Raw genomic sequence first — 72,089 nt, 5'->3', positions numbered from 1 at the left:
GAGTCTGTCATACAGAGTGAAGTAAGTCAGAGAAAAACAAATACCGTATGCTACACATATACATGGAATCTATAAAAGAAAAAATGGTTCTGATGAACCTAGGGGCAGGACAGGAATAAAGACACAGACATAGAGAAGGGACTTGAAGACACGGGGAGGTGGAAGGGTAAGCTGGGACAAAGTGAAAGAGTAGCATTGACATGTATACACTACCAAATGTAAAATAGATAGCTAGTGGGAAGCAGCTGCATCGCACTGGGAGATCAGTTCTGTGCTTTGTGACCAGCTAGAGGGAGGGTGGGAGGGAGACGCAAGAGGGAGGGGATATGAGGACATATGTATAGGTATAGCTGATTCACTTTTTATACAGCAGAAACGAACACAATGTTTTGTAAAGCAATTATACTCCAATGAAGATGTCAAAAAATAAAAAATTAAATTAAAAAACTAATAAAATAAAAAAAGATATGATATATTTGGAAAATATATCATAAGTAAAAATCATCAGAGTACTCACACAGAGTCGGTAATCAGTAAATATGCACTTAATAAATAAGACTATTTTCTTCTAGCTAGTGATAGAGCTTTATCCCTTTTTGCCTGTGGACTTACTGTCCAGAAAAATTGTAAAAACCTTGTACAAAAATAAGTAAGAGCACCAGAAAGTAAATTATCAGGGCCAGATGTAGATGCATAAAACAGACAATACATGCTCCAGTAGTTCAGTGGACAGAGAAATGCTTGGCGGGGGTGGGAGGAAAGGATGACTCACATAACTGGACTGGATGTTGTTGTTATAGCAGAAACTCCTCAGAAAAAAATAAGAATGATTCTGCAATTACATCCTTTGAAGAGTTGTTTCACTGTTTCCATACAGACAGCTTTTGAACGCGTTATTGTAGGACAGCATACCCAACTGAAGTGCAAAACTCGTTTTCAAAAAACGCCTTTTCCTTATGACCTGAGGATCAAATAATAAATAATAATAATAAATGCAGCTTGAGGAGGAAAAGCCACACTCCCATTTATTCTTTTTTGTGTTTTACCTTAAAAGAAGCTTTGATATTTTTATACATCAGTCAGCATCCAGCTCATTTCCGTGCCGGTGTGTTAACCTTCTCCCTCTGGACACTTGGGATATTAATATTATCCTCTGTAACAATCAGCAGAAGAAATAAAGCATTTACACAAATACTGCAAATTAGATTAAACTGCAGTTCTGATGTAACCCTGTGACACACAGTTTCTTGTGAATTAAGCCAAATGTACAAGCATTTAATGACTAATCCTTTTAGGTATTTTAATGCCCAGATGAAGATTTATTGAGGAGAAAGGGAAAGCATATGCGGTTTTCCGTTAGAGCCTGCCTGCGGGCGGAGGATTGAGCAGATTGGCTTTTTTTAATTAATATTTCAGTTCTTTGTGTTTTGGCGGGCAGGTTGCACGTGGCCCTGGTACTGAACGGACAGCTCCTTTCTCTTAGGCTGTGTGCTGGGGGCTAGCAGTGTAGGCGGGCAGTGGCAGACCCAGGAGAGAGAAGAGGACGAAGGGGCGGGAGAGTGAGATCGAGTGCTGACTCCCCCCGCCCACGCTCCACACAGCCATAGGCTTGCCTCCTCTGGAAATTAACCTACTGATGTATATTGGTAAAATCAGTCATACTAGAAGCCTGCTCAGTTCATCCACAAAAGAGGAGGAGAAAGCTTGTTAGACCCTCCTCCCTCCCCTGGGCTTACTACAAACAACTTTTCTAATGCTGGGAGGAGACCTTTGAAGATAAGAAAGGCAAGTTCGCCTGCATTTTAGGAATCCCTCCTGCAGATGGGAAGATTCTAACTACTGAAATCTCCAGGATCACATTTGTTTTTAATGTTATGAAACCTTGTTGAATAAAGTAATACATGCGAGTGGAGTGTGTGTGTGAATACATGTGTATATACATGAGTGTGTGTGTATATATCTGTAAGTATATAGAGAGACAGGGAAATAGAGTAGATATAAATATAGATAGATACAGACACAGAGCCTAATCCAGGAACTTAAAAATATCAATGATCTTGAAAAACTTCTCCTTTTTAATTTAATTCAATTGTACACTGCTTTCAAAGTTTGAACTTTGTTTTAAGGTTCATCTAGAAAAAATAGATATATAAGGCTCATCCAGTTATAAGAAAAAAGATGTAAGGAACTGTGAGCTATTGGTAACCACATGCTGTGTTCATTTAAGGGCCTTGAAACATTAAAATGTTATCACAGAAATGTGAGTTGGAAAATTTAAGGATTTTTCTGACTGTGTGTTCAACATCATTGCTGATGTCCTCTGAGTCTAGGTCTCCTAAATAAAATACTTTAAGTATATATCAACTATGTCACAAGTTTGTGTTAAACTAAGACCTAGAACTTGTATTCCTATTTACATTTCTCCCCTTATGGCAGATATTAATGACTATTGTTTCTCATTTTCAATTCTCCCCTTCTTCTGGGCAAATAGGGAGATTACACTCTCCCTGCCCTGTAGTTAACCAGAGCCACATGACTGATCTGGCCAACACATTTCTGGAACAAAGGGTAATTTACTTGTACCAGAACCTGCAGAGCCCTCCCCAACCTTCACCTCCTGATAATGCAGAGATAAAGATCTCACTAGATCCCTGGGGCTATGGAAATGGAGGATAGCCGCCCTGGCGAGGTCTCCAAACCCACAATGGATTGTGTGCTTGAGAGAAATAAACTTTTGTTGTGTTAAACCACAGAGATTTTGGACTTGTTTGTTACCACATTGAAGCATGTTGTAATTTGACTAATAAACTCCTTTAAAAGAAAAAAAAAAACAACAGTAAGCTGCCCATGGTCAGAATTGTCAATGATTGACATTTCTTGGGACATTATAAACCAACGCTCTTCAAAAGAAATAAAATGCAAGACACATAAGTAATTTTAAATATTTAGTAGCCACATTTTTAAAAGAAACAAGTAAACTTACTGTTAATAATATATTTATCAATATATCCAAAATATTATCTTTATAATTAGTACAAAAATTGAGATATTTTACATTATCTTTTTCATACTAAGTATTTGAAAATCAGGTGTGTATTTTACACTTACAGCACATCTCAATTTGGACTAGCTTCATTTCCAATTGCCAGTGCCTTCTAGTCAAAAACCACCAAACACATGTCTGTAGCTGAAGAAACTGGGTTTATAACATGTTGTAATAAGGGAGGACACACATCATGAGGAATCACGGAACACCCAATAAAGTGTGTTAGAAAGAACTGATAGGATCTGGGTCTTGGTTGGGTGATTTCAGGGATGGTCCAAGGGAGCAAATGTTCACACTAGATTAAGTGCTCTCAGAAAGAGGGAGAACTTTATGATTGGGTATATCAGTAAACTTTTTATAGAGAGGAAAAACTGAAGATAAAGCTGTATTGGTGAAGAAGCAGCAGTCACCAATATTAACCAAGAGAGGTGGGCTTCCCTGGTGGCGCAGTGGTTGGGAGTCTGCCTGCCGATGCAGGGGACACGGGTTCGTGCCCCGGTCTGGGAAGATCCCACATGCCACAGATCCCACATGCCGCGGCTGGGCCCGTGAGCCATGGCCGCTGAGCCTGCGTGTCTGGAGCCTGTGCTCTGCAACGGGAGAGGCCACAACAGTGAGAGGCCCGCATACAGAAAAAAAAAAAAAAAAAAAAGAGAGAGGTGTATGTCGAGCACTTTTGTGTTCTGTGTTTGGACACGCTTATAGAGTAGTCTTGTTTCTGTCTTGATCCATCATGGTCACAGAGTGGCCCTGTCTGATGTTGATGTTCTGTGAGATGGTTTGTGTTCAACCAAACACCAAGATCTGACTGTGAGTGTCAGGCCAGCCTGTAGCAACACCAGGGCCTAACTGATAATACTAGTCCAACTCTTGGACATTGGGCCGGGGTGGGGGGGGTAGGGGGAGGGGGGGAGGGTCAGTTTGTTTTTTGTTTTTTTATTCTCAGAGTGCCTGTGTTAGTCTGCAAAGTCTGCCACAACAAAATGTCAGTGACTGAGTGGCTTAAAGAACAGAAATTAATTTTCTTACAGTTCTGGAGGCTGGAAGTCCAAGATCAAGGTGTCAGCAGGTTTGGTTTCTCCAGGAGCCTCTCTCTTTGGCATACAGATGGCTGAGTTCTTATCATGTCCTTACACGGCCTTTTCTTTGCAGGTACACATTTCTGGTGTCTCTCCCTCTTCTTATAAGGACATGAGTCATATTGGATTAGGGCTCCATTCTTATGACCTCATTTAACCTTTTTTTTTTTTTAAATATTTATTTACTTACTTGGCTGTGCCGGGTCTTAGTTGCGGCATATGGGATCTAGTTCCCTGACCAGGGATTGAACCCAGGGCCCCCGGCAGCAGAAACTCAGCGTCTTAACCACTGGACCACCAGGGAAATCCCAACCTTAATTACCTCCTTAAAGGGGCCATCTTCAAATATAGTCACATCGGGGGTTAAGTCTTCAATATATGAATTCTGGGGACACAATTCAGTCCATAACAGTGCACAATAGCCACATGTGCCTAGTTATTACTGCATAAGACAGCACAATTATTTCAGACAATCTGAAATTGAATCTATTTGCTAGAGTCACACTGACTGGAGATATTTCCCAGGAGAATCCAAAAGATTTTGCAAATTTCACTGCTAGTAATGGAGCTCTGGATTTTCTTTGGTCTTTCTTTTTCTTTATGTTTCTTTCCCCTATAATGTAATGTACTGACTTCATGGTAGAGTTCTGTAATCAGGTGTGAAGATGGCCCAATTTTCTGCATTGGTGTGGAGTTGCATGAGTTAAATAAAATGGGTGAAACATCTTTCTGCTTTTTAGCATTTCTTAATGCCCAGTCAATGAATCACTTCTTAAAAATAGATTTTATGGTGTCATAAAACACTAACTCTGTCATTTCAAGTCACCCTACTGACATTCTTTCCAACCAAGTAAGAGTCATAACACAGCCTCAGTCTCACGTTTGATATACCATCTTGGGAAGAGATAAGATTACCTTTCTACACTTATTTCCTACTAAGCCAGTAGTCTTACTTATCTGTGGAAGTATGAGTTAGGTTCCATGTTCTCTGGGAAAAACACAGATTTTGGAGTTATCTTTGGTTTGCTAATTTTGTAAAGGGAGAAAAAAATGTTAGTGTGAATAATTTGAAATCCTAGACTTCTTTAAAACTTGGGTTATTTTGGTCACCATAATCTATACAACAGTGGTAAACAAGCACATGGTCAAGGTGTACAATTTCTTCATCTCAAGAATTTTGAATTTTGCTGCCAGCTGTATCTGAGATACACTGGACCTCGTCAATGAAAAGTCCATTGAAATGATGTCTCTCTAACATCCTGCATTACTACACCTCCTCTACCACCAGAGTCCAGATAATTAATGGAAGAGCTTCTTCCTCTAAGTCAAAACTGAATGTACCAAAGCACAGAAACTACATGTGCTTAGTTTTGTCACCATCTAAATCTTAGCATTCAAATTGGAACACACTCCTGAAAGACTAATGCTGTTTCAACGTATTTAACTAGGGAAAGAAACCTGTTCTCTTTAACGGCTGGCACATAAATATATGAGAAGTAGATAGTGTTCAATCATACAAAGAACCGTACACTGTATTATTTATCAGAATGTCTGCATTCATTACAGATATTTCTAATATATGACACATATTTAATACATCACAGTCTATACGTGTTTCCAGGGTCTTGTACCAGAGAGAAATCTCAATGCTAGGTTTAATCTCTAATTCCTCCAAAAGGGAAGGCTTGAGAGGTGTCATTTTCACATCTGAAGATCACAAAACATTAACCCATACTGTCCCACTTCACTGAACTTCTTAAAGTGGACATTCCGTGACATGATCTACTCCCAGCCAGGTTAGCAGGATATCCCTCAGGGGAAAAAGCTCCAAGTGGGCTGTCTTCTTTTCTGTGCTTATTTCTTCCTTCAGTTAAGACTCTCTACCTGAAGACAGAGAGAGAGAAAGGGAGTGAGTGGTTGAGAGAAGAAAAGGAAATTGATGGAGAGAGGATTACCAAAGGGCAGGAATGGCGATAGGCTGTTTCTGGGACGGCAATCTCCATCCTTTGCAGAAAACATTAAGAGACAGAGGAGATTTAGTGTGTCTATAGGGCTTCCCTGGTGGCGCAGTGGTCGAGAGTCCTGCGTGTCCAGAGCCTCTGCTCCGCGACAGGAGAGGCCACAACAGTGAGAGGCCCGCGTACCGCAAAAAATAAATAAATAAATAAATAGAGTGTGTCTATAGGTTCCCTCAAGGCTTTCTGTGAATCCAGAATGGAGAAGTGTCCCCTTCTGATTCTAGACTTCTAGAACACAGTCTCTGACATGGAAATTAGTAGCAATGTAGACATTTCTGTGAAGACAGACAAACCAGAATTCAGTGTTGGAAAGGATGGTCGTGGAAGAGACACAGTACTGCTCATCACGATTAAGGTTGATACAAACCTAATGAGGCAACTTGACCTACCAGCAAGAAGGTTATTTGCAGAAATAAATCATAACCAATCATTTTAAAGCACACTATCAGTTATGACGTGGTTCCATATACACGTACCGCATTTAATGTAACCTGGTTGTGAGAGAGAGCTAAATGGTTAAGTAACTTTTCTGAAGCCACAGAGCTAACCGGTGGCACGATCTACGTATTCTTCATCATCCTCTACTTGCTCAAAGGGAAATCAAAAGAGAGAAATGTATCTTAACAGTTCTCCAAGGACCACATGAACCCTGTAACCAGAAAAGACTTTGGAGGAAGGGGCGTTACCACAGGCCACCAAAAATGGCAGGGCCCAAGTAGAAAAAAAAATTTTTTTAACAGAACGTCTTGTTGGGTAAGATGTGCAGTAAAGCAGAACTGGTACACATTTCTGGACAATATCTCTGGGCATTCCAGGCAGCAGACAGATAGTTGGGAAAAAAAGGAATACGGTAAATATGGGTGGACCTGGAGTTTCAAAACAGAACTATTCAAGGGTAAGTAAAAGACAGACATGAGGTTTAAACAGCATGCACAGAGCGTGGAGATTCGGCGAGATTACATAATGAAGTCGAGAAAGTGTAAAAGCAAACACTAGCGCAGCCAACTTGAAGAATAAAAGGGCGATTGCACCAGAGATTAAGATAAATAAAATAATAAGGCATTGTTCCAGTAGGTAAGGAAGAAAAGGTCAATGGAAAAATAAATGGGACCTCTGAGAGGCTGCTGGGGTAATTGACAGAAGAGGAAGACAAAGCTCTTTTAGTTTTAAAAAAAAAAAAAAAAAGAGGAGGCTTTGGTTGCCTGATTGCCTCAAAGCTCCCCAAGGCCACTAGGAGGGAGAAGAAGCAGAGGCAGGGGCTTGGGGTCAGCAACCAGGCAGACCCACAGGGGTTGGTTAGAAGGTAGGTGATGTGACATGTGCTAGGGTGACCAGGACTCAAAGTATTGCAGATGGAGAAGCACACACGCTCCCCCTCCCTCAACCATGTCACTGAGAAGATGCCCAGGATATTGAGCCAAAGGTGAGACAGAAGCCTTTGAGGATTAGCGGGGAGGGAGCTAAAACAGCAGAATCCCAGGAAGGCATATGGGGACCCTGGGGCAAAAGTGGGGGGAGAGGGGGAGGAAGGGGGGATGAAGAGGGGGGAGAGAGAAAGTGAGAAGAAAGAGAAGAAACAAAATTCAAAAAAAAATTTAAAGACCAAAATGTTAATTAAGTCAGGAGGAAATACAAATTAGCCATAAAAGAAGCGGGAGGGTGCGGGTAGCGAGTGGTCCATTCCCTGGATCCTGAATGAGGGGCTTTGGACTGAGTGGATGCAAGCGTCTGAGTTCTAGCTCTGGCTCTGGCCTTGTCGCTCGCTTAGTTGTGTGACTTTATACATCATATGTCAGCAAAGGGTAGGATCCTGTGACCTCTGAAGTCCCTCCCAGCCGGGTTTTCTTTGGTGCCATCTGTCCAAGGTCTGCAAAAATGGACCCTAGGGAAGCAAGGATGTCCTACTAATAAAGGCTCTCTTCTGGGGCCTTCTTAACAATCCCCTCCTTCCAAATAATAATACCCAACATTTATTAAATGCTCCCCTCAGTCCAGGCTAATCACAGAGATGATAGATAGATAGATAATAGATAATAGATAATAGATAGGCAATTTTTCCACTTAAGCCTCACAACAGCCAGAGGAGCTAAGTGTTAGTAACTTTTTTTTTTTTCCATTTTACAAGTGAGAAAATTAAGTGACTTGCTCAGGTAGAACTCAGGATTGAAGCTCAGGTTCTGTGGTTCCAAATCCAACAGTCTTATTGCTGCATCTCGGTTACGAGGGGGTCCCGGAGGCCAGCAGTGGATCCACAAAGCCACAGCCTCCGTGGGACTGGGAAGCGCGTATAAGAGGAGCCTGGCGGGTACCGCCGGCCGCCCCTGTGGCCTGGCTCCGGGTGTGCGCCGCAGCCTCAGAGCATCCGTGCGGAGCCGGCCGGCCTCTGCCCCTGCTTACCGGGGATAGAGCCAGAACCCGACCTGCCTGGGTAGGGCGGGCAGCCTCTGGAAGCCCCACACGCAGTCCGTCACCAGGAAACTGAGGAGTCAGATCAAGGAGCCTGGATTTGCAGCCAGAGGCGTCAAGATGACCCTCCCTTACTGCAAAAGAAACCTGGGCCGGGCCTCAATGTGGGTATGTTTTGTTAGGCACCTAGAAAGGAATGGAGATGTGGGATAAAAGGAGGAAATTAAAACCTGGAAAAGTTTAGATGCAGTAGAAGCCAGAAGATGTAGTAGGGGGGGAAAAAAGTCTGGATTTGATGCCAAAAATCACTGAGTTAAAAGCTCGTGTGACCCAGGCTATCACTGAAACCTCTTTGACCCCCACTTTCACTGCTTGCTTACCTGCTGGGCGAGGGAGGGTCCAGGGCTTCAGGGTCCCCGTTTGCACTCATACCTACCTCATACTGACACTAATACACACTCTACCTACCCCAGAATACTTAACTCCTAGGTATGCTGTAAGGATACAATGACACCATGCTCGTAAAGAGCTCGGAACGGATCTGACACGTTTAAGTGCTCAGTGTTAGCTGTTGCTGTCACTTTACTGTTATTCTTTGCTCTATAAAAAGAAAGTAATGGGGAGAGGGAGTGTACTCGGCATCAGAGGAGTCAACACTTGTAAAAGTGCTTAGTAAACGAAGGTTCCATTTACTGAAACGGCCGCCGGCCGACTTCCCAAAACCCCTAGTGCGCTGCAAGGCTAAACCACGGAGGGAGGAGAGAGCACGCAGCGCGGTCCTTTCCGAACTCATGCATTTCTTAGCTAAAAGAGGCAAGTTTCCCTTGGGAGAGCTAGGCCTCAGCTTCCTGTCACAAAGAGCACAGCCAGCCCAGAGGTCTCCAGGCGCCGCGCCCTCCCGGGCTCGCCCCGCTGCCTGGGGTTGAGCGCCCCCAGACCACGCGGGGACGGCAAGGCAGGCGCTACAGGCGCCCCGGCTGCGCTGCCGGGAGAGGGTGGGAGCCCCGGTCCAACCAGTCAGCTGCTGCAGAAGGGCGAGGAGTCCGCCCTCTCGGATGAGGGCCTCCGCTCCAAGTTTCACTGTTATCAAAGGGAAGACTTCAGACGGGAGAGTTCTTCTGTTTAATTTTCGACTAATACGTTCGCGAGGCGTTTTAATTGCTTGCAAATGCATTTTCTCTGTACGATTACGGAATCCATGTTGCCTGTGGGCTGCAAGGCTAAGGCGGAATACAGATCCGCATTAGGCTTTTGACGATCAGCCCAGAGGGCGGGGCGGTAGGGTCCTGCCGGAGGAGGTTTTACCGAGGGGGAAAAAGAAACAAGAAAGAAAGAAAAAGAAAACGGAGTTTAAAAAAATCAATGACAACTCTTAAACTGAAATGACTGGGGAGTCTATCAGAAATGTTAATTTCCCCTAAATATCCCACAGCTCTTTTTAAGACTGGTCTGCCATTTCTCATTTGCAATTAAGGTAACGTTTTTCAAAAAGTGACCCTTCTGTTGTTGAAGGAAGAATGGGGATGCGGGTGGGGAATACCAAGAGGAAGAAGAGTTAGCAAAGCCTAACTGGAAAGGAAAGGGGAGGGACCTTTAGAAAGACACCCAGAGTTGGCACCAGCTGAGGCTAACTGAAGTAAGAAAGGCAAGTTATTCATTTTTGGCTGGGGGGAGAGACGGAGTCTGACCCCGAGCACCTACATACCCACGTTGCCATGACTTTTCTCCCTTAATATCCTGGTCCTGTAACTGGGTCAAGTTTTCGATTTCTGCCTCCTGCCCAGAATCTGCCTGATTTGGAGCACTCTTCTCTGTCCACCTTGGCTAATCAGGAAAACTGAATGAACCAGGGGTTAGGATACTGCCTGGTGGACCCAGCATGTTTCCCTTTCCACCACCTGAAGGATTGACACCACCCACCCACTCTCCCACGGTTACTACTGGTAGATGCTAGGAGAATCACACCAGAGTAGGTCCTTGAATAAGAAGAGGTTGCCAGGTCATTAAAAGCTTGAGTAACTGTGAAACTGGGGCTTCTTGAGCGAGGGCCCCCGAGGGCTCCCTGTGAGGTTGGCTCTTGGAAACCCCAGGCTGAGTTTGTCTTAGAAGACTAACCAGGGTGGAAGTGCTCATGGAGATTCACAAAGAAGTGAGGGCAGATAGAACCAGAATAAACACCACTAAGATAGGACACAGCAGTTGTTTACTTTTTTTTTTTTTTTGAATCTCTAAAGTCACCTCTGCTCTTTATGTGCATCCAGAATAAGGAGTGAAAGGGGCTTGGAGGCTTGGAAGGGTTAGGAGAAGTACTGATGAACAGATCTACACTTCTTGGTCACTTTGTGGAAAGAACATAGTGGATTTTTCAGTGTTCCACTGTCCTCCTGTACAAGTACCCTTCCGAAGCCAGGGTCTTCGCGATCATGAAAATTGTCTCCTATTGTGCTAGCTCATGTCTGGGCTCTGGAACTGTGTGCCCCGCTGGAGCAGAACACACTAAATGTCATTCTTAGACAATGTACACACATGCTCCCTTAAGGCATAAGTTTAATGGATTCAATCTCATCTCTACCTTCCTCTAAAGAGGAAGAAACAAAAGAAATGAGGAAGAACAGAGGGAGGGAAAGAAGATACTGTGGTTGATGTATGTGTATATCCAAGGAAGTATTTTTGGTTGAAAATGCCCAAATAATTACAGTCCTTAACCACTCTACTTCACTTAGAATTATGCAAGCAATTCTGTAGGAAAAGTCTGTTCAAGCAACAGGAGAACAAAGTCCATAGAAAATCCATTTGGAAGAGCAAAAGAAATCCCAAGTAGGAATAAGAAGAAACAGGAGGAGGAGAAACACGTGTTTAATAACTAGGGATAGGCACTTGCTTGTTGTTACTTGTCCACAAAACTCAAACACGCACTGAGTGGCAGATCCTTTCTATGGAGATGTTTGGGACTGGATGAAAACTGGGGTGACCAGTACGGTACCAGCCTAGAAGCCCAGGAAGGGACCTGAGCTTTCTACACCAGAGTCTGAACTGTAGGAAACCATTCAGAAACTCTCTTCTCTAGCTCTGGATCCTAACCAAAACAAACCCGTTAGATATAAAGATTTCTCTGCTGATTCCTAAAGTGGCTGCGGTGGAACAATCCCTCCTGGAGTGGAGCGTGGACTCAGAAGGCAGAGCAGAAGCGCTGGGTGCTAAGAGAGACCCTCTCCAGCTTCTAGGGTGCCGGGCTGGCAGGGTTGCTCTGTGCTTTTATGAGCTATCTTGAGTGCACCGGAGCGGGTCCGGCTTCGGCTCAGGCTGGGATGCTCACTACCGGTTTCCCCAGGGAGGGAGCCCCAGGCGATTGTCACTGTGTCTCCAACTCACCGTGGCCAGTTAATTCAATTACACCTCCCGCTGGAGAATGTGTGGCCAGTCGCTCTCCCGGAAAGGGCCAAAGCAGAGAAAGGGGAATTAGCTTTGCTGAAAAGCCCAGCCTTTGGGTCAAGCAGGATGGCACTTATTAATTGCTCAAGACTATTAATTGGATGGGAAGGGAAGGTGGTGGGGGGGACTGTCTGACAGAAACAAACCCCGCGCGCGCTCATCACACACACACACAGACACCAAGCACAGCACACACCTGCCTCAATGAGTTTCTTTAGAAAAGGGGCGCGCCAAGCAACCCCAGAGCAGATGGAAGGGAGCTGCTGACCAGTATGTACATATGGCGCTGATGATTTCCCCAACTTCTCTTTCACGGACAAACAGCTTTTTTTCTTTTTCTTTCTTTCTTTTTTTTTTTTTTAAAGTTGGGATGAGGCGAGAGGGAGCAGTTGGCCAAATGGGGTTTCCCTACAGTTTAGACGCTGGTGTGGGAAGCTGGGGCACTGGGATGGGAGGAGAGCTTTCCAAAGAAGCCATAGGCCCTGGCAAAGTAGACTCCTAAGCTAAAGGAGATGCTGTTTACCCTCCCCGCTTCATCTCCTTTAAATACAAGTTTTTTTTCTCATCCCTCGTGATCTTTACTTTCCTCTGATACCACGGCGTGGGGGGGGGGGCGGTCAAGAAGCACAGTAAATGAAGCCTGGACGCCTTTTGTCTTGGTACCTAGAAGTCGCTCAGGAAAACTGGGTGGGGTTAGGGAATGGAAGGGAGAGGTACGTTTGTCAGTTCTTCGGTGATGTCCAGAAGGGTTCAGATGGCCGGGACAAATGGAGGTCATTCTGTGGATGTACTCAGCTCCAGGCCAGAGCTCATTACCGGGAGTACCAGAAGTGCGGGGGCTGCGTGTGGACCTTCGTCCCAACAGGGCCAAACGCAGAGGCCAAATGCGCTGGGACAGCAGTCAGAGCAGGCGGCCAAGACGTCCTGAGCCTCCTGGTCGTTCCCGAGGGAGAGGGTTTTGCGTCTGCTGCCTGGACCTAAGCCGGGCAAAGAAGGTCCCTTCGCCTTCAATGAAGATGTATCTGACAGTAGGGGAGTTGAGGGAGGGGTTTGCGGCTTGTCTGAGAAGGGGCCGTCCTTTCCCATTTGAGCTGGGATGTACTGGGAAACCAACAAGAGCCACCAGGAAAAGCGCGTCTGGCCATTCTCTAGATAACCTGCACATTCTTCTGGGGGGAGGTTTGTACCTCCGCAGGGGCGGGCGCTCCTGGGGTAAGGTGTTGGGGGCAGGCCCCGGCTGCCACGGACGCGTATTTTGTCTGTGGGTGGAATATAGAGGCCTCTCTCCGTCCTGGCAAACAAAAGATTCCACTGCAAGCATTTTGGGAGTCAGCCTCTCAGTGGCAACGGCCTTTATCTCACCCCTCCTACTTAAAGATCAAGTTGGTCATCCTTCCTTTTCATCTTTGTTGAGCTGACTTCATTAGACCAAAATATGGAATTTCGAGAAGTTGGGAGGGGGGCACTTGCGCACCCTGAAAAGGGGAGCAAGTGCTGGCAGCTGATCCCTGCACAGGACTGAAGCACCGCGGATCTCCATCTCAGACAGTGCATTTCAATTCTTGTCGTGTGGCTTTGTCCATTTATATAAAGCAAAGAGTGCTGAGTGACAGCCCCAGTTAGCCTGCATGAGCAGATCCTAATAAACCCTCCCAAACCCCGACCTAAAAAAAAAGAAAAAGAAAAAAAAAAAAGCCACATGCCTGCCTGTTTGCCTGCGGCTTGTTATTAAGACACCTTCTCAGCTTAAACACTCAAAAGCCAACCAAATGCAATGGCAATTAAGACGAAATTACCCCTTCTATCTCTGAGATGAGTCTGGGGCCAGCCGGTTCTTAGGAGGCAGGCAGGGCTGGTGAGCGGACTCAGCAGAGCCTCAGTATTGCGGGCCTGTAGCCACTGCTACCCGCTCTAGGCGCTAGACCACTTGATGCGGGAAGATGAATTTTGAATGAAGTGAAACTCAAATACTGTTTGGAAGTCGAGAAATCCACCGAGGAGACAGAGATAAGTGTGCACTGCCTCCTTCATGCCCTCTCTTTGTAAAATATTACTTTCAAACATTTAAGGGTCTGGGGGGGGGTAATGGTATTCAAATACCTAGTGCCCCTGCTAAACGGTCCATACAACATTCAGCAGTCTTTTCGAAAAAGAAGTAGTAAAACACAAAAAGAGGGGGAAAATAGGTTGGGTTGAGGAGTGGAAGACAACGTTTCACCTAAATGTAGAATCTTGTCACAAGTCTTTATTCTCTTATTTTTTCTTAAATATATGGCCAGTTACACTTTCTTTATGATGGAAACTTGGGACTGTCCATCATGGTTATTTGTTTTAAAGCTGCTGAAAGTGTAAGCTACTGCCAGGTGTTGCCTTTCAAAAAAGGGAAAGGAACCCAAATTCATGTAAATATGGAAAGAGGAGTATTGTTCCCACTTGGTCAAAGGCAGATACCCCCAAGTCTGGGTGAAATTGATTTGGGTACTCGTTGGAAAAAGCAGCTTTCAGCATCCAGGGAGTGGAACCAATAGGCATGAACACTTACTTGTGTAAAAGGAAGCTTTAATTAATATATATTTCTATCTCTAATATACACACATCGGGGCTAGATCTTTATCTTCACAATAAAATGTGTGCAAATGCTCTCTGCAGAGATGAGTCCCCACCTCAGTCGGTATAGAAAAGCATGATAAAGGTTGGAAAAAATGGATAAAAATGTTGAAAGAACCTCCAGTTCCTTATTAGGCGAAGATACAATATTTATTCCTTGTCTCCTGGGATAAATCTCTTCTGCCTATTGTCCGCCCAGTTCTCAGTGCTGATGCTTAATTTTCAAAACTTCTATATTACCAAGGGACCTACGACATCAGCCAAAGAAATACTCAGCAAGTACAAAATCTGTTCCAGGGAGCTGCTTTTGTGCAGAGGGAAAATTTTGTTCCTACAGGTTTTTAAGTGGGTACGAGGCAAGGAGCTATCTGATCTGGGCAAAGCCATTACAATTTAGATCTCTATCTATAGAACATTTTTTTTCCTTAAAAAAAATTGGAAAATACAAGAAGTTTGGATTTTTTTCCCGATTCTTTTTTTGGAGGGGGAAATTGCATCGTAAGCTTTCGGAGAAACCCAACATGTCAACTACCTTTCCGGGACTAGTCCACGATGCCGAGGTATTATTACTTTTTTTTTTTTTTTGAGCGCGCGTGTGTGTGGCGGCGGCGGCGTGGCGGCGGCGGTGGCAGCTTCCCCTGTCTCTAATTTATATCGGACCGTTACGTTTAATTATAATCTGGCTTTCGGGGGAAGTTAAGGAAGGAAAAGGGAGAAAGTTCGTTATGACATCTGTCGCCAGGAAGGGCAACTCTCTGCCACGTTAAGAAACATTTGGCATAATGAGGGGAAAAACATAATCCTAATAATAAAGAAAGGGAGGAGGGGGTGAGAAGAGAGATAAAGATGGGAAAAAGATACTCAGAAAGGCAAAGAGATTGATGGGGTGGGGGGCGGTAGGTGGACAAGGGGGTGGGGAACACGCACCCCTTTTGGAATGGGCTTATTCTAGGAGACTAAAGCAGAAAGGGGGGAGTCGGATTCCCTGCCCCAAATGGTTAAGAAAATGAGCAAGTTGGGCGATTTGCACAGACTGGATTTTTTTTTAATATATAGATAAAAGATTTTGAGCAGCTCTGGCAGAACATCCCAGCGTGCACAGCCGCGGCATCTCGTCGTTGGCAGCGGGTTGGAGTGGCGAGGCGCTGCGCCTGTGGACGCTCTCGTTCTGCTGCCCGCAGCCCCGGAGTCAGTGGCAAATCTGGCTCCCGGGTCCGGCTCCCTGTGCAAGTTGGGCAGGGGCTGTGCGTGTGTGTGTGTGTGTGTGTGTGCGCGCGCGCGCGTGTGTGTGTCACCCGCACCTATATAGGGTGGGGGATATTTTTCCGAGCTCTCGACTGTGAGGACGAGGCCGCCCACCCCCAGTCCGCCTGCTCGCACAGGCTCCCCGGCGAAGGCGCGCAGCCCGGCTGCGGCTCGGCACGAGCCCTGCGCGCTCGCGCCCCTCGGAGAGCCGGAGAAAAGCTCCCGGCTCCGGGACAGCCGCGCCTCGGTTGCAAAATGACAAACCTCAAGTTTTTCTGCTCTCCCTTTTCCCCCTCTTCCTTCCAGATACGTCACGACGGATCAAACAGCTACCGTTTGATGCAGCTTGGCTGTCTGGAGTCCGTAGCCAATTCCACTGTCGCCTATTCCTCCTCTTCCCCTCTAACTTACTCCACCACCGGCACCGAGTTTGCGTCCCCCTACTTCTCCACTAACCACCAGTACACCCCGCTCCACCACCAGTCCTTCCATTACGAGTTTCAGCACAGCCACCCGGCCGTCACTCCCGACGCCTACTCTCTGAACTCGCTCCACCACTCGCAACAGTACTACCAGCAGATCCACCACGGGGAGCCCACCGACTTTATTAACCTGCACAATGCGCGGGCGCTCAAGTCGTCCTGCCTGGACGAGCAGAGGCGGGAGCTGGGCTGCCTCGATGCCTACCGCCGCCACGACCTGTCCCTCATGAGCCATGGCTCTCAGTATGGAATGCACCCAGATCAAAGACTCCTGCCAGGGCCCAGCCTGGGGCTGGCCGCCGCGGGAGCCGACGACTTGCAGGTAAATAAGCATGCGGCGAATTTGCGCCCTCCCCTCCTCTCCCTCCCCCTCCCGCGCCGTTAATAATCCGACTGTAAGCCGTCTCCCCGCGCCACCTCTCTCTCTCTCTCTCTCTCACACACACACACACACACACACACACTCACACACACGCACACATACACACCACTTAGGGAAAGTTATCAAAACAATTAAAGGAGGCGTGTGCCACTCTGTCCCTCTCATTGGAGCAGGCATTTCACCTGGACGCTCGGGAGTCCAGCTAGCTGCGGGCCCCCCCCCCCCCACTTTCCGGCGTTCTGCACTGAGGTCTTTTGTGAATCCACATTTCTGTCCCTGAGGCATGGGGTGGGGGAGATCACGTAGGCTGGGGTTGAGCCAACTGGACTCAGCGTAAGACCCGATGAGTTGATGACCAATCGTACCCTCAGTCTCGGAGCTTTGCTGCGTCTACCCGCGTGTTCCAGGCATTTGTCCCAGACTGAGCTTGTGGGGCGCGTACTATGAATTGGGGGGGCTGGTTTGTTCTCAGAACATTTGGGGGACCCTGAGCGCCAGCTAAAATTTCACCAAATATCCTAGATCGTTGTGGACAGTAAAGAATCGCAAATGTAAGCCTCAAAAATTTACCCCAATGAAAGGCTCTGCACAATGCAATTGGCCGGGGTGTGGGCTTGAGCCTGATTCTCGCTGCCCGAGGAGCACCCAATCCCGTCACCTGGCTGAACGAGTCACAACTTTGTTTTCACTCTCCAAGCCATTAATTTTTACAAAAGATGCAACTCCTTAGAAAGAAGGAAAGGAAACAAGGGAAGAGAGAGGGGGAGAGAAAATGAATAGGAAGGGAGGAAGAAAGGAGAAAAGGTAGGGAGGGAGCGAGGGAGAAAGTAATAAAGGGAGAAAGAGAGGAAGGAAGGAAGGAAGGAAGGAAGGAATTCAGATATGGTGAAGGCCATGACTCAATCAAATGATCTCTCCTACTTTCTCTCTTAATGTATTTTTGCACATTGTTTGCCAACAATAGAATATATGATTATGCAGACATACTGTCACAGCCACATTTCAAACAAATAAGTCCACACATGTCCCAAACAGAACCCAGAAGACACGAGTTTGTGCATTCTTTTGGCTGAAAGTACAGCTCTGCCTGCGAGTCCACACGAAGGTGGCCACTTTCTCCAAGGTCCCCACAATGAAAGGAGAGATACTGGAAGAGCACGAGTCGGAGACATAAGAGATCCCTCGTTGCGCACAGAAAATCTTTCCCCCTCACTTACCTCTGAGCAAGGGATTATTTAAAAATTAAAGCGAAAGCCCTTACAGTCCCAACAAAGAGCCCAAGCCACAAAATCCGCGCACGAGAAAAAAGGTTTGGCTCCATAAACCTTGCTTTCTACATTTACATTCACGAAATAATTTTATACGCTCAGGGCATTTTTACATTTTTCACAAGGATCTCCTTATGTCTCAAGAGGAAAAAAATCTGCCATTCAATGCTTAGCTCAACTAAAACCTATTTACTCCTTTTAATAGCCACGTCTGCCGCTGATTTTTTTGTATCTGTACAAATTTTTTTCCTGTGCTAGGCACAAAGCCGGGCATTTTTCAAAAGAGGGGATTAGAACATTTGCAAGCACGAGACAAAGAGCGAATCCCGTGCAAAAGAACACCGTAGTTTATCCAATTTTCGACTTAGTGCCATTCAACTGGTCATTTATGCAATGTCATCCGACCAAACAACATGTTTTACTTATGAGGGGGAAAAGTTTGTTAAGTGAAGAGACAAAGATTCATTTCCTCTAAGAAAATAAACATCTTAACGGTGCGCCACAGACAGGGAGGGAAAGTGATTCACTTCCTTGGAGAACTTCTGGCCTCTACCTTTTCCATTTCAGACATTTTGAAAACTTTACTTTCATCCTATGTCTTTTAACATTCTTAACCTCCTTTTTGCCATTTTTTGCTCATAGTGAGGGAAAATTCATCATGAGAGAAACACTCCAAGACACTAGAAGAAATAGAGGAGAATGGTATATATTTATGCATCTATGTCTACAGAAGGGTGTATATACATTTTTGATACAGATATAGAAGCAAGTTGTAAGTTTGGCAAGTTATTTTCTTCCACCCCTCCTGGACTTAGTTGTCAGAATGAAAAAGAAAAAGAAAAAAAGTCATAGCTACTTTTAAAAAGAGAAATGGGGAGGGGATGTGTGGGAGAAACCCGTCTCTCTCCTTTTATTTCTTCCTTTTTAAAACATTCATCAGCATATGCCTCATTTCAAATGCAACAAATGTAAATATACTTTTCCCTGCACAGAATTTTAAGTGAAAGTCCAATGGTTTGGAGGGCGGTCTAAGTCTGCCTAACAGATGCAAACAGTCTTGTGGCTTCAGTTCCATCTTTGAGTCCCCTAAAAAGATTTGCTATGGCCAACAAAGGAAACTGTCACACCTTTTCCCATCACCGCTTTAATTTATGCTCAGTCTCCAACTTTTTTTTTTCATATTGATTTGATAATCACTTTAAGGCAGAACAGTTAAAATAAGAAAGAACTCGTGAGTAGGTTGAAAAGGGGGGTCTTACAGGCCTGCCTCAATATGGTGAAAATGGGGAAGCGAAAGGGAGCCAGGGCTGTAAAGGTTGTTTTGTAAAGTGGGTTTTTATTATGCACCGACTCTCTCCGCATTTACTTAACTCTTCACGGGCTGTTGGGTAGGTTAACACCCTTCAAGGCCTCTTTCAAGTCCAATACCTCGTTTGTTTGTAAAGGAAAATGAGCCTTTAACACATTTCGACTCAGAAAAAAGAAAGAAGACAGAGAGAGAGAAATTTTTATTTTTCTTAATCAAAAATCAGCAGACCTTTTCCTCCTTCCCAGCTCAAATGATCCCTCAATCCATTAGGAGGCTGAAGGTCTACTGTGAGTGACACTGAAGGTGTTTCCTCCATAAGACACACTTTGGGTAGCATGATAGGATGCTCCTACATCTGGGGTAAAACAGAACCCTCCTAAGATCTCCTGAATCCTGCACTTGAAATAGCTCCTATGAGCTCCCAAGAAACCCACAGTGCCAGACTTGACGCTTCTGGTGTCATTTGCTCCACGCAGAAAATGCCGTGGAAACTGTCTATATATATGCTGTGTGCCTTGATGGAGACTCAAAGCGTTTCTCATTCTCTTATGCCAAGATAAAAGGCACTCCTGTGCTTTGAAGTGTAATATTGTATGGTGCTGTAAAATGCATACCTTAAAATTTATACAACTTTTAGATTGTGGTTTTTCTGACACTTTTTCCCCTTAAAATTGTGTGTGCTTCCAAACTTGCTTCAGCTCAGTGGTTGCATTTAAATGTCTACTTTGGGGTTATGGGGAGATGGGGTTCGGGGTGGGACAGGTTGAAAGACTTAACTAATGTATCTATTAGTATCTATATGAGTGATTTTCTTCTTTTTCTTTTATTAAGGGCTCTGTGGAAGCCCAGTGTGGGCTCGTTCTCAATGGCCAAGGTGGAGTGATAAGAAGAGGTAAGTAACAACATATTAAAACTAAACATTCTTCTCTCATCTGTTACTTTGCCTTCAAAGTCCAGTGATGCTTTTAAACATCAGATCCCCATCTGATGATAGAGGAAACAATGACTCTTGGTCAATTACTCTTGTCCCACACAGGCATACCCACATTAAAAAGTTTCCCTTCCTCTACTGAGGCTTGAACCAGCCTGTGTCCAAAAGGCTGTGATAGAAGAGATTTGCTCTTCCTCAATGGAGCAGTGACAGAACCAAAGTTAGAGGCAAAAAAAAAAAGGGAAAAAATCCTTCTCACACTCCCTTTTCCCATCACCACATCCTCGAGCAGAATTTCTGGTCTCTTTTACCCCTAAATGTGCCAGCCACAGCCTGGGTGTTTGAGGTAATGATGTTAGCTTGAGGCTTTGAGAGGTTAAATTCATTGGGCTTCAGGGAAGGCTAATGAAACACCAATATTGTAGCTGCCCTCATTTTTCTAAGTGTCCAGAACATTTCTTTCTTTAAGGGAGGGTGAGAGGAGGAGGTGGTGTTAACTGTCCCGGATAAAGCTTTCTTGTTCCCATCTGTTGAGGGAAACATCTGAATCCAGAGTTACCCATGGAATTGGAAGGTGGGGGGTAGGCAAGAGTGGAGAGCTGTTGATTTTGGCTCAGACGCTGATGGGAGCTGCATCTCAAATATTCCATTTTGACAAAAGGTTTTGAACTATGACATTTTAAGGGCCTCAAGGCAGTGCCAATTTTGCTGGCTTCCCCACTTCACTGTACCCAGAGCCTCTGAAGCTTATTTTCCTAGCAAGCTGAGTAACCCGAGGAGCACACGAGGCAAGGCGGACCAGCTGTTACCCCAACTTCATACGAATTAATAAGATGTGGCCTATTCACTAGGACTAATTCCAGCTCCAGGGCCGCAGTTGTCTCTAGTAACCGAACCACTAAAAACTGAGTCATTTCTGATGGCACCAAATAAATGTCCTTCAGTCCCTCTCCACCCCTTTCAAAGCTTGTTAAAAGACTCCAGTGTTTTTCCAAAGAAAAAAATGCATCTATAGGAAGCAACGGATTATTCCATGTTTAAACTGCAGGTTTTACAACCCAATGTCCAATGTGAAACTCCGTTTAAATTGAGGTGGGAAGAAAACAGAGTTTTCCTTTGGGAAACTAACTATTGTCAGAGTGGATATTTGGAACTTCCATTAAATGGCTATTTAAATCTTTTGTTTCACCCCATGGCGATTTGAAAATTATTATTTTTTAAACTACTACTGTTGCTCCACAGAGATTTTAAAAAATGAGCCGTATTAAGCTTGTCAGACAGGCCAATACTCAGCCATTTTGAAATGACATGAAATAGGCCCAGACTAGTGAAAATTGAAATAAAATATACATATTATTGGAGAGAGGGATTAAAATACACAGTGAAAGAGGGACCAGGTGACGTGCTGATCCGGGTCCGTTGGGGTGCTCACACTAAAGGTGAGGCCAAGTACTCAGGGCTCCCGGAGATGTCGGTGGTGCTGAAGGACAGCGCCACTAATTAGAGCCCGGAGCTGTCTCCTCCCAGAGCCCGGCTCGCGCTACTGCGTTTTTGCGTTCAGTTCCGCAGTGGCTCCAACATCACCTTCTCAAATGCTTGGCAATTACATCCGATCGTACAATAGCTGGCAGGGGATGAGAATCATGAGGCCGAGGCGGAGAGCTGGAAGGGAGGCGGCTGTGCAATCCGTTGAATTTTCGTTAAGAGATTTAGGGGATAGCCCTCACCACACGCCCAGGAAAGGCCAAAGCTCTCCAGTCACTACAAGATGGAAACTGCGTGCCTGTCCTCTCAGGGCCATGGAAATGGGCTTCCTTAGGTAACGTTTGATTGCTCTTGTAGAATTCGGTGTCATTCACCTAAAAATAGGAGCCGAATTTATTTTAAACCAAACATTGATCTTTTAGAAGAACGGCGTGGCTCCAAGGAGAGAGGGGAGGTAACTTGGGGTTTACGACTGTATTGTTTGACTAAAGCCTAATCCTTCCCCCCTCCATGCAAAGGCATTCAGAATTTAGCTGCTGAGTTTATTCCATTTCCACGTGTCTTAGAGAAAGGCCAATTAATTTAGTTGAGCCTCGGAGACCAGGGTGTGTGTCTCTGTGTGTCTGTTTACTCTGAAAGGATCAATGTTCAGGACAATTTGCAAATGGATAGCAAGGAAGTCTTGCATTAAAAGGTGATGTTTGTCTTGCCGCCTGCCCAGCTCTTTCATCTCAGGACTCCCCGTTTTTGAAGAAACGCTAAGGAAGTCCCTTCTCTCTATTGTCACTGGTAGCACACAGGATTCTAACATCAATAGCTCGAGTCACCTTTGTTCATCAAAAATCGGGAGGGCTTTAACTCAAGCGCTCTGCTATGTCGCCATATTGTGCAATAGCTCAGATGGAAAAGTCTGTTTCTCTTCTAATCCATGCTTTACAGGTGACTCACCATATGAAACATGATTTCTTGAAAAGCAAAACTTTTTGCCATTTTTCCTCTCCTGCTGAGCTCTCGGATGAACTTACATTTCTAATGATTTCCAGAATTTACTGTGGGAGGAAAAAAATAGATTTCACTTCTCAAGACCCCTGGATGCTCTTTTAGAAAAAAGGACAGTGCCCTAAATGCCCTACACGAATTCATCAGGGAGAGGCTGTCCTGTTTGCAGTGTGGTACGTGTGCTTGTCGGGGGGAGGTGTGTGTCTCAGTTCTTTAAATTTGGCCACTTCTGTTTGCAAAGAACAAAATATCATTTCCCTGACTCACTCTGGTAAGTGGCAGTTACACTGTCTTTGCCTATAATGAAGCCCTATAGCCAAAGAACGCGGAAGAGGGTCAGCGGCGAGGTAATTACCACCTAGATAAAATATTTGCCACCGCGTCGGAGGTGCAGCTCCCCGAGCGCTCACTCTCTGTTAATGGTGTGCGCGATTTTGCCCGCAGCTCCGCCACTCCAACCATCAGAACCAATAATCTTTACTTTACCCTGTGCTCACGTATCGATAGCTTCTCTCGCCTCCGGCACTGGCTTTGATATGTTAATATTTCTGAGTAGCAAATTCTGCAGAGATCATATTAATGTTGTACGTACAGAGTGGAGCTTTGCCTTCGTTGAATATTCAGATACTGGGTTTCAAAAGGCATCTCTTGAAGAAATGAGGCTTCTATTTACAGGAGTCGTCTGTGTTTTTAATCATTAAAAAAAAAAAAAAGGAGAAGAAGAAGAAAAAGAAAGGAAAACCCACTCTTCTTTTCCCCTTGAATCTTCCGAGGCTCCCTTATGGCCCCTTCCCCTTTGTCAGATGCTCATCCCTTTCATTTCTCGCTCTGAGAATTTAATAGTAGGACAACAATGTTGATGACGACGATGATGATGATGATGAAACTAATAGTGAGAGGATTCAGATTGGAAATGCAGGAGTAGGGGTTCAGTTGGCCCATGGCTTTCAGAAGAGGATGGAGATGAGATGAGAAGACCCAGCTTTTTCATATTTGGGTGGAAAGGGACATTTTGGCCCTGGTCTTTTTTTTTTGTGAAATCGGGATGGCAAACTCAAAAAAAAAAAAAAAAGGAAGAAAAAAAAAAGAAAAAAGTGAAGAGGGGAAGCGCCCTTGTTTCGCTTTGTGATCACTCTGCCTTGCAGCCCCAGGCTAATTTCAGAAGCTTAAATACCGCCATAGCCTCTGGGCCACGCGGAGAGGGAGCGGACCCGGCCACGGGAAGGAAGGAGCGCTTACTGGATTGCCCGTGGCTACACAAAATACAAACTACTTTGAATCAAAACATTTTGGGGGAATTAATATGATCTGAACTCTGCACGTTTTAAGAGAGCTGGAGTGCGTCAGATCGCTTAGAGGTGACTGGCACACCAGCGGAGGCATTTACGCTGCGGTGCAAACACTGTCAGATCTGATTTAATTTAAAAAAAAAAAAAAGCTTCCGTGAAAGGGGGCTTACCATCAGTCGCCCAGTCTGCCATTAACCGGGTGGATGGACCCGACCACTCTTCCCGTCTGCAGCCTTCACGGCTGCCCACAGGCGGCTTGAGCAGAAGGATGAGATTTCCTTTGTATTTTCGGGTTTCGCGAGGGCCCTGGGCTTTGGAACTGGAGTTAGAGAGAGACTTTGACTCTTTCAGCAGCTCCTGAAAGGAGTAAGATTAAAGGGGGGGGGGGAGTGAGAAGCCCTATTCCTTTTCTTTTGTCAGAGCCCCTGGAATCTCTGTTTACTTAAATCACCAAAACTCATCACTGTGGCTCATTCACTGTGAAAATACTGTCAGAAATACACCTGGGGCTTCGCCTGCCGTCTTAGTGCCCAAACACAGATGCTGCAGATGCAGAATTCAGTCTCCTTTATATGAAGTATAAAATTCATGTACCGAAGGATCTAGAGGCATGGTTTGTTGGAAATCTATTTTAGGGGCAGGGGAGCTACTTTTCCATAGCCTACTGATGTCTCTCTAATTTCTTTATTGCTTTGGACATCACCAAAAGCCAAAGCACTCTCTGCACACACGTTACACACCGACCACTACCTTAAACCAGAAGGTCTCTCCGTGCAGACCTCCCTTTCTTTTGTTCTGCGTGGAATCTCGACCTGGATAAGCGCATTCAGACTTGGTAACCCAGTAATACCTGTAACGACCTATCCTTCCCCCAAACAGTGCAACTAGCTGCGGATGCGGCATCCGAGGCCTATTTGATTGCAGTTAGGCCCGTTATCCCTTTACTGTTTGATTACAATTAACATCTGCTTTGCGTGGAGGGAGGGGATTACGTGGGGCGAGGGGTGGGTAATTGGGACTGAGAAGGGCGAGAGGCTAGAGAGAAAGCAGCCGAGAATGCTCCTACCCTACCCCGTTTACACGCGCACCTCACAGAAATGCAGCCGCAGAACAAACAGGGACAGGAAACTCCTGTAATCACTTACACATTTTTTAATGTGTCAGAAAAAAACGAGCGATCACTGGAGATGAAGAAGGGGAGAAAAAAAATCCCTGCCATTTGTATTTCTTTCATTTGAATTGTAAACATCTGTTTGGCTGTAAGGCGAACAGAGCATTTATTTTGCTCTCCAGATTTGGTCTAATGATGTCAACACCGAGGCGGCGGCGAGTGGGGCGGCGCTGCGGCTTTGGAGAGGCTGCGCGCACGGGCCCGCGCCCGGAAGCCCGCGGGAAGTATTGATCGCACCTGCGTAGGGTGCGGGGCCTCTAGCCGTCCTCAGCTCTGCTCCGAGGCGGGAAGGCACCCGGAGGGGAAGAGTAGCTTAGAGGCAGCTTTAGGGGTTCCAGGGGAGCCGCAGTTCCTGGGAGAGGGCCCGGATTCTTACCTCTGCCCTAATTGCCTGGAAGGAGAAGAGGAAAAGCGGACCCAGGCAGAGGCGCCTGGCTTTCCGATTCCGTAGCTGCGTAAAAAGTGGGCGGGTCTTGTCGCGCTCTGCAGCTTGCGCCCAGCGCCGCGACGGTTGTTCAACACAATGGTAAGGTTGAGTGGCCTTAACTCGGGTTAACGAGCACGCGTGCGTCCGTTTTCCGTTGTACCTCCTCACAATAAATAAGGGAAATAAATGGAGCAGGTGTGAGCATCCCCATTTTTGAGGTGGGCAGACGGAGGCCCAGAATTACCCGCCTAAGGTCGCATGGGTCACTAGTTGGCCAACCTTTTACCTCTTTCCCTCTCCCACACCGTCCCCAGCACGCCAAGGCGGGTGCAGCCCCATCCCCGTGCTTTTTTGGCCTCACGGGATCTGACAAAGTCTGGCCGCTGGAGGATCTGCATCTCTGTATTTTGTGCTGGTTTTGTTCCCCACACAGGCTTTGGTTGACTTTTCACTGTAGTTGTGGCAAAGTTATCCCTTTTATGATAGCCACGTCCTAACAAGTGACCTTGAGTAGATGATTTCTTATGCTGTTACTATAGCTACCCATCTGAGTTTGCAGCATCACTGGAAGTAGGAAGCTCTATCTCCAAATGTCGATTTTTAAAATAGTAAATCCCATGGAAGTATTGCGTCTGTGCACTATGAATGGAAAAGGGGTGTACTCTAGAGAAGTTTGGCATGAGAACCCTAGCTATGGCACCAGAGACACCCCTAACTGGAGTGCTGGGTCTAGAATGAATATTGCATAATTTCAATAAGAGCTGACATGCAACACAGGCACCAAGAGGAACTTCAGCTAGTGACACCCGGGAGGAACACTCTAAATGGCTTGACGTAGTTGACCCTTTCATGACTTTCCTTTTCTGAAATCTCATCATTGCCATCTGTAGTCTGGAGCCCCTTAGAGACGTCCCACCTTCATTCCAAATGCAAAACGCTGGTTATGTTGACCTATTACTCTTTTCTTTCTCCTTAAAAAATAAACCACTGGGAAGAAAGACATCAGGTTCCCCACATGCTGCTGTAAACTCTACAAGTTGCCAAATCTTTAACCAGGACAAGAGAGTTCCCCAAGGCTGCAGCAATGCCAAGTATCAAAGTAACAGAAATTCCCTTTAAAGATGCTGTGACATAAAAAATAAAAGACTCTAGAGTTGATGGCTAATCCTGAATACAAAATAAATCCTCCAGGCGATTTGTGTGTGCATAAAGCATATTCTTAATATGCAGCCTGTGTGACTTACCTAATAAGTGCTTATGTGAGCATAAGCCAGAAGGCTAACCTGGATGCAGGAGAGAAGACCCAGGGCCCAGAGAGTTCTCTCTTGGCTAGCTGGCAGACTCAGTGACTTCCCTGAGAACAGCTGGCTTTCAGCACAGGGGGTTCACTTTGCCCAAAGGGGGCAGTTTTCCAGTTGGAGAAAGCCCAATATAACTCCTTCTTTTACAAAAATTATAATCTTCTGCAACTCCCTGTATTTGATTTTTAACCTACTGCAGATTAACAAAGATAGGAAAGTTCTAAAATTGTGCCCTTTCCTTTCCTGGAAAACAACACGTACACTGATAATGAACTTGAGACCGGTTGGGTGAGATTCTTGTGTTCTGCACTGTGTGTGTACTGGCTAGCATGCAAGAGAGGAAGATTTATGTAAGAATATAAATTTGCTGATGATTCATAGTGACCATAGTTGAAAGCCCATTTTCAGGAGAAAATGTGTGAATTTTGAGTAAAAACATTATTATTTATTTCCTTTCTTTTTCTTTTCTTTCTTTCTTTCTTTCTTTCTTTCTTTTTTTTTCCTCCGGCTGTGCGTGCGGCTTGTAGGAACTTAGTTCCCTGACCAGGAGTTGAAGCCAGGCCCCCAGCAGTGGAAACTCGGAGTCCTAACCACTAGATCACCAGGGAACTCCCTTATTTTCTTAATATTTTTGCTTCAGATGACCTCACTATTGCCTAAGTCCTAAAGCTAACAGGGTCATGATTCTTACAACACAACAATAAAACCCAGATTCACTGATATCTAGCTTACTTTCCTGTTCATCTCAACTTTTGACAGGTCACTTGAGTTTACTTTTAAAATACATTTTGCATCTAGAGGTAAAAAGTGAGAGTATCAGTGAAAGTATAGTGGTAGTTTCTAGACCAGAAATCTGCAGAAATTATTATTATTTGTTTAAAAATTCTCTCTGAGATTGTGAGGTGGGGAAGCACAGTTGAATTTGTTTTTCCAGCTCCTGAGGCAGGCATTTGTATATTTTTTCACTATGTTGGCCACAAGTTTAACTGCCAAGAAGAATTTCAATTCGATCATTGAGACTATGACCTTTCAGGCTTCAAACTGAGGGCAGGTTTCCAGACACCAGCATTGGGAATTTAGCCAAGTGTACAGGACTCGTCTTCCAGCCTGTAGAGAGCTGTCTGCTTGGATGTTCTCAATATCCGGTCCTGTGTTTTGGAGTAGGGGGCATTCAGGGTGATCTCCAGCCTCGGAATGCTTAGGGAGAAAGACCCGGGTCCTAGCACTTTCAGGGGAATCTTGGATAACTGTAGGACAGCAGGAGGAATTCCAGAAAGCACAGGGGTAGAAACACTTTAAGAGTGGGGCAAAGTTAACCTGTTCTCTGCACCCAGGTCCAGGGCCCCTTTGTCCTTTTAAACATCCTCCCAGATTCCTTAGCCCTGGTGCCTAGAAAACACACCTGAATCTGAATGCCACAGACCTGATGGACATAACATTCCATCTGAGCTGCTCACTCAAGGAAGGGAAGGCAGGTGGTGACTCCTACACCAGTGCTTCTCAAAGTGTAATGAGCAAAACTACAAATAGAACTACCATACGACCCAGCAATCCCACTACTGGGCATATACCCTGAGAAAACCATAATTCAAAAAGAGCCATGTACCAAAATGTTCATTGCTGCTCTATTTACAATAGCCCAGAGATGGAAACAACCTAAGTGTCCATCCTCGGATGAATGGATAAAGAAGATGTGGCACATATATACAATGGAATATTACTCAGCCATAAAAAGAAACGAAATTGAGCTATTTGTAATGAGGTGGATAGACCTAGAGTCTGTCATACAGAGTGAAGTAAGTCAGAAAGAGAGAGACAAATACCGTATGCTAACACATATATATGGAATTTAAGAAAAAAAATGTCATGAAGAACCTAGGGGTAAGACAGGAATAAAGACACAGACCTGCTAGAGAATGAACTAGAGGATATGGGGAGGAGGGAGGGTAAGCTGTGACAAGGCGAGAGAGAGGCATGGGCATATATACACTACCAAACGTAAGGTAGATAGCTAGTGGGAAGCAGCCGCATAGCACAGGGAGATCAGCCCGCCTGGAGGGGTGGGATAGGGAGGGTGGGAGGGAGGGAGATGCAAGAGGGAAGAGATATGGGAACGTATGTATATATATAACTGATTCATTTTGTTGTAAAGCAGAAACTAACACACCATTGTAAAGCAATTATACTCCAATAAAGATGTTAAAAAAAAAAGTAACGAGCACATGAATCACCTGAGGGACTCGTTCAAATGCAGACTCTGACTCAGAAGGTCTGTGGTTGGGCCTGAGATTCTGCATTTCTAACACGCTGCCAAGGAGATGCCAATGCTGCCAGCTGAGAACTACCCTTTGAGTAAAAATATTGGACAACACTCTCTTGCCCATTTTTCTTCCTCCACCTACTTTTTCCTCATTTCCCTCATAGAACTTGACCGTTTTCTGGAGATGGGTCTTAAGATTACCCATAACTGAAGAAATACAATGTATGCTCAGAAAAGCAACCTTTGAATTTGAACTTGCCACTGAACCTCCAAAGCTCTGCCCTCAGATTATTCAGGGCACAGGGAGGAGCCTTGGATCCTGAGGCTGTACAGCCACTGCATTAGCACCGTGGACACTGGCTCAGGATTTTTGCGTTAAGGGAGGATCCGGCAGTAGGAAACCCTCCCCACTGATGATCACTTTGCGTCCTCAAGTCTACTTCAGCTGCCTGAGGTTAGGGGATGTTCTCTGTTATTCCTGGAGGAGAGAAAAGCTCCAGGGGGCTTTCTGGACCTTGGAGACAGAAGGCTTCTGCTCCAGGAGCCCCAGCAGGGCGAAATTGCTTTAGTGATTTTGCTAACAGCAGTTAACTTTGCTTTGTTCTCTACTAGTAATAACGATAATAACAAATACAGTAACATTATTGGCCATTAACATTTAATGTGTTACTGTTACTATGTTCTAAGTCTGGTGCTGTGTTTGATTGTGTGTGCTGATCCTGACGGCTGACATATGTAGAGAAATTTGACCAATTATCCACTCACATGGGTTGGGAGTTTCTGGCAATGGGCACATGAGTTTTAGTGGTACCTGGGGATTGAATGACTCTGGTGCCTATAGTTGTTAGATGATCGAGGGGAGAGAGATGGCGCTTCTCAAACATTTTAGAAAAGAGCTTCAAAACTTTTGTCTATATAGTAAGTCATGGATTAAAAAAAACCCCTATCCATTGTGTTTATGCGTGCACATACAAAAACACACACACACAGAGCCATGGATATATAATATCTACCCTTTGTGGGTATTTACCTAATTGAAGTGTTTCTTGTTGTGGATGATGTCAAAATTAAATTTGGTGGGCCAGCCAACACTCCATAGGATGCTAATTTTGGCTAAAATATTTTAATTTTTATACCCTCACAAATATTTTCTGTGTGATATTTGAAAGACAAACCTTGAGTGTTATTTAAAAGGACATCTTCAGAGCAGCTGTCTGAGATGATCCAGGTGATATATGTATAAGGAAAATTGTGCCAGGTGTTTCCAAATCCTATGTAGTGTTGTGATAGTGAGTTTATCACATGTGTTTTATGTTGTTATCTGCTCACACAGTCACTAATATATAATATATATTTCCCTCCAAAGGTGGCACCTGCGTGGTCAACCCCACAGACTTGTTTTGCTCTGTCCCTGGTCGTTTGTCCCTTCTCAGTTCTACTTCCAAATACAAGGTGACCATTGCTGAGGTGAAGAGACGCCTCTCACCACCTGAATGCCTCAATGCTTCACTCTTGGGAGGCATTTTGAGAAGGTAAGAAAAAGGTGTTTTCTGGCACTGCGGTCTTCTAACTGTACTGGTACCACGCTCCCCAACCCTCAGCCCTTACATTTTCTGTCCCATGTTGAATACCCCATGTGGTCAAGTCTTCTCATCATTTTACTCCGAATGTCAACCTTCAAAACCTAGCTTTTGTTTGTTTTCGGACAGAGCAAAATCCAAGAATGGGGGTCGCTGCCTGAGGGAGAAACTGGATAGGCTTGGCCTGAACTTGCCAGCCGGAAGACGGAAAGCAGCCAACGTTACCCTCCTCACTTCCTTAGTTGAAGGTATGACTTTTTAGCTCCACAAGGTAATGATGGAAGGTTAGCAATTCTTTGAAATTCACGTTTGTTTGATTATGCTGTTTCATTTTTGTCTATACTGTTACGATAGTTACAGGTGAATTTCCCAACTAATCATGATAATGAAGATTAAATTAGACTTAATATAAGGCTTAGATATTGATTCATAAACTATCATCTGATTTACTAATCTTGGCGTAATAGGAAAGAAGATAACAATAGAAGATTTAGGTACTTAGACAAGTATTCCCCACATAACAGCAACAAAAAAACTCTGCAATTGTGATTTTTATTATTGTTTATTTTAGCGTTCAGATAAATCTGGTTTAACTCATTGTTATTCAGTGCAACATGATCTACAGGATAAATAATAATCCTTTATAGAGAGTTCACAGGACTCAAGACATGGCACCAAGCCTGAGAGCACACTGTATTAATCCGATAGACATCTCTTAAAGTACAGTGAAGTTCCACGGCTTTATGTGTGGGTAAGCTGACTCACAGAAAGGTTAAGGTTCGCCAGTGGGGTAGACACAGACGTGGAAACATACTCCCAGAAGTTTTTGTTTTCCAATTTACCTTTTCCCTTGTGTTTCTTCTGTAAGAACTAAACTTTACATATTCTCATTCAGTCTTCTAAGAAGAGGTATTATTGGAGACCTTTTAAACTTTGTGGAGGAGCTTTTGAATTCAAAGGAGAGTTCTTCCATAACCTAGAATGCTATTGCCTTAAATATGAACGAAGAAGCCTTTTTGCCAAGCCTTATCTGAGCACACCTATGACACTTTTCTTGCATTGGTTTCTCACTTGACCATAAGACACTGTAGGAAGTAAAAGGTAAGTGAAACATACAAACAAACATCTTGCCTTTTTCCAGATTATCAACACACACTACTTACTGAACAACTCTGTGAAGTAGTGTGTTCTTGACCTTGGTCTTGGCAAAATTGCTTTGGTGATTTTGGTATTTTTTAAAAAAATATTTATTTATTTATTTAGGCTGCACCAGATTTTAGTTGTGACACATGGGATCTTTAGTTGCGGCATGTATGTGGGACCTAGTTCCCTGACCAGGGATCAAACCCGGGCCCTCTGCATTGGGAGTGCAGAGTCTTACCCACTGGGCCACCAGGGAAGTCCCTGATTTTGCTATTAACAGGTATCTTTGCTTTACTCCCTAATTGTAATAATGATAACAACCACAATAGTATTATTGGTCATGAACATTTAATAAGTGTTAACTGTTACTATGTTATATATCTTGTGCTGTTTGCTGTGTATACTAATACTAAGAGCTGGCATATGGTAAAGGGAGTTGACCCATAATCCATCCATGGGGGCTGGGCGTACTCAAGGGAGAGCAAAGTAGAAAAAAATGACTCATGGATTGATTCTAAAGAGAGACAGATTCCCGCTTAGTTTAAGTGAAAACATCATGAAAATTATAGCTATCTAACAAAAGAACAAAATCTGTTCAAAATATGAGTGGATTCAAGAATCATATGAATCGTAGAACATGATTGGTTCTCAAACCCAATTCCACAGTAAAATCATGGGCCTGGGCCCCATTCCCAAACCACTTGAAATGCAGTCTCCGGGGGTACGGCATAGGTATCTACATTTTCAAAAACACCCCCTGATGTATAATGAGGCTTAAGGATCATTGACTTAAATGTTCCTTGAGATACTTTTCATGTAACTGGTGTGAAAAGTAAAGGCCCTAAGAGAGACCTTTATCCAAGGTGTCTGTGAATGTCTATCCAGTAAAACCTGAAGAACCCTAAAAGGGTATATTCAGAATTCTTCTTATTGATTTTTATGTTAGCCCACAACACCAGAGCACCCTGTGTGGGAATCACTGATGGACGCTCACAGAAAGGATACAGGTTAAAACGTGAAATCCTAGGACAATCTCGTGGTCTTGCCATCTACTCTTCCAGCAAAACTCTCCTATCACAAAAGTGCTTCGCTTGTGTTCACCTCTGCTCACAGAGGTGTCACATCAGCCTTGGCTGATGGAACTTAAGACTGTATCCTTCTCAGATACATCTCACTTTAACTGGATGCTTTTGAAATCCCCCAAATATTCATGGTGTAGAGAAATAAATATTTTATTGTTGAATTCCAGGCATTCTGATGGAACTGAGGAAATGAGATTTAGGGGCAAAGGGACCTTTTACATTCCTCAACTCCCCACATGTTACATTATGACCCTCAAATGTGTGCATTCTCTCTCTCTCACACACACACATGCGTCTTAAGTTTCACTACTATGTACTATGTTCTATGGTATTTTTATTCTATTTCATATTTTTGTATTCTTTTAAAATGCTGATTGTAAACCCACTACTTTTAAATGCTGAGTGTAAGCCCACTAAATTTATTTCAAGACTCATTGTTGAGTCATGGGTCATGACCCATGGTTTAAAAAACTACATAGTGGTCTTAGGACAAGAGGAGAACCTAATATGTGTGACCTTTGTCCTCTTTGTGCTAACATGGATTTAATTCAGTTATTTCAAGCTTGTTTTGCTTATACCATTTTAGCTGGTAAATTAAAATTTTACCATGGTTACTGGTTGGTATTCATAAACCTTGAATCGACCATGTCTTTGGTAATATTTTTGCCCCTCAATCAAACATTTTTGCGGGAGCCAGTGACATTTTAGATTAGTTTTTTCCAGAAATTCTAAAATGAGATTTCCAACTGTCAAAAATGGTCCATCAGCTTTCTTATAGACCTAAGGTTCTGTAGGAAAGAATACTAATTGGTTTCATCATTTAGAAACTTTTTACCTTCCTGATGGCCCAAGACATTGCTGGGGTTCAGTCCAGCAATGGTTCAATCCTTCCCCATTTTGGTACAGCACTTGAGAACAAGATAATTCTGACTGGCTTTATTCCTCCTCGACCACACTTGGAAATAAATCTCCTTAAGGTCGACCTTCTGCGACTTTTTAGTACTTGTCTCGGCCCCTTTGTGGGGATGCTTTGAATACAGCCTTGCCATTGATGCTGTTTTGATAAAAATCCCAAAGAAAGAGTAGTGTATGGGGACCCTGCTAGACTCTCCATGCAGACATGATTTACCCTTTGTCAAGATTCAGTCAGTGAACAGTAAGGTACCTTATAACAGGGAATGAAATTAGCAAATGAAGGTATGGTTTTCAAAAACTACCCTTGTCACTAACCTCACAGTGGTTTCATCGTGATATTCCTAGGTTTCCACACTTGCCTTGGGTTTTCAATCATTTTGTTTTAAATTATTTTATAATCATTTCCCCCTGTATTTCTTTCTTTTTTTTTTTTTAAGGAATTTTGCCTTTTTTATTTTAAATTTTTATTTATTTATTTATTTATGGCCGTGTTGGTTCTTCGTTTCTGTGCGAGGGCTTTCTCTAGTTGCGGCAAGCAGGGGCCACTCTTCATCGCGGTGCGCCGACCTCTCACTATCGCGGCCTCTCTTGTTGCGGAGCACAGGCTCCGGACTCGCAGGCTCAGTAATTGTGGCTCACGGGGCTAGTTGTGGGATCCTCCCAGACCAGGGCTCGAACCTGTGTCCTCTGCATTTGCAGGCAGATTCTCAACCACTGCGCCACCAGGGAAGCCCCCCCTGTATTTCTTTTAAATGGAGTCACTCTACTAATAGTGCCATTCTAGCATCGTTGTCAAATCAACATCTTAGAGTCATTATTTTAGGGACTATTTTAGGAATTTATGAGAGGGTTATTTCATGCAAATTTATAATATTTAAATTATTCACAACATTTCTGTTACAAATAGCATTGCGCCTAATAATCAGTGGGATGAAGAACTCAAGACTGACTAACTTTTTTCACCAGATAAAGTTGTTTGGAAAGTGAACATTTTAGTAAGGCACATATTTAGAGTGGGGATTTTTTTTCGGTCCACGTAGCACAGATATATTTGACCTACAATGAGATATGAGTATTTGAATTCAGAGTCCACTGAATGTAATACTGGATCATATTCCTTTTTTACTCATATGTCTTCATTTAATGGGGTTTAGATATATAACTAATGGTTGGTACAACTTCTTGTACCCACTTTATCATAAGCCTGGAGTTCTTTTTATTTTCCCTTGTTAATCACATTGCTATGACTTCTCCTTTGTCCACTCTGGTATCTATAACATTAGAGAGTTGTCATTTTCCAGAAAATTCAGGGGATTAGAATTGCTTAACCCGATTCGCTGATCTTCCTGAGATATTGGGATAATCCCAGACTCTTCCAGAGTGGGAGAAATTCTATATCTGGAAAACATTCAAAGAGTTTGGCCAATATTATTGTTCTAGTTCTAACACTCTTGCTATATATTTATTATTTATGAATCACCAATTAGCTGCTTCCTCTATATTTTATTCCAGAACAATCTTTGCAACATTGGTGGTTGTTAAAACAAGTATAAGGGGTCAATTATGGCAGGAATGAGGAGTCATTCCCGTCTATCTCTCCCACCTCACTTGAGGTTTTCCAAGATGGCCAAAGTTATGGAGTGCTGCTGGAGGGAAGTTTTGTTCCCTTGAGTGGGGTGCTTTCCTGGGACTTGCAAAGGCTTATAGAGCATTCTCAGGCAGCACCAGGAGTTCCAAAAGCATAGTTAAGTCCTTAAACATAAATGCCTTGGCTTTCAGTTTGTCATGACCAGATATCAAGTTCTGTTTATATATATATTTAAAAAACAGTATGGGGCAGTGAAGGGTATAAATATGCATCAGCAAAAGAAAGGGGACCATTTACACATATTGTGTGTGGTATCTATTCACTCTTTTCAAATCTAAACCTTTAGTCCCTTTTGCCTCCTTCTTTAGTTTTCCCTCCCTCCTTCCTTCCTTCCTTCCTTCCTTCCTTCCTTCCTTCCTTCCTTCCTTCCTTCCTTCCTTCCTTCCTTCCTTCCTTCCTTCCTTCCTTCCTTCCTTCCTTCCTTCCTTCTTTCTTTCCTTTCTTTTTAAAGTAAGCTCCCAGCCCCTGTCCTGCACACCTCACCTCATCCCTTGGCCTAGTACCTCCACCTCTGCCCCCAGTAATAATACTTTTGACATTTGGCTGACTTTGGGCAGGTTGCTTAACCTGACTGAGCTTCATTTTCCTAACTTACAGATAAGGATCACACTATCTGTGATGTTTAGGGTAATGCTAGCTGTTATAACAGTTAATTTCCAAATTTTCAGTGGCTTAACACAATAGAAGCTTATTTCTCACTCTTCACAGATGACGTGAGTGTTTCTCCCCCGGGCCCTTCCTTCCTCTTAGTCTCATTCAGGGACCAGAGTACTTCCACCTCTAGCTATGCCCTCCTCTAGGTCCTGAGAGCCCTAGGCATTCAGCTCACAATAAGGAAAGACACGATGGTGAAAGGACACAGCTTCCAATCCACTTGGCCAGGAATTGGCCCACGTTGCTACCGTATACATTCCATGACAATTAGTCCCATGGCTATGCCTAATTCCAGAGGCATGAGATATACCAGAAAATGTAGTGTCTAGCTGGGCAGAATCTTCTCAGCAACAACTCTGTAGTATAAAAGAAAGGACAAATCTTGGACGGTCCAGCTCCCATTTCTGCCACATCTGCCTTGTGTGTCTTTTGTAGAATTAAATACATTCGCTACATTAAACACTTGACACAGTGGGGCAAAGAGACACTTAATAAAAATTAGTACCTGTTCTCTTGTCTCTTTCTCCCTAAACAATAGTGTTACTTAATAGCAGAATTTACTCAGGATCATAAAACTTTAACCCTGGAGGGAAATGGAAGATTGAGTAGTCTAAGGCAGTGGGACATAGCGCACGTGGTTAAAGAGTATGCTTCTGGAGCCAAATAACCTTGTTTGAACCCACTTCTACCACTTACTAGCTGTGTGCTCTAGGGAAAGACTCACAACCTCTCTGAGCATCAGTGTCCTTACCTATAAAGGGGTGTTAATAATAGTACCCTCCTCATAAGGTTGTTGCCGGAGCGAAATCAGAATGTTTATAAAGCAGTTCACAGGGTGCCCAGCAAAAAGTTGGTGTCGATAAATTTTAGTTATCTTTATTCTCAAATGAGAAAACTAAGGTACAGTGAGATTAACCATTTTGCACAGGATCACGGGAGCAGCAAGGAGGAGAACCCAGGTCTTCTGGTTTGCAACATCACCATGTGTTTTCCACTCGGATTTATGTTAGTGGCATGGATTCTGAACAGTTGCATTGCTAAACTACTTCTGAATTTAACTATATATTTATAGTTAGAGTTACAACAGTTATAACAATATAACTAAGGAATACAAAGAGTTATCAATTCCTGAGCCTGTTTTTCACCATGGATTGGACATCCGTGCTGCTAGGAATCCTGGGCAAGCTTGTGGGGCTTTTTTGCATCCAATAGTACAAGCTGTTTTTAACATCCTGATGCACCATCTGCTGCCACTTAATCCCCCAAAGTTAGGATGACATTAAATCTTGGTTCTTTCTGTTTTTCTGGAATAATTATCAATAGTGTCTCTTGTACTTTCAAAAGGGTGCCAATCTAGTTAGTTAGTTAGGAGACTATCCTACAAAACCTTTTCCTTCCACTTCAGCCAAATCAACCTAAGGTAGGAGACAGGAATGTTATCACTTGGTGCTATTTCCCCTTTGTCTTTAATCCTGAGCCTATATGATTGCATTTCCAAGAAACCAGGGAAAAGAACGATCAACTTGACAATGAATGCTTTCCTATAAACGAGATATTAGGGAGCAAGTTTTCTTCGTACGATTAGTCCATGGCTTTTTAATTTAGGAAGAGGTATTGTTCGCTACTTGAGGCTTGTAGGATTCAAACGCCAAAATCCTTTTGCCAAGTATCAGTGATAATACACGCACAGGGCACACTCAGCATTATTTGCTCTTCTCACGGAATTTAGGACAAAGGTGCTATTCCCCTTGTCTTCACACAGGTACCAGAGTGGGTTTCTCTGGGTTTGTGGAGCTTAGGGCTAATCTCTGAGGACGCACAGCATGGCTGTAGATCTGAAAGGACCATCGTCCCAACATAACTCCTTCACCAGCCATTCCAGATATCACATTTCCACCTAAGTCCCTCCTCTGGGATAAAGGTTTCCAGCTTTCTTCTAAAACTGTATGTGATATTAAAAGGGTAATACATTGACCCCTTGTTATATTGTTATAATAGTTCTAACTGGTGCTCACTTTAGTCACACGATGACCTGGAAGAGCCTAATCACTAGGGGACCCTGGTGTCCCCTTTTGCACACAAACACTCTAGCATTGACAATGTCTTCTCGGGCACAGCTTTGCGTTTCAGAGCTGCCAGTGGAATTGGACTCAATAAGTAAATGCGAGTGCCGTCTATGTTAGTCATTTTAAGGTCTTTCTTGGAAAAATGCCTTTTTTTTTCAGACTTATAGGTATTATCTGTAAATTTCTTATTCTAAGTCATGGAATGGTTTCTATCGAGAGACCCTGCTTTGATAATTGATCATTAGGTAACAATTCGATATTGTTGTCTAATATCTGAGAACTCATGTCTATCAGAATTTTCAATAATTGATCTCAGTATCTTACAATATTATGGATAAATAGACATCATCTCAGAGGAAAATTCTTAAATCATTCGCTTACTTCCTAATAGTGCTCCCCTGACCTGTATCTTATGGTTTCATTCATTTTCAGGGAGAAACGTGTTTACATGTAGAGGGTAGAGGAAATAGGCTATTGCACATATGCCCTTGTGTCTGACTGTGTGCTTGGATTCCTACTCCTATTCTGGCACAAAAAAACAAATGTATCCAAGCCTGTTCGGCTCAGTCCTGCCTTTGCCCCTTTGGTCCAGCATGCTACTCACTCCTGCAAATCACGAAGCTTCCTCAGAAGCACGTCTCTGCATTACTTTCCTAGGTTTTTTCTTTTTTCTACTATGCTCTCTTTCAAAGTTCATGCCAACTAATGCGCTTCTCAAAACTCAGTTTCTGCTTTTCTCCATTGTTTACATTTGTCAAAATGCATAGGTGTTCTAATAAAATGGTAGATTGTAATTATTCCTAATGATGTCTAACTCCTACTGAATAGTAATGAAAGTTTTGGAATTGCTTAGGTTTTAATTTACAACAAGTATTTGAGTTTAGATGAAATCTTTCTAAGAACTGAGTCAGAGAGCAGTTTTGCTTTTTAATTAATATAATTTTAAGTAGGTAATTCGTTAGATGGTAAAAATTCAAAAGTTACAAAGGATATATAGTGAAATGTCTCCTTTTCACTCTATTCCCCATTTAGATCCCCTCCTGGAAGAAACAAATGTTACTGGTTTCTCTGTTTCCTTCCAAGGATATATATGTGTATGCATAGTTTTGGTTTTTATTTTAAAAATTATAGCACTCTATACACACTGTTCTGCACATTTTTTCACACATTATCTTTTTTTTTTTTTGCGGTACGCGGGCCTCTCACCGCTGTGGCCTTTCCCGTCGCGGAGCACAGGCTCCGGACGCGCAGGCTCAGCGGCCATGGCTCACAGGCGCAGCCGCTCCGCGGCATGTGGGATCCTCCCGGACTGGGGCACGAACCCGCGTCCCCTGCACTGGCAGGCGGACTCTCAACCACTGCGCCACCAGGGAAGCCCCACACATTATCTTAGTTTTATTTTCAGTTTTTACAAGTTGTTCATTCTTTTAAACATGCACAGTATTCCGTTGTTTGAGTGCATCGTAATTTATTTAACCAGTGACCTACTAAATATCATATAGGTGCTTTTAATCTTTGGCTATTACTAATAATGCTACAATAAGCAACCTCACACTTACATAAATAATTCTTCAGATATGCAAGTGTATCTGTTCAATAAATTCCTAAGAATGTGTTGCAGGGTCAAAAGATATTTGCATTTGTAATTTTAAAAGATTATTGGAGGGAAGAGATATGGGAACATATGTATATGCATAACTGATTCACTTTGTTATAAAGCAGAAACTAACACACCATTGTAAAGCAATTATACCCCAATAAAGATGTTAAAAAAAAAAAAGATTATTGGAAGATGGCTCTTTACAGTGGTTGAAAATTTATAATTCTATCAGTGATGGGGGTAAGAAGCATCGATATGCTAGTACTTCCCTATACTCTAGCCCAAGCAGGGTGCTATCAATTTTTTGATCTTTGCTAATTTGAGTGGAAAAAAAAAATAAACTACCTCTATTATGAAGGAGGTTGAGTATATTCTTAGGAGAATTTTATGAGCTTTTTTGTCTGTTCACTTACTTTGTACCAATAGGGTAATGTTTTACATTTTTCTCATTCATTTGTAAGTGCTCATTGTATATAAGGAAAACGGGCTGTGTGCCTCTGATATGAGTTGCAAAGCGTCTCCACCCCTGGCTCTGGTTTGTCTGTTTACTATTATGAGTTTTTTGTTTGGGTGCTTATTTGTTCAGATCTATGTCATGCAGAACTTTTTTATATTGATATAATCATATTTCTCATATATTTTATTCCATGGCCTTTCATTTTTATTGTAATATTTTGAAAGTCCTTTTTTATCCCAAGATTATAAAATATTTCTCCCATGTTACCTTCTAATTACTTTGTGGATCTATATTTTATGTTTAAATCTTTGATCCATCTGGACTTTTTTTTGTTGTTGGATGTATGATATAGATCTAATTTTACTTGTTTTTTTTTCCCGGATGGCCAGCCAGTTGTCCCAACATCTTTTATTGATAATCCATTTTCCCCTATTGTTATGAAAAGCAAGTTTCATCTTACACTAAATCTCCTTAAACAAATATACTTTTTTAATCGACTGATGACTTTGGTCCCCTAACAGTGTCTCTCCTTTACCCCACCACATAGCCATTTTTGTTTCTAGAGTGTGTATTATATCAGCCAAATAAGGCAGAACTCAGTATGCAAGAACCCAGATAGACAGAGGTCTTTACAGTTTAATATTAACTCCATGGTAACTGGGTTTTTTTGCGGTACGCGGGCCTCTCACTGTTGTGGCCTCTCCCATTGCGGAGCACAGGCTCCGGACGCGCAGGCTCAGCGGCCATGGCTCACGGGCCCAGCCGCTCCGCGGCATGTGGGATCTTCCTGGACCGGGGCACGAACCCGTGTCCCCTGCATCGGCAGGCGAACTCTCAACCACTGCGCCACCAGGGAAGCCCTGTTTTCTTTTTTATTGATATAAGCCACAGAATCCTTGTTTTGGGGGAAGGTGTATATTTCATCCCCACATAATGCTTTCCCTTCACCTTAGGACAACCCTGGTTTGAGATGAGGTCAGGAGCTTCCAAAAAATGCAGATGCCCTGGCTCCAGAGATTGAATGACAGGGGGTGAAACCCTGGTGTGTGTGTGTGGGGGGGGGAGTGTGTGTGTGTGTGTGTATGTACACATGCTTGTATACACACATATTAAACAAACTCCCAGGTTATGGGAATAGCAAGGATTGAAAAACACTGTCTTCAAGCATAATCTATTTTACTAAATGGCTCCACTGATACAATGATGTACTCAACGGGTTTTTTATGTATTTCATTCTTTCTAGCAATTCTCTTTTGCTCTAGTTTTTCACTTATATTCTTTGGAAGGGGTGCCTCGCAAGATTATTGTTATAATTAACCAATAAAATATTTGAAAGCTTTTCCATTTAACAGATGTTTACTAAGTACCTATTACGAATTGGGCACTGTACTAAGCACAGAGTATGGAATGGGGAACAAAACTATCACTTTGAGGAACAAAGTGTTGATATTTAAACAAAATCCTCGTTAAATAGGGAAACTACCACATTATAAGGCACTTACCTATAGTGTAGATTATATGATACATAGTGTTACAGAGTGCACTCCTTTTAGAATCTTTCTGGAAGCCTGTAACGGGTACATTAAACCTGTCCTTCAGCTCTAGCGTTTACTGAAGCTTGACATTTTTTTTATAACTTTTTAAATATCTCATTCAGATTTGAAAATATTCTCAAATTTGCTATCTAATAGGTGCTTCTCAGAATAATCCCAGAGATAGATTTGAATGTGCTATTCCATACATGTAATTAAAATTGAAATCACAGATATGTGGCTGGAATTTAACACGTATGAATTGTTGCTTTCATTTAATAATATTGGGTATTACAATAAGAAGTTAAACCTGAATTCTTTCTAAGGCAATGAATTTAGTGACAGTTGGTGAGAATTGTCTAGCGAATAACTATGTAAAAGTATCCTTTAGTACAAATTAGTTTTAGATATTGATTTACAGTTGTCTAAAGTACATTTTCTTCTAAAATACAATAATTCTAAAAGGAGAAAAAATCCTTAATGACCGGATAAAATGTTGAAATTAGGTGTGTTCATTTCTATTTTAAAAATGCATTTAGACCTGTTTCAGGTAAAATAATGTGGGAACCCGGGATCTCAGTAAAATGATCAATCCACTTTCCTCAGAAAACATGTTTTCCACTAACTTTCCATTTCTGGGCTTCACCAATAATTGCCATGTAAGTGTTTCCTAATATTTACCTTTAGTTTTTTACCTTTTGCTTTTGAGTGTGAAAAATGGATGCCCTGAAAAAGAGCAAAGTCTCTTTTTATGCTCTTCCCGTATTCTGTAACTTTGCTTGTGTTGGTTTTTTGAGAGAGAGGTCCTCAACATGAGTCTTTAACTGCTGCTGTTACTATTGAAAAATGCTTAGTGTTTTCCCCTTTTTTGGAAGGGGAGTGTCACTACTTGGCATAGAGAGCCTAAAGCCTTGCACTTAGAATATTCTGTCCAAGCTCTCAAACTATCCCGCATGTATCCTACTTCTAAAACAGTAATTTTTGGAATGACATGAAGTACAATGGACATATTTGCCAAAGTTACTGTGTTGCTTCAGTGGTGTAAAGAAGCAGAGGTGGGGTGGTCCTGGTTTGTCAGGTGGCACAGTGCATTGAAATAAAGGAAGAGCTTAAATCCTCTCTGGAAAACAACCACCACGGGGCACCCCACCTCATCGTGCACAGAAATGAGACAGCCGCTACCATGTTTGCTCTATGGGATCTAGCCCTCCAGGGATCACTCTGTCACCCCAGATTACTGCACCTACTTGTTCACGTGGGTACTTCGTCTCCCCACAGAGACAGAGAAGCTCGTAGTTCTTTATTTTCACAAATCAGTCAAATCCCCTAGAGTCTTATTCACATGCTTTTCTGCTCCAAAGTTTTCTATTTTTCTTAAACCCGTTGACTCTAAGATATCTGTGGTACAGGATTGAACTGTAGATTTGTCATTGTTCCTGAATGTCGTGTGTCTTTTAATCCATGGATCCATTAATTAATTCATTCCTGGGTCCTCGCACACAAAGCTCTTGTGGCACGGTCTACTCATTTTAACCACACATCAGAGTGTCTTCACTTGCCACTTCTTTTGATGTAGCATCGCTATACATCCAGTAACAATGTTACGTCGCAAGCAGGAGAAAGCAGTAAACAGAGCTAAGGGAAGGAAGGATCTGGCTGTCAGTGTAAATGTAAATAGCAGCTGTTCCATTCAAACTGTTTTTAAAACTACCACACGGTGAGAGGTTTGCCTAAAATGGGCCAGATCCTCAAGAATCAGGTTTTAACACAAAATTTAAGAGGCACGCTGCCATCCTCCTGTTTGCACTGTTTCACTTCTCCTACTATTGCACAAACAGTAGAGGGGAAAAAGTATATATATACACACATATATGTGTTGATATTATATATCAACACATATATTGATATATAATATCAATATAATGTCAGTGAACACGTACAGACTATAGATAATGCTTATGTAGATGCAGTATAACTTATAAAGTGCTACTGAGGTGTTTCTGGATTTGTTGTTGTTGTGACTACTATCATTGATATGACTGTCACCTTCCTAGAAACAGGGACAATCTTTGGTGCCCTTTTATATCTGCCTTTACTCCTCCCTAGCACTTTGCCTTGAATGAAGTAGGTGCTCAATATATAGGTAGTGAGAGCTTGCTTTTTTAAAGTTTTAATGGTCAAGTAAGTATTGGCTTGATTGAGCTTTAAAAATACTGTTGTTTTCCAAACTGGAGTCCATGGCCAAATCTTGCCTTGCCAATAAGTCATTTTTACCCCATGTCTTTCAGATTTTGTGAAAGAACAAAAGTTATTTATCATTATACTGTACTTAGGAAGCACTGTATTTTTTATAAGGTACTGAAGAAGTACTATACATAGTACTAAAAGGTACTGAGGCTCACCATGAAGCCTGATAATGCTAGTACTGTAATTAGGCAGTATAATCTCTTTAGCAACATAATGTTGTGAAATTGATATAATTCAATTATTTCCCTTTCCAAAGTGTTCCCACTTCTTTGAAAATTTATGTGGACCTTTTGCCAGTGTTTTGATAGGCCTCCTGGAAAAGATATCTGAATATTTAGGATACATTGAGAATAGGTTGTAGGTTGGGCAGCAACAAAATGACATGCCCATAGAGCTTTTCCCCCAGGGCATTCATGTGTAAGATCTCAGATGTCCATCTGGTCTAATGGTCAGAGCCTCCAGGGGAATCCAAACTCCTGGACTGTGCTTCTGATTTTCCCCCTCAATTTCCCACATACCCCTGCCGGGTAAGTAGCTTCTGTTTCTCCATGTTTCTTAACCCCACCCCACCCCCAAAGCTCCTTTCCTTGGATTATTTAGAATGAATAGGAAAAATGATTCACATGACCACAACCAGGAATGAGGCTTGAGGAAAGAGAAGGTGTTCCTCTTGTTGAATTTGGACATTAGTGAGAAACTGACTTTTATTGTCTGCCAAGGAAATTAGTGAGAAACTGACTTTTATTGTCTGCCAACAGGGGAGGCGTTACACTTGGCTAGAGATTTTGGCTACACTTGTGAAACAGAGTTTCCAGCCAAAGCAGTAGGAGAACATCTTGCCAGACAACATATGGAACAGAAAGAACAGACAGCAAGAAAAAAGATGATCCTAGCGACCAAGTAAGCAGAATGGGGAAGACTCTGTGTGCGTTCATCCTGTTTTGTTTTGTTTTGTTTTGTTTTCATTTTCTTTGAATGAGGGAAACAGTTTAGAAAGCACCTGGTCTCTAAGGGGGGTCTCACACACCAGCAGCTAGATGTATTAAACAAGGACTTCCCCAACATTGCACCCATAGCAAGATTTGCACGGACACTGACAAAAGTTCTTAGAAAACCTCTTCGGAATAGTAGGAATGCCTAACATGTTTAGCAGATGTAGGTTCCAGGCAAATATGCTGGTTGGTTGCTATGCAATTCGGTCTAAGCCACTCACTGTGCCTTAATAAATGAGGAGAAAGATCTTAAAACACTATAACTTCTCAGAGAATGTGAAACATTGAGGACCCAGATGCATGAGAGGTAACAGAGAGACCTCTGGGATCAAGAATTGGCATCAGTGCCCCCATTTTTTCTTGTATATAATTAAGCAAATAATCCCAGAACTGCCCCAGCCCCTGTAGTGATATTGTCGAAAAGAAAAGATAGAATGTGTGAGAAAGCTCCTGAAAATTGTAAAAAGTTCAATTAAAATGTGAATTAAAATAATGAGGGAAATGATGTGGAAAAGGGGAAGCTTTCATAAGATAACTTCAAACTCCCTCAAACTTGAAAGTTCTTTGATAATTAATGAAAGAACTATCATTTACTGTGTGAAAACCCAGCAGAACCTTAAGTACTACTCAAATCACGTTCAAATTTTTAAAAGAGGACTTCTAAAAACAGTGCATGTTGGGACTCCATGCTTCCACTGCAGGGGTTGAGGGTTCGATCCCTGGTCGGGGAGCTAAGATCCCGCATGCTGCGCTGCACGGACAAAAAAAAATTTAGATGAAAATCTTTCAAGTGGTAGCTAATTCTTGCTCTCTTCTCTTTACTGAAACAAGTTATTGCTACAGATAAACCATTAATAATCTTATTTAATTTCCTAACTCTATATTCAGATTTTAGAACTAAGAGTCCCAGGTGGTTAAATTATCATTTATACATTAGTTTCTTATTTGGGGAAAACTTGTAAAGAGAAAGTATGTGGTAGATTGTGTTAGAAACATTGCTTCTTAGAAACTGATTTTTTAAAATGACTTTACGATATGTTGGCTAAAATGTAAATGTCTCAAAATGCACAAAACCAAAAATAAATATTCCTCCTTCTACTACATCTAAAGTAACATGGATCTTCTTACAAATTTAAGGTTTTGTGTGGCATACCTACCACCCACCAGGCTTTTGCCCAGGAAACGTTAAGTCCATTATTTGGGGTTTGTGCTGCTTGTGGCTGTCACTGTTTGGGTTTCAGATATATTTATTCATTGCTCTTATGAGAGTACTAGATAATTCTCTCACCTTGCCCCAAAGAAAAGGGAAATGAAAGGTGGTGGCAAAAGAAGAGAAAAGACAAAACAAGGAGATAAAGGGGAAAGGAATAGCAGAAAGACAGAAGTAAGACTAAGAGTTAGAGAAAGAACATTATAAGGGATGTAACACTTGGATTTAAAATTTTGAGAGGAGCTTTGTGCTAGGGAAGCGGCTGAACACTTGCTAGTAGAAAGACCTAAACCTAGATTTTTTGTGCAGTTTATCTCCCTGGGGGGGGGCGGGGGGTGGTCTTCACATCTACTTTGCTTCTACTTTTTCCCTCTTCCAAACAGTTTTTGACCCAGAGGGCTCTTCATCCTCCACATTTCAGTTTTACCAGAAGGAACTGAAAGTACATGTAGTTCGTTCGTTTGTATCCTTAATGTAATCTCAGGAGACTGTAACAAATTATTACAGATCAGGAGACATAGACAGTGCTAGAAGTTAGGTAGCATCTCCTAGGTGTTCCCAAAGCATATCATTCTAGCTGGTAGGATTTTACAAATTTCCCAACATGCATACCCATGTGATACCTCTGAATGATACTATTATCCCCAAATACTAATTATCCAAGAGAAAACACCTTCATGTTTCCTACCTCAAAATGACTCGGTTGTGGTTTTATCATGCATTTTCTAAGACTTTCACCCCCTGATCCAGAGAAATCCTTCTTGTCTTCCTTCCTCCAGATTCTAGAACTGTTCACTCCCACCATCCACAGCAAGGCCACCATTACATTTCCAAACACAAGCTCCCATTTTCTTGGGAATTCCCATCACTCTAAGTGTTTGGGAGTCAGTGCATTCAAACTGATGTTGAGATTTTGTTTTCACAGAAGTAAATGTTAGAAGAACTTGGGAGAAGTACTTTCATATTTGTCAAAGTTGTATGGAGACGTCTATTTTATAGTAGTGGATTCAACTAGGGAGTAGTACTTCCCTTTTACATGGGATCTAAGTAATGTATATTATTTTAGGTGATATTTTGAACTTTGATTTCATGAAATATTTCAGGAACATGTAATTCTCTTTGATCCCTCTTCCCGTAGCTGGACATTTGCAGACCATTAAATGTCAAGCAAGAATTGAATTCACTAATTCCAATTACCTTACTTTAAGTAAGAGTAAATAGACTATAAACATCCAGAAATTAGGAGACAGACTAAATGTTTTGTTTTTGTGGTTATTTATATCCATTCCATCTTCTTATTAGATCATGTGAAACAAGAATTGAAGAATCGGAGACTATGCAGTCATAGCAAACATACTCAATACAAGTAGTCATCAATATAAGTAGATAAATTAAGGGGTGTGTGGGAATAAATGCCTTTCTGCAACATATTAATGGATCCAACATGTGTTCTGAGTAGTTTCTAAATTTTCCAATGGTAAAGCATTGGCTGTTTTCGATTAAAATGCTCAGTGTTGAAATTAAGTAATCTACCTGGATATTCATTACATTCTAATCAGTTCACCTTTCTTTGTTCACAGGACTGTGACAATTGTATCAAAAATATATACAAAATTCAAAATTCTTTAGATGAGAGATCCAATTGCTGATCCACATGGGCACAATGGCTTACATATTTCTTTTTTACCTCTGTGAATAACAGATTCTATTGTATTTAATTATATTGCCGAGTATACAATTGTAAGAAAAGCTCATTGATTAAGTGCCGTTACCCTCCTAATTCCTCTTTATTCCCAGTGCTTTGTTGATTAACCAAACATTTTCGTGTAATTAGATAATTATTTAAGGGGGGTAATAGAAACTGAGTTAGACAGTTTTTGAAATCTAAAAATGTACTGGACAAAACATTTATTTGATTTATGAAAAACACATTTAAACCTCTTCATTGAATTTAGAACTAAATATGATTAACACTTGATCTGCATTAGGGTAAAGAGGAATAGTTAGCGAGTTTTAATTTTTACCATAACATTAATAGTCAAAAGGAGAAACAGAACTTTAAATTCAGACATCAGCTAAAAAATTAAATCCTTAAGGACAATGACGTAAGTGATAAAGTTAGAATTTATGATTCATCGAAGATCATCTTGTGTTACGTAATTCATAATGTGACATTTTGTTTGGAGAAATAAGAGTATTTCTTACTGTAGCTTCATAGATAAAAATTTAAATAAGAATAAAACTAAGCATAAAAATAATAACTCTGTAACTGTCATAATGTGATGATGATAATTGCCTAAAGGAAATCTACAAAATTGTCATCTGTTTTTAAGTCTGGAGGCTGTCCAAAGTCAGTGAATTAAGCAGAAGAATCAAATATCAAGGTTGAAAATTCTGAAACTTCTCCTGATACAGCTTCATATGTGGAGTAGTTGAATTGCTTAGCATAAGTTAAATTTTTCCACACTTGCCTTTTCCTCATTTCTTCCTCAACTTTAAGTTTATTGTAACTTGCTCTGTTGTTTAAACAGTAAAGAAGTTGATCTGCCAACTTTAAATTAGCTTATTCAATTATCCGAGAAATTCCCATATCATAACACACGAACTAAAGCAATGTTTTAACCTCCACTTAAATTTTTGATACATTTTAATCTGATAGAAAATTAAGAGACCAGTCGTTAAACAACTCCAATATTCCTTTGTAATAATGCATCATACTGATGACCTACCACGTAGTAATTCACATTGCTAGTCTGAAAAGTGATAGCAAGAGTCTGTATTTTAAAATTTAGTAAGACATTTTCTAAAAACAAAGATAACAATATAACTATTAAATAACATAAAGTGCAACAGATAACGATGCCCCACCAAATGTCACTGTTTGATGCCAACAAATAATATCAACATTTAATTTAAGTTGCTACTCGTTAATTAAAAATAGGCAATACACCTGAAAGTCAGCCAACTGAGTCTAACTCAGAACAGAAAAAGTGAGAAGTTCAGATAAAATATTTTCAGTGGAAGTACACACATGCACTGTTAAAACATGCATTTAGATGCTACATCCGAGACGCAACCAAACATTAACAGGTGGTGTGGAGGATCCTGTTTGATTTAGAGCAGGTAAAGACTTATCTGTTTGTTGTTTGGCTTTTCCTTTCCCTATGACCCTCTTTTACTTTCACTTCTGTTCAAAATGAGTAAGGCAAATTCTGTGAAATGACGATATTTGAACACTGGCATTAAAACTGAGACTCATTGCTTGTAAAAAAAAAAAAGTCTCACATGATCTCCAGAAGAATTCGATAAATATGGGGTACCTTATAATAAACAAGCCTCCTCTGATTTTAACTCAATGGTACGTTATTTGGGCTTCAAGACATTTTGTCACTTTGTAGTAGTTTTTTGCTTAATGACACAAATGCTTTGGAGAGGACTTTGTGGCTGGGCCCACGCAGTGGCTTTCACTTGGAATAATTTGACCCTTCTGTACTTGATTTTGGCTCCATAGGTAATTATAGTCAGGGCTACATTATTACATTTTGTGACTGCCCATTGTAAATCCAGACAAAAAACCTTCACTATCATAGTATGCCTTGAATGTGGAGTGGTTTCACTTAGCTGATGGATTCTTTTGAGCAATTCCTCGGCAGTCTTTTACTTCACTCTTCAGCTTCTGCATTAATCTAGTGTTTTGTTGTTAAAAAAACACACACACACACGGTTCCTTCATATGTTTGCTTCTTCAGAATTATATCTTTTGGACTATGTATCACAAGGGCTTTACTGTTATCAAACAATCATGGTAATATGAAACCAATGATCAGAAATCATAATCATTTAAATTAAGAAAAGCAGCAGAAAAATGCCCTTGCTGATACTTTTTTGCAAGAAACTATCTTACGTGGAGCACAATGTAATCATTTTTCTGAGACAAAATGAGGCTAGTAGGCTAAATTTGGGTGATTGTCTACTTCAAATATTAAAAACACAAATTTAGTCCAGAAGAGTCTGAATTATAATGAAATATTGGGGAAAGGGATTTCCCAAAGTCTACTTGAATCATGGCTCTGAAATAAGCCTATAGCTTGATTTAAACTTGTTTACAGACATGACACCCCACCCCCAGAATCACATTTTAATTTTTTTAAAGGAATTATTAATTGTGATCCTGTTTTATAGATTTTTCCCTTATACTGAGGTTAATCTATGAATATTCACCTTAAAAATGAACACTGGTTTTGTCAATGTTCCTGGACTGTTACTCACTTGAAAGTTTTCATGATCATCTTGAGAGCATGATCAACTTGAGAGCATAGTTGCTATTGTAACTCATTGTAACCTCATCTGTATGTTGTAGATGGAACTTCAGAGGTTGCTTTATGATATTTATCTAGTCCTCTTTTAAAAGAGAAAACAAGCCTTTGGAAAAATATCATGGGATGAAATTAAAGCCCCGTCTCAAGAGTTCAACTTTAATTTTGAATCTTTTATTTTAGACAAATTTGTAAAGAATTTCAAGACCTCTTGAGCCAAGATAGATCACCGCTGGGATCCTCCAGACCCACTCCAATTCTAGACCTTGAGATCCAGAGACACTTAACACATTTCAGGTAAGAATCGTTTTTCAATTTGTTCAGACTCTCTTTTAAATTGTTAAAACCATCTTTATTAACCCAGACATGTGTGTAGTCCTATCACAGTTCCATTTAGAGATAAAACATATATATATATATATATATGGTGACTGCCTGAAATTTTTGAAATTCCAAGCACCTAAGATCAAATTGTAAAAGTAGCTAAAGCATGAAACACTTTGGATCAGAAAATTTATAACTTTGTGTGATTTCAAAGAACCTGTGACTGTGAGCTCTATTATTTCAAACAATAGCACTTTTAGATCAGGATCCTGAAATCCTTTAAACAGTTCTTTACCTTGATTAGGTGAATCGTTGAACAGGCAGACGATGTGATAGAAACTAATGGGACATCCTAGACTGATTTTCCAGGAGTACGCTAATGATTTCTCTGCAGTTAGAAACTGCGCATGGTTCTTAAGTTAGACCACACAAGCATATTTTAAAGAACCCAGGATGTATTATTGAAAGTATATCTTAAATTTCATTTTCTGAAATTCTTTGGAAGAGAATAGACTATTTTTCTTGGTTAATTTATGCCCTGGTTGCAATGTGGAAACGAACATGATAATTTTTCAGGTGCCTTCCAAATGTTAAACTCTAGAATTCTAATGCCTACATGACATTTCTCATCAATAAAAATTTTTATTTATCCTCTTTTTATTATTATCATTTAGTTTAAAAAATCAATGCTAAGGAAAGACCAACATAATTAAATTTCAAAATGCTTTCAATACCTCTCAATGATTATAATGCTTTTGAGGAAGATATTCTGTTATACAAAATAATGGATATTTAAGTAAGTTGGAATTTTATCTGCAACATCAGAGACTTTTAAATAAAATACTTAATTTTTCATCATGTCACAATACTCCTCAAGGTGTAATAGACACCTCTCTGAAGATTAAAGGATTTGTCTTCTAAAAATGCACCAAATGTAGGATAAGTTCCCAGGACTTTTCTTCTACCATTCAATTGGGTTAGTGAAGGTGAGTGTACTAAAACTGGGAGAAAGCGTAGTGCTTAAAAGTTAAGAGCAAAAGGCTTTGGAGTCAAGAGAATGGTCTTCAAATCCAGACCCTTAATACATCTGAGCTGGGTTATTTGGGGTAATGTATGTACTCTTCTCAAGCTTTTCTTTCCCTAGCTTTTAATGGAATAAGAACTGCTCCATTACATGGTGGTAGTGAGCTAAAATGAGAAAATGAATACAGAGTAAGCATTCAATAAATGATATACTGTTTACTGCACCACGGATCCAAGTTTAAAAAGTACAAACTGCTCTACTATCATATCTGTACAAATTTTTTCCACATTTTTATTTGTATACATACTTAAGAGATTAATAGTTTTTACAGAAGTTCAATTCACAGCTTAATAATTTTTATACAAGTTCAATTCTGGATTTAAGGAGGTTTGTTGAGTTACAGATTTACTCCAAGAAGGCACTTACTGTTGGAATACAGAGAACTGGGGCTCTCTGTCATGTCTGCTAGGTCATTTCCAATCACAGAGGTCATAGCCTTTATTGGACAGTGAGCTGTCCTTTTTCAAGGCTCAAAACAGACTACGGCATCAATGGGTAAATTGGATATCAGCTACAGTGTAAAATAAATAGGCAAACGATTTGTCTGTTTAGCGTACGCACAATCTGCTAATTTGTTGATACCTGAGTCATCTGCCAACTTAATACCACAGAACTCTTTAGAGAAAACTTTCATTTCTAAACTTGAGCTGAATGTTTCCTACATGTGCTTTATATGCTCTTTGGTTCCTCCCCATGCAAAATATAGTAACAAGCTAGTCTAGGATTACCCAGAGAAGCTAGTCTGATGTTTCCTAGAGAAAAGCTAAATATATGGTAAATTGTTCCTCCTCATTCTCCGTAAAAAAGAGAGATTACATTTTGGGTATAAAGCTCTCGAGAAGATATATGCCTGCAGATTCTCAGTCACAACAATTTGAAATGTACAGCCATATCTTAACACATTTAACATTACATGGTATATCTACTTATAAATGTATCACCTATAAAACTTTGGTATTATTATTGATATGTTGAGTAGTTAGCGATCAGAAAGTTATGACTCCCATTTATTATGCTTTTGTAAAGTTTGTCAGATTTTTTCATATATTTTGCTTTAACTACATTCTGATTATTTATTTAGATGAAATCTTCTGGATTTCACAATGGCGGGTAGTATGACGTTAAAAATCACTTAACCAAAATTCACTTTACAGCAAATTTCCTTAATTATATCTTTTTTTAAAATTGTGGTTAAAAAAACACAACAGCATTTACCATCTTAATCACTTCTAAGTGTACAGTTCAGTAATGTTAAGTATATTCACATTGTTGGGCAACCAGTCACCAGGATTTTTTTCATTTTGCAAATCTGAAACTCTATAGCCATTAAACAACGAATTTCCCCTTCCCCCCAGCCCTTGGCAACCACCATTCTACTTTCTGTCCCTATGAATTTGACTAAATACTTCAAATAAGTAAACTCATACAGTATTTGTCTTTTTGTGATTGACTTATTTCACTTAGCATAATGTTTTCAAGGTTCATCTATGTTGTAGTACATGCTAAATTTCCTTTCCTCTAAGACTGAATAATATTCTATTGTACATGTATACCACATTTCGCTTATCCAGTCATCCATTAGTGGAGACTTGGGTTGCTTCTACCTCTTGGCTATTGTGAATAGTGCTGCTCCGAACATGGGTGTGCAAATATCTTTTGAAGATCCTGCTTTCAATTTTTTTTGGATATATGTCCATAAGTAGCATCACTATGTCTATGGTCATTCTATTTTTAATTTTTGAGAAAATGTCATATTGTTTTCCAATGTGCCTGCACCATTTTACATTCCCACCAACAGGGCACAGGGTTCTAATACCTCTACCTCTTGTTATTTACTGTTGTGATTTTATTTGCGGGGCAGATAGTAGCTATCCTAATGAGTGTGAGGTGATATCTCATTGAAGTTTTGATTTGCATTTCCTTAATAAATATGATGTTAAGCATCTTTTAATATGCTTGTTGGCCATTTCTATGGCATCTTAGAAGAGCTCTTTATTCACATCCTTTGCCCATTTGTAAATCTGGTTATTTGCTTTTTGTTGTTGAGTTGTGGGAGTTCTTTATATATTCTGGATATTAACCCCATATTAGATATACAATTTGTAAATATTTTCTCCCACTCTGTAGGTTGACTTTTTATTCTGTTGTGTTCTTTGATGCATAGAGGTTTTTGATATAGTTCAATTTGCCTATTTTTATTTTTGTTGCCTGTGTTTTTGATGTCATATCCAGGAAATCCTTGCCATATCTAGTGTCATGAAGCTTTCCCCCAACTGTGTTTTCTTCTAAGAGTTTTAGAGTTTTAGGTCTTATGTTTAGATCTTTGGTCCATTTTGAGTTAATTTTTGTATATGGTGTAAGATGTGTCCAACTTTATTTTTTTTGCATGTCTTAATATTCTTTTAAACAAAAGTTTTAAACATGGTTGACATTTCCAATTAAAATCCAAGTTTAAGTCTCCTGATGTAAACCGAATTTAAGTGTGTGTTTCTTTTGGTTTTTACTGTGTATTTATTAAAAGTAGCCTCAATAAAATATCTTAATAGGACTGTAAAATCAGCTTGTTGCCTGACCTTGGAAAAATACCTCACACTTTAGAAGTGTAGCTCTTAAACCTGGGTTCATAGTGGAATTTCCCTTAGAGCTTTTTAAAAGTCTTGAGGCCAAAAAAAAAGCCAAAAAAAGAAGACAAAAGGGAATTCCCTGGCTGTCCAGTGGCTAGGATTCTGTGATTTCACTGCCGAGGACACGGGTTCGATCCCTGGTTGGGGGACTAAGATCCTGCAAGCTGCATGGCGTTGCCAAAAAAAAAAATCTTGAGGCCTGAAGTACACTTTTAAAGATCTAATTCAATAGGTCAAGTCTAGGATTGGACTCAGGCATCTGTATAATTTGCAAAATCTGAAGTTGATTCTGATAATTAGACAGCTTTAAGTCTAGACAGCTCACAGTCCTAGGATATTCCAAGACTATTAGCTTCTTTTCCCTTGGAAGAAAAACATTTCTAATTCTTTTTTTTTTTTTTTTTTTGTGGTACGCGGGCCTCTCAGTGTTGTGGCCTCTCCCATTGCGGAGCACAGGCTCCGGACGCGCAGGCTCAGCGGCCATGGCTCACGGGCCTAGCCGCTCCGCGGCATGTGGGATCTTCCCGGACCAGGGCACGAACCCGTGTCCCCTGCATCCGCAGGTGGACTCTCAACCACTGCGCCACCAGGGAAACCTCTAATTCATTTTCAAAGTGACATTGAGAATTACGTAAAGTTCTGTCTTATACTCTAATGAATTAAAGAGATTCTACATCTATTATCCTGCTAATAAGCTGGGTAACAATGTGTTAGCATGGAAGGTGTCTCTTTCATAATTTCCTACTGACGGTGGTAACTTTAATTTGATAGAAGCATCAGCTCAAGAGAAAAATGTGTTAGAAAGGAAACATATCACATCTGATGTTGAAAACAGTCCATTAGCAGAGTCTGATTTTCCACTGTTTTTGCTGAGTGCTGTCTGGGAAAGAAGTAAGGAGAGAGTGTGACTGGATGAGCATAGAGACGACTCTGACTAGTAGCATCAACTTGTGCTACTATTTTATTTTGTCAGAATCTCCTTCCCAGTGCAAACCACTTGAATTACATCTTCCAGGGTGGCTGATTTGGTACCTGGAGAACCATGGCTTACTTTCAGCAGATTGAATATGTCTAGGTAGAGCTAGGGAATGATCTGGCCTTGTAAAGCCCAGATAACTACTTCCAGTTTTCTGTGGTAACTGACATATCAGGGTGCTCTGGGAAACTGTGGGGAGAGTAGTGACCCTTCTCGTGATCGACTCACAGCCTGGAAAGCTGCTTGTTTCTATCAAAATGACAGGAGGCAGGTTTATCCATTATTTATACTTTACTGAGTACCATCCAAAGTGTATATTGCTTTAGAGACCAGAGCAGACACCACAGCATCTACTGGAAAGGGGAAGACGATTGATTGAAATCTGCGGAAGTCCCCGCAGACACAGTTCCCCGGAATGGTGATGACAATTAGTCCAAGGTGGCGTGGGACTTCACGGACAGAACAGACTCAGCTCGGAGGAAACCAGAGCCCTAATTTTCTGAAATGTTAGGAATTCCCTTCTTTGAGATCTCAAGAAATCTTAATAACTTTGCCCTTCTTTGTGTCTTATGTTCTCCTAATATCCTTGAATCTAAAGTCAAGCAAAAGCACGTTGAACAACTTAAGTAAGGGGAGGAAGCTAGACTATTTTTAATGCTCAGTTCAGAGAAAACAACCTGTTGGGAAAATGAGGTTGTTTTCTTTCTCAACACCCGCCTTGGGAGCATGATATTTTACTGTTTCTTGTATTTTACTGTGCGAAGGGCAGGTGGTACAAAGATGGCCAAAGGATTGTCCCATCTTTAAGTACTTCTGAAGTGGAAGACAGTTACATACAAAGACTTAAAATATAACATAGAGAGATTATAAGAGTGTTAAGTAGAGTGCAGGTAATTACCTGGGATAATTGGGAAAGGATTCCCCCCCTTTTTTTTTTACTGTAAATATTTTTTTATTGAAATATAGTTGATTTACAATACCGTGTCCGTTTCAGGTGTACAGCACAGTGATTCAGTTTTACATACATATGTATCTTTTTTTTTTCAGATTCTTTTCCCTTATAGGTTATTGCAAAATATTGAGTATAGTTCCCTGTGTTATACAGTAGGTCCTTGTAGGATTTCCTCTGTCTATCCACAGTACTTAGCACACAGTATGTGCCCAATACCTATATGTTACTAAATGTAGAATACGATACTAACTCTGTTTTGTCTTGGATATATTCTCCTCTGGTTCATTCCCAGGGCCTTGGTGTTTTCTTTGGACCATGGGCTGGGGATTCAATGTGCTTAAATTCTTCTATTTGAGTCACAAAGTATACTGACATCACATCGTCTTAGAAATAGACCCTCCTACAACTCCCATAACTCTTTGGAAATAAGCAATGCATAGGCTGTCCCCGATGTCTGTGTTTGCTGGTGATTACATTCTCCTCATTGATTCTCAGTGTTGGAAGGCCCCTTAAGTTCCCCACTCTCCTCCAACATTTGAATCTTCCCTCCAACATCCCTGTCAAGTTGTCACCCATCCCAGGCTCGATAACTTCCAGTGATAGGCTGCTCTTTTCATGCCTCGGCATCCCTTCTATCTCTGACAACTCTATTAGCAATGCCTTCCCTCCGTTGGGCCAAGATCTGTCTCCCTAACATTCCCACTCCTTGGGGGCCCTATAGAGTCAGTTTAATCCTGTTTCCCTCCCGGTTTCTAGAGGCAGCGCTCATGTCTCTCTGAATTTTCTCTTCCTGGGCCGTTCATCCCCCTTCTCTTTGTGTTCTACGTATGACATGCATTCCAGTCAACTCAACTAGAATCTTCTGAGTGCTATGTGCTTGACAACACACTGAAGATAGGATGTGTGTCTCTATTTAAATGTGGACACGTCTTCTCCAAGGAGCCTAAGATGTGTATAGTTTTTGTTTTTTGTTTTTATTTTTTCATTTTCTTGGGATGGGAAAATGGTGGGGAAGGTAACCAGGAGTGGAGGATTTTATTAATCTTGTGAAAGCATTTTTAGTGTCAGAAGAGAAATAAAGAAATTTCAATTAAATCTCTAATCCCAAAAGAAAACATCGTAAAATAAATTACATGCCTAGGCTTAGATTTAAGAAACAGAATTATTGACCCCTTCAGGATGTTCTGCCAGTTCAAGGGGACTTCAAAGACCATTTTATTTAAGAATGTTGGAAATAATAGGCCTGAATTGTGAAGGAAAAAAAATCCTATGTTTTCCACACTGAAGCTCCTTTATGTAAGGCTGAAATTAAACTTTAAAACTTTAACCTAGACTCCAAAAGTGCACTTACATTCTCCACTTCAAAGAAAAACATACCTGTAAGTGGTCTTATTCACTACTTAAATAAAAAAGGACAGCCTGTATTTACATAAGAGAAAAAAACCTCTTTCCCTTGAAGTAAAACTTTCAATAGAAAAAAATGTAGACTATAAAATAAAACAGGCAACAGTTTTCACTTCCTTAGCAGATAAGTGGGACCATGATGCCCTTCTTGCATGAATCTACATTAAATTACTTACCTTTACTTAACGTTAAGCAAGAAATTAAAGTGTAAATCAGTTGCCAGTATTTATTGTCCTTCACAAAGTGCGTGGCCCCAAACCAAATGCTGCAGGAGATACGAACATAAAAACATCTATTGCAGGTGATTTGATGACTTTAATGGAGTTTTAGGTTCAGCACATAGGAGACTGGTAATTCAAACAAGAGAAACCAGAAGCAACTGTTTCTAACAAAAATTTGCAAACATTGTCCCCTAACAATTACATGTGAATAATTTGGTAAATTTGTATTTAAATAATTTCTATCTTTGTTGATCTGTGGGTTGGGGGAGAGACAGCACGAAATCATGGGAAATACTCAGAATGGATGTCAGGGCATCTAGCTCAGTCTCCTCTTGGTTTCCGGCTGGAAGTGTGGATTTAGAGAAGACATTTACCAGTCTGGCCTCTGCAGGTTCATCTGTAAATTGACAACAGTTAAGCTGGATGATCTTGAAGGCTCCTTCTAAGCTTCTTTATTCCATTCTCCATTTACTGCTCAGTCAATCATTTATGCTGTGTTTCCATGTGATCTCACTTCCTCTCTATGTGTTTTAGCAACTTGTTCATTTAAAAAAGTCAACAGCTGATGGAAACTATATATTTGGTGGTGAGCACACTGTTGTATATACAGAAGTAGAAATATAATGTGCACATGAAACTTACATAATGTTATAAACCAAGGTTACTTCAATAAAAAAATTTCCCCAGAAGTCAACAGTTGACTAAATTCATCTAAGAGAGCACGAGTCCTCAGCTTAGCATTTTCCTTCCCCTATTCTACAAAGAAAATACGAATTGTCTGATAGGGAGAAATATAAGGACATGGTTAATTTATCCCCAAAAGCTCTATTTCCATATGTAAAAAATAGGGTGGAGATATCAAAAAAAATGTCTTTACCTTCAAAAAATTGACTTGGATGTGATTGACTTTGGTCTCTCCTAATGTGTGTGCAATGATTATACCCTTAGCTTCCTTTGCTAATGAGATGGAGTGAAGTAAAATGGAATCACAAGGACTCAATCCCTTTGGGACCTCAGAGTAAGTGGCTGAGAAAAACAGGAGAAACGTGACCTTAGAGTGATGGATAGGCAATCACGTCTCCCAACCTGGCAGAGGTTCAGGACAGTCATAAATGCACTTCTCCAAAGTGAGTTTCACAGTCCCATGAGCTGCTCCTTGAAAGTGTGTCATGGTCAAGTGTTTTTTTGGGCTCAAGAAACCCTGACTACCATACTCCTCTAGAGGTACGCCAACGCAGTTGGCATATTATAAGCTCCCAAAACTGTTTTTGAGTGGAAGGAATGCTTAGCTTCCTGTCTCCAAAACTTGATCACAGAAACTGTTTTTTTCTCAGAATACCTATTAACATTCCATGGAACTAAGGCTCTGCAGAAGTTCTTGGGGGAAATGCTGGAAAAGTTCAGCTTCCTCTTTTACCCAGGGAGGTTAGCCAACCCGGTATTTAGGTGTCATTTCTTGGCTCTAAGGGAACATGCCTAACTCCCTAGCTACATTTAAACTATTCAGTACTGTTTCTAAAATACTGATGTTTTGGACCCATCCCAAACCAATTAAATCAGGATCTCCGGGGTGGGACCCGCACGTTGGCATTTTTTTAAATAAACTCCCTGGGTGATTCTTGCATGTATCTAGGGTTGAGAACCACCAGCTAAAGAAACCATAGAACATTTGTGGGTGCTGACAAGACCTTGCTAACAAGTGGGTTGCTACTCACTACCAGAGAACCATATACCTTAATTATGCACCTCAATTAAACTCCATTTTAAAAGCCCTGGGGGCTAGGGGATAATATAATTTATGTAGGAAATAAGCACAATCAGTCAGTTTCCTTTTTCTCTGCTTCCTCAACCAGTTTGGCTAGAAAGGATAGATGCCATCAAGTTCTGGGTGCTTAAGACCCAGCTGCTTTCCTCAGGCGGAGGTCTCTTCCCATGACCTATATTCAGGAGTTGTGCCACTTCAGAGAGATGAAGCATCTTCCCCTCATGGTTCTGAAAAGAACTAAGGTTTTGCAGAGAAGCCCCACAATCCTTTGCTGGTGTTCTCCAGGGTCTGTCTCCCAGCCTCCTGCCCTCATGGCTGTTCTCATGAGTGGAAGAAGGCATTTTTCCATCTGCCACCTAAAAGAGTAGTGAGGAGTACAGACTGAGCCTCAGGCTACAGTTGGACCTAAACCTGCAGTCTCTGAATAATCCAGGAGAGAAGGAAAAGGAAGCTTGTCTTCCCTTTAAATCTTGCTGCCTGCATGCCTCCCAGAGGCCGGAAAGCAGAACTGAGGTTGATAACAGTGGCATCTCTATGCTATTCGGAAAAATCAAAGGTACATGAGACCAAACACCCACTGGAATGATGCAACATAACAAAATAATAGGAACAATAGCCCAAACTATTTCAACCTTTACACACACCAAAAACTTCTCCAGATAGAAAGTTGGAATTTGACAAAGAAAAATCAGCTTTTGCTTTAATTATCTAAATGATGATGGTAGAGTATTTTCTCTTGATTTTCAGTCTTCTAGCTTGTAGTATAATAGTATCTACTACTTCCAGCTTTTTGTATCCCAAAAGAAAGCTAGAAGAATCCGTCCTTAGTTGTCAGACACAACTGAGTGAAGCAGTCCTCAGTGGCAAATAGGAATGAGACTTTTATTTTCCTTTTAATCCTGTTAAATCAGTGTTCCCTTAGTAGGTGGAAAGGATGTGTTTGAGCCCAGGCCCAACTCTTCTTTTTAAATTCAAGTACAGTTGACTAACAATATTATATTAGTTTCACGTGTATAGCACAGTGATTCAGTATTTTTACAGATTATACTTTATTAAATGTTATTATAAGATAATGACTGTAATTCCCTGTGCTCTACAGTATATCCTTGTTGCTTATCTATTTTATACAAAGTAGTTTTATCTCTTAATCCTATAACCCTAACTTGCCCCTCCCCCCTTCCCTGTACCCTCTGGTAACCACTAGTTTGTTTTCTGTATCTGTGAGTCTGTTTCTGTTTTGCTATAGTCATCCGTTTGTATTATTTTTTAGATTCCACATATAAGTGATTTCATACAGTATTTGTCTTTCTCTGTCTAATTTATTTCACTAAGCATGATATTCTCTAGGTTCATCCACATTGCTGTAAATGGGAGGTTTTAATTTTGTATGTGTGGCTAATACATACCACATCTTCTTGGTCCATTTGTCTGTTGATGGACAGTTGGGTTGCTTCCATATGTTGGCAATTATAAATAATGATGCTATGAACATTGGGGTACATGTATCTTTTTGCACCAGTGCTCTCATTTTTTTTTTTTTTCTGGATATATACCCAGGAGTGGAATTGCTGGATCATACTGATAGCTCTATTTTTAGTTTTTTGAGAAACCTCCATATGGTTTTCCACCAATTTACATTCCCATCAATAGTGTATAAGGGTTTCCTTTTCTCCACATCATCACCAGCATTTGTTATTTGCAGACTTTTTGATGATAGTCATTCTGACAGGTGTGGGGTGATGTCTCATTGTTGTTTTGATTTGAATTGCTCTAATAATTAGCAATGTTGAGCATCTTTTCATGTGCCAGGCCCAACTCTTGCCAAGATAGGAAGAATTCAGGGGAAGATTCCATAGGAATTTGCTTTAGGCTATGTTTTAGAAAATTGCCTGAGTGGTTTAATTTGAATTCGTTTAGACAAATCAATTAAAGTAATGATAAAACATTTCCAAAGGACAATTAGAGCAATATGGAAACAGCTTTGTACCACGTCTCTAGCGGACAAGAGAGCTGGTGAAATGTAAACCATATTTACTTAGATTAAGGAAAGTTAAGCAGCTCTTGTTCCTCTGGTATATGTTCATTCAGAATCCTATATTAACCTATATTCCAAGTAAGCACTGAAGCTTTGGAGAGTCTAAAGATAAATACGTAAGGCCTTGTCCACAAGCAAAAGAAATTCATTTAGCCAGAGGTCACAGGGAGTTTGTGAAATTTCTATTATAATTCCTCATCATTAATGTCAAATAGTTTGTAAGTATAAATACTGTTGGAGGGGCTTCCCTGGTGGCGCAGTGGTTGAGAGTCCGCCTGCCGATGCAGGGGATACGGGTTCATGCCCCGGTCCAGGAAGATCCCACATGCTGCAGAGCAGCTGGGCCCGTGAGTCATGGCCGCTGGGCCTGCGTGTCCAGAGCCTGTGCTCCGCAACGGGAGAGGCCACAACAGTGAGAGGCCTGCGTACCGCAAAAAAAAAAAAAATAAATAAATAAATAAATAAATAAATAAATACTGCTGGAGTTAAAGATGGGTTGTTAATAACACCTTATTAGCAAAATTACACAGGGAAAAAGGAGAAAGGATTATAATTTATTCTTTTTCAAATAGCAATCTCTTTTCTACCATCCTCTATTTCCTGTTTCATTTCTGTCTCAATTTCTTCATTTTTAATCCCACTGATAGAGAATACATTTTGAACTGTTGCAGTATATTTTCCTTTAAAAAGTTAAAATCTATATCTATAGGACGTATCCAGGTTAATAAAAACAGTGTTAAGTCAACAACATGTACATGTGCACGCACACTCAAACAAACACCATCTCCCTAGAAAGGGTGGTTCTACCCTGTGGTATCTCTCCAGCTGCTGAGATGTGAACACACTTTAACACTTAGGGGGAAAGTCAAAAGTAGAGCTTCACCTCTGGATCCAGCAAACAGGCAATTTGAAGAGATGGTTTATGTGGAAGAAAGATGCTCTGAAGAATGTTAATTAGGAAGTCTAGCAAAATAGGAGTTTTTAAAACCACGAATAAAATTAAGAAGATGACTGTTAAATATAAGTTACATTTTCTAGAACATCGGGTGCGTAAACTTCAACAGTCTGGATTTTCTCAGCAGGTGTCTGTCAGAACCCTGCTCCTCAGGGTGAAATAGGAAAATTAAATCAATGAGCTGGAATCTGCTTAGACAGAGAGAGAATAGTTCAAGGTAAATGGAGTTCTAAGCCTGACTAGCTATGATCTGAAGCTCACATTTTGATCCTCCCTTTATGGTTTAGACTTACTGATTTGGTGTGCCTTTTCCCTAAGAATTGCTTGAGTCAACTCTCTCCTTCTCTCAACATACTGCAAACAGATATGTTTTCCTTAATCTTTCCTAAATTTCACATCATTGATTTAGCCCACCAACTAAGCTTTTTACCACGTGAAGGTATTTCAGCACTTTGGTTCTGCTAACCAGTGCAGGAATTTTTCTCACTGTTTTAATACCAGCCATTAAGTTACAAATCCATGACGCTGTCAATCACATTGTCAATTAAGATGGGGAGGAGAGTGGGATTAATGGGAAAGTCTTGCAGCACTCCACTGGAAACTGAGGCCCCTTTAGCCCTTGTTAACTCAATTATTACTGAAGCCATGCAGCATTTCAGCGATCACTTCTATTTCTTAAATATTAGCCCTTAAATTAGTAATAACCCATTACATGAACAAATTGCAATAATCCCATTCAATGGAATACCTACCAGCAATAAAAAGAAATAATCTATTGATAAACACCAAAACATGGATGAATCTCAAAATTATTAGGCAAAGTGAAAACAGACAGTCATAAAGGTCTATAGACTTCATGATTCAATTTATACGACATTCGGGGGAAAAAGTAAAAACTATAGAGATAGAAATTAGAACACTGATTCCCAAGATCTGGGGGTGGGGAAAGTGCATTGACTGAAAGGGATCATGAGAAAATGTTTTGGGTAATGGTGGTCATTACACAACTGTATGGGTTTGTCAAAATTCAACGAACTATATACCTAAAAGGGCTAATATTATCGTATGTAAATTTAAAGTCGGTATACCTGATTTTTTAATATATCCCATTTTAAGAAATTCGTTAAGGACTAATTAAATGTAATTTAATAACCTAGAATTTCTAAAATCTGTCTCTTTTCTCCTGCTTTAATTCTTAAGGCACGTTACTCTGTTCCATTTCACTACTTCCTCCCCATTTTCCATGAGTTTTCAAAGGTTACCTAACCACTCAAGTGTCTCAGAAACACATGCCTCTGTTTTCTTGATCCTGAAATAGGAGTTTCCTATACTTGAAAAAAAAAGTTGCAGTTCCATTAATACCATTGCCAGTTTTAAAGATTAAACTCTTTGAAAAGAAAACTAAGTTTCTTAATTACCATTGAATCTTTCACTTGCTAACGTAGCACTCTCTCCCCCAGGCCTCTCTCTGCATTGTTCCTCTTCCTCATTTCAAACTAAATCCTGTAGGCCTGGGCAACAGAGTCTCCTGAATGAAACCGAGGAAACTTTAGTCTTTGCTAAGTCAATCATTCCATACACGGGAGTCCCACCTCTTCATCCTCAAGGCTGCTGCCTCCTGGAAATGATAAATGCCCAGATGCCGGCAGCAGACATGTCAGGTAGTGTAGGTTGACAATAGGAGCGCTCTACCTCAGTCCTGTTTGTTTTAGTTGTTGCTGTTGCCTGGTGGTTTGGTTTTATTTTGTAACAACCCTTCGTAGTTTTCTTTTCTTAAGATTAGACTCTAACTTTCTTTTAAAATTTAATTTCATTTATTTATATTTTATTTTTGCCTGTGTTGGGTCTTCGTTGCTGCGCGTGGGCTTTTCTCTAGTTGTGGCGAGTGGGGGCTGCTCTTTGAAGCGGTGTGCTGGCTTCTCACTGCGGTGGCTTCTCTTGTTGTGGATCATGGGCTCCAGACACACGGGCTTCAGTAGTTGTAGCACGTGGGCTCAGTAGTTGTGGCACTTGGGCTCTAGGGTGCGCGGGCTCAGTAGTTGTGGTGCACGGGCTTAGTTGCTCCGTGGCATGTGGGATCTTCCCAGACCAGGGATCAAACCCGTGTCCCCTGCATTGGCAGGCGGATTCTTAACCTTTGCACCACCAGGGAAGTCCAAGACTCTTACTTTTGATTACCAGTTTATGGTAAGAACTCATGCCACAGATTGTTGGAGATACATATAACATCTTATTTGCCACTTATGTTAAAATCTAGGATACTTCGATGATCACTTACGCGCTAAGTGATATGGCTGCATATAGCTCCCACTTTGATGATGAGATCTTGCCCTCACTTATTTTCTTCCCATTGTCTTCTCTGGGCTCTAGTTTTACACTTTTGGTGGGGAATGTTACTCCTTTCTCCTCAGAATTCTATTTAAGTTTTCTCATCACTTTGGCAAGTTTCTATCCTTTGGCAGGAGCACATCTTTTTCAATATCTTAATCAAGGGAACAGGAAACTAACTCCTTTTTTTCCAGTATCATCCAAGATACTTTGAAGGTTGAGTGATTTTTAGATTGGCTGAAAAAAAAAAAAGAGGGAGGACAAACAAAGGTACACAAGCAGGAATGACCATCGTAGGTTTGAGGATAGAGAAGAGATAAGCCTTTCAAAAATAAAATAATAGAACATATGATTATAAAGGGTGAAGGAAGGAGAGCTGGAAAATGCAAATACACTAAGAAATCTGATACAACATTTGTATTGTCTGCCACTGTTCAGCAAAATGTTTTAAACGTGGCATGAAGATGATACACCTAGAACAATGCTGATTGTCTCTCTAGCTTGTCTACTTGAGGACAAACTTTTAGATGAAGTTAAATTTAGAAGGACTTCTATATTTTGACAACCTACTTCAAACCATCATGGCTGCTGTTTAGCCCAGGTAATATTTACTTGTGAAATGCTCTCTGATATTAATCTGATGAAAATAGATGCAAATGCCAAATATAACTTAAAGATTAAATCTGTGGCTAAAAAATATTTTCTAAGGGGAAAAAAATGACCTTATCAAAGATTTTAGAGATTTGACTACAGTGTGTTACCTTACAGATAGATGACCTTAGTTTATTTTCTGTCTAGGACTGAAAATCTTCTTTCTGTTTTTCTCTTATTTTTCTGTAGATTCTACGTTATCCCTTTTCTCCTTTTTGTATGTCACTGTGAATGAGATATATACCTATTTTTCTGGAATGGCTGGGGCTAAAAGAAAAACATGACGTTCCCAGAAATTCTTTTAATCGTTCTGTGATTTCACACTTTGTTCTGTGCTGTTCTCATATAATATTAGATTAATTATTTAGATTCATAAACCTTACCGAAAACTGCTAGAACAGAGGCTATACCTTGCTTTTAGCATCATCCTATGTAGTGTTCCATGCATAATTTTGATGTGCAGGTAATGTGAAATCAAGGACATTAACAACATTTACATAATTTTTTTATGCAGAATGATAACACTTTGAGTCCTTACTTTTTTTTTTTTTTTTTTGCGGTATGCGGGCCTCTCACTGTTGTGGTCTCTACCGTTGCGGAGCACAGGCTCCGGACACGCAGGCTCAGCGGCCATGGCTCACGGGCCCAGCCGCTCCGCGGCACGTGGGATCTTCCCGGACCGGGGCACGAACCCGTGTCCGCTGCATCGGCAGGCGGACTCTCAACCACTGCGCCACCAGGGAAGCCCAAGTCCTTACTTTTCTTATGTTGACTGTTTCACAGTTTGAGACTTATCTGTTGAGATAAGTGCTTTTTCAACATCTATAACCTTCTGTCATGTCCTTGGTTTTAAGAAGTGTGCCCTAAGCATTATACCAGTGAATTGAAGCTTAGTGCTGGAAAGAAACTTGCAGATGTTTTCGTCAGACTGTTGTCGTCTTACAAGGCTACATAACTTCCCACAAATCACACAGTGCCCAAGGTTGAAGGCAGTGTGAAGAACTCTGTGCAAGGAGGTCTCAATCCAGTGCAAAGGTGACAGTGCAGTTTACTAAAGACCAGGTACATATTTTAGAAGTAAGGAAGGCCATCAGTCAAGAAGGGATGCCAGCCTGAGAATTTTTCATTATGGCAACCACTCTTCTCAACATGGAAAAGTAAAACATTTATACAGACACATCTACTTTGTATCTGGCCTTTTAGAACCCTGGTCTTAGACAGGAAAGTGAGGAGGAATGATCTTCCAGGTCTACAAGTCTGCCCATAGAACAAAGTTAAGTTAGAGAAGCTGAGCTAAAACTGCCAACAGAATGCGATTTCTCACAGAGAAGGTGTAAAACGCACCCACAGCCTGAGTGGAACATAGATAAGCACAGAGGCAGTACGGAATTTCTCAGGCAGATTATTTAACATTTCTGGATATCAGTTTCTTCACCTGTAAAATGGAAATAATAATACTTACTTCTTACAGTTGTTGACAGGATTTTGTGAGGGGGTACAGAATAAAGCAGTTAGAACAGGGCCTGGCATGTGGTCAGGACTCAAATATTGGCTATTAACCTTAATGTTTACCCAAGTGGAACTAAATTCTCTATATTCAGCCTAGATGAAAAGGGGAGTCACAACTGAGAGAACACGGCAATAGAGAGGAAAAACAAATTATCTAATGGTACGAGGAGCCCTGAACAGGAGTAAAACAAGAGAAAAGAGGCAGGTTTTGCCCAGGGCCAAGCATCTAGACACTAATAGATGGCTTCATTTGGTTCTTTTTTGCAAGTGCCGCCATGATTAGTTCTTCTAGCACTTCAGTTAATTCCATTTATGTCCTTCCTCCCTGATTAAGTCCTAAAACATTTGGATTCCCCTCTACTTATATCATTGGAGAAATAGAGCTGAAGTCAGTTTTCCTGCTCAGCAATGCGACGTATGCATACGCTTGAACTATGATGATGCCTTATATTACAAACTTTGGTATACCTAGCTGGCAAAACATTGACCAGTCTTGTTTTCTAAATAATTGGAGACTGAAATCTTTTTTTCTTTTTAACATATGTTAATTATGACTTAGGCATAGGGCAGGCTTTGTAAAATGTCTGGATGAAAGATGGTGGCAACCTATAAAATATAAAGGACATGCAGAAAAGTTTACTCTCAGCGTGAACGTTCCACAGCCAACAATAGCTACCATTTATTGGAGCACTTCCTAAAAGTCTGACATCGTCTTGAGTCTTATGTGTGTATTAACAGAGCAACAACTCCATGTGCTAATCTTATTATTATCACCACTGAGGCATATCAATAGGCTGCCTGAGATCCTAAATCCCTCATCTGCAATATTTTAAGATCTTGTAATTTTTGCCCCTAAAGATTACATACCCTGGGCTTCCCTGGTGGCGCAATGGTTGAGAGTCTGCCTGCCAATGCAGGGGATGCAGGTTCATGTCCCGGTCCGGGAAGATCCCACATGCCGCGGAGCGGCTGGGCCCGTGAGCCATGGCCGCTGAGCCTGCGTGTCCGGAGCCTGTGCTCCGCAACGGGATAGGCCACAACAGTGAGAGGCCTGCGTACCGCAAAAAAAAAAAAAAAAAAAGATTACATACCCTAAGAAGGATAATTAGCTAGTTAACAGATTGTGAAGGATGGTACTATTTGATTTTAAAACTGCTATTGGGACTTTCCTGGTGGCGCAGTGGTCAAGAATCTGCCTGCCAATGCAGGGAACACGGGTTTGATCCCTGGTCCGGGAAGATCCCACATGCTGCGGAGCAACTAAGCCTGTGCGCCACAACTACTGAGCCCACTCCCCCTAGAACCCAAGTGCCACAACTACTGAAGCCTGCTTGCCTAGAGCCCGTGATCCACAGCAAGAGAAGCCACCACAATGAGAAGCCCATGCACCGCAACAAAGAGTAGCCCCTGCTTGCCACAGCTAGAGAAAGCCCGCACGCAGCAACAAAGACTCAACGCAGCCAAAATAAATAAATAAAAATTAATTAATTAATTAATTTTAAAAACTGCTAATATCACAATAACTGAACAACCTAGGGCTTGTAAGCAATTAATGGCTTCATATATTGAATATACAGTATATATGCCATGCTATTTATAGATAGATATAATATATGCATGATATATGTCAGTCATGTTTTTCTATATTTTACAAGATATGAGTTATGGGGAGAACCTGGCAGTGTCACTTCAGAAACAATGGACGCAAATGAACCATCTGGGTGGGTTTTGTTCACAGAAAGAATGAATCTACACTTATGTATTTGTTCAGCTAGAGATGCTATTTGTTGTGGTTGGAAGGGCTACCGACGCTGAAGTTGCTCCACCCCTCCCTATGCTGGCTCACTAGTTATGATTATTAATGAATTAGTCAGCTGCGGAAACCCCCAAAAAGAGTGGCTTGCATTAGATAGAATTTTATTTTTCTCTCATTTAGGAGACTGGAGGTGAGTAGGTTCCTGCCGTCTTGTTTTGTCCTCAGCTGCACAGCTCCATAGCTATTTTGAGAGGAAATAGAAGGCACACCCTTTCCTTTTAAGCAGGTGGGAATTGCAAACATCACTTCCTCTGTGGTCTATAGTGGAAGGATTAGCTCTGTGTCTAAACTTAGCGGCAAGGAAAGCTTGGGAATGTTGTCTCCATCCACAAGGATGGCCTTGTGCCCAGATAGAACTCCATAACCTTGAAGAAGAGAAGAATGAAGTTAGAGGAGCAGCTAAACCCCAGGCACACTCAGCCAATTTTGATCTCTTCTCGGGTGATATATGCTTATATAAGCATACGTGCCATTCTTAAAAACGAGATGATTCCCACACAATAGAAAGTTGTATTTTCTGGCTTTCTTAATGAGATCGAGACTCAGAGTCAAGTCGTGCGTTAAACACTCAGAGCTGCTAATAATTAGTGCCTATCAAGTCTATCAGTGACGTTTTCTTCCAGATAGTCCCTGAATTTCTTATTGTTCAGAGCAATACATTGACTTGCGTCTACCTTCCCCAATGCTTGGCGCCGTTTCGGATCACAATAAATGCCTGTTTAATGGACTGTTCTGGATTAAATGGGGGGATCTGTTGCCCCGTATCATACTGCAAATTGCTTATCTCTTTTTCCTACCGCTTCTCATTTCCAGTTTGATCACTCATGGCTTTGGGACCCCAGCAATATGCGCAGCCCTAAGCACTTTCCAAACAGTCCTCAGTGAAATGCTAAACTACTTGGAAAAACACACTACTCACAAAAATGGCGGAGCGGCGGATTCTGGCCAAGGACATGGCACCTCGGAGAAAGCCCCCCTGCGGAAAACTTCAGAGGCTGCTGTGAAAGAGGGCAAAACAGAAAAGACAGACTAGCTACATCAAACAGAATCTATTTCCAGAGAGTCTTGCTGCTGATATTTTTTCTAATATATATATCATTGAGGGTGATTAATCTTCAGTGGACCAAATCTCTGCCCTCCCCCAACCCTCCATAAAAAACAAAAATGGAAATGAAAAATGAAACAAAAAAGGACAAAACCAAAAAAAAAAAAAGACAAAAAAAAAGGAAAAGAGCAGTGTAACTGTGTGATGAAATTGTCACTTTTTAATTTTATGTTATGATAAACTCCTTTTGTGCACGTAATTTATTGTTCCGAATTATATACATCACAGTTTTTAAGCACTTCTGGACTTTGGAGAGGCAGCACATGCTTTTTCACATCTAACTGTTGCACTTTCTTATCCAGCTCTGTAGTTAGGGATCAGAAAGCATGACCAAACTGGACTCCACCACCAGCGCATACAGCGCCAGTCTTTCTTGACTTAATCCCCTATAACAAAACAGTGCCTCTTTCCATTAAATAGACCAATCTGGCAATCAATCCATCAATAAATGCTCTGGGAACTGAAAAGGGCAGTCATGAATCTTTGTCCTGTGAACTGACAGCAATTTAAAAATTTCGGTCACCGCTAACCCACTTAACTACCAGTGCCTTGGTGGTATTTAAAAATTCCAGAAAACTCTGTCCCCTCTTTGTGTGACTATTCCACCCCACCCTAGGTCCATTTTTTAAAGAAGAGACTCAGCAGAATATTGAAGAGAAAAAAGATGACCTCTCCTATCCATTCTCCTCACTTCCCCAACCTAACTGTTCAAGGAAACAGACTGCATATACTGGGTCAGGGCAGGCTGGATATAGGAAAGGGTAGCTTTGCCACTTGGGGTCCTGACGGAAAGCTGTGGTATTGTCTTGCCTGGAAAAGCAAGGGAATAGGAACAGCGATCTTTCCAGGAAGCCCTGCCCCTCAGAGACAGAAGAAGAGCCCAGGGAACTAGTGGAGGCCCCTCAAAGTGTTAGTGGCCAATGATTGTATGGTTAAAATGACAGCCGTTATTCTTTTTCTACTTTTGTGATTCTGCTACCTGCCCGATAGCTGTGTTCTAAACCGTTAGAGGCACAGAAGCATTCAGGTCTGTGTTCAATAAAGAAAACAAAAACAGAATGATCAGAGAAGGCTTTTGCTTTTAAGATGCTTCCTTTTTTCATAGCTTGTTCTTAAGCTTTATTGTCCTGTAGTTATAATACTGAAAACAAGAGGTTCCTGGCTGCAAAGGCCAAGGGCTAATTGAATGAAAGTTCAGACCATTAAAACTTGAATGTGTCAAGAAACCTGACTGGTACCACATAGTACTAACCTTTCTACTGTTAACAGTTTTCAAAGTTCTAAGCAAATAAAGATGTAGGTCATCGTCTGTGAAAAAAATCATTTAAAAAATATGTGGACTCCAGACATCGTTTAGCATGAAAATATTCTCCTCTCGTTAACATATATCAATTACTTTCAGAATGTCTCTGCCACACTATAACCCGATGAGGAATGTTATTATTTTTTTAATTGAGAGAAAATTGCTTAAGAATTTTCATCAAGAGATCACAGAAAATATTTTTACCTAACAATAATTCTTAAAATCATTCGACTTTTATCTTCAATCTTACACAGAAAAGAGGAACATAATCAATGAATATCTAAATTTTCTAGACTAAATTCAGTTAACAAAACACACTAGTAAGGAATTCTATAATAAAGGGGTTTTATAGTTACACAGTAGAAGAATTTAAAATAAAGAAAATGTAAAAGTAATGAATTGTGACTTCATGAGTTTATCTAGTTCCATTTTTTAAATTTTACCGTTATTCATGGCTT

At 41.2% G+C, this 72,089-nt stretch overlaps 1 protein-coding gene across 2 annotated transcripts; it reads left to right on the top strand.

Annotated features, from left to right (window-relative positions):
- Window positions 1–15,109: 15,109 nt before the first annotated feature.
- On the top strand, window positions 15,110–70,256 carry TFAP2D (transcription factor AP-2 delta; the record flags this gene model as incomplete). 2 transcript variants are annotated; one of them, XM_082663826.1, is made up of 8 exons in its annotated part: window positions 15,110–15,148; window positions 16,140–16,637; window positions 20,106–20,166; window positions 30,504–30,669; window positions 30,847–30,965; window positions 44,820–44,961; window positions 50,763–50,876; window positions 70,037–70,256. In XM_082663826.1, 8 exons carry the CDS (start codon window positions 15,110–15,112, stop codon window positions 70,254–70,256), a joined length of 1,359 nt encoding a protein of 452 aa, XP_082519952.1. The 2 variants fall into 2 exon arrangements, with proteins under 2 accessions (XP_082519952.1, XP_082519951.1); XM_082663825.1 differs by lacking the exon at window positions 15,110–15,148 and having other exon boundaries at window positions 16,089–16,637.
- Between the last annotated feature and the right edge of the window lie 1,833 nt (window positions 70,257–72,089).

Source organism: Grampus griseus, assembly GCF_964374135.1.
Source record: "Grampus griseus genome assembly, chromosome: 10".
In the NCBI taxonomy this organism is placed as follows: Eukaryota; Metazoa; Chordata; class Mammalia; order Artiodactyla; family Delphinidae; genus Grampus; species Grampus griseus.
Note: the sequence above shows the minus strand (reverse complement) of the source record. Positions and strands in the feature narration are given on the sequence as shown.